The sequence below is a fragment of the Gadus chalcogrammus genome, chromosome 4 (genome assembly GCF_026213295.1).
Source record: "Gadus chalcogrammus isolate NIFS_2021 chromosome 4, NIFS_Gcha_1.0, whole genome shotgun sequence".
Taxonomy (NCBI): domain Eukaryota; kingdom Metazoa; phylum Chordata; class Actinopteri; order Gadiformes; family Gadidae; genus Gadus; species Gadus chalcogrammus.
Window position 1 is genome coordinate 18,215,374 of NC_079415.1, and position 68,249 is coordinate 18,283,622.

The 68,249-nt window shown below is 45.7% G+C and overlaps 1 protein-coding gene and 1 long non-coding RNA gene across 2 annotated transcripts; one reads left to right on the forward strand and one right to left on the reverse strand.

Annotated features, from left to right (window-relative positions):
* The first annotated feature begins 13,424 nt into the window (after positions 1–13,424).
* Positions 13,425–23,430, forward strand: LOC130381574 (uncharacterized). The gene is made up of 3 exons (XR_008895437.1): positions 13,425–13,509; positions 13,841–14,000; positions 23,327–23,430. It is a non-coding gene; the product is annotated as an uncharacterized LOC130381574 (long non-coding RNA).
* Positions 23,431–46,985: 23,555 nt separating this feature from the next.
* LOC130380917 (proteinase-activated receptor 2-like) lies at positions 46,986–48,389 on the reverse strand. The gene is made up of 3 exons (XM_056588347.1): positions 48,377–48,389; positions 47,985–48,052; positions 46,986–47,948 (listed from the first exon to the last, which is right to left on the reverse strand). The coding sequence occupies exons 1-3, from the start codon at positions 48,387–48,389 to the stop codon at positions 46,986–46,988; spliced, it is 1,044 nt and encodes a 347-aa protein (XP_056444322.1).
* Between the last annotated feature and the right edge of the window lie 19,860 nt (positions 48,390–68,249).

The following is a 68,249-nucleotide window of genomic DNA, read 5'->3' on the forward strand; positions in this document are numbered from 1 at the left end:
GTCATCTAAAACCCCTGGCTTGGTTGACGCTAGCCAGGGGGTAGAGGAGCAGGCCCATACATCAAAGGATTGCATGGAGGGTCATTTACAAGACACGAAAACACAGGAACAGGCAGGCAATAAAAATGTATCACTCAACCCTTGACGGTTTACACTTTAAATGACCCGCATGGAGTAGAACGTAGGCCCTATATTAAATTACAAAGAATAACAACAAACCTTAAATTCATACATAGACCAAAACAATACAACATGTAGATTTTCCATCACAGTCATCATCAAGGAGGACATGCTAGCAAGAAGCCAATGGCAAATGGGGCGTGTGGTAGAAACCACAGAAGGAACTGATGGTTTGGTTCGACGAGTCAAGGTCCAAATGGGAGATAAGACACTGACAAAGAAAAAGGGTCCAGCGTTCAAACCCTCAATTATTGAGAGGCCCATTCAAAAACTTGTAGTAATCCTTGAAAGTGGGTAAATGTTAATTTGTTTTCATACGAGACCTGTTCATACATTTAGTCTCTTTAGTTCGGTCCCTGGTGGCCGGGTTTGCCACGGAGCCCGGTCGGGTACAGCCCGAACAAACTACGTGGCACCCCCCCTCTCTTCATCCCATGGGCCCACCACCTGTGGGAAGACCCGTTGGGGTCGGGTGCGCAGCCACATGGGTGGCAGCGAAGGTCAGGGGTCTCGACGGACCAGACCCGGGCGGCAGAAGCTGGCTCTGGGGACGTGGAACGTCACCTCGCTGTGGGGAAAGGAACCGGAGCTTGTGAGGGAGGTGGAGCGCTATCAGTTAGATCTGGTGGGGCTTACCTCCACGCACAGTCTCAGCTCTGGTACCGTACTCCTGGATAAGGGTTGGACTCTATTTTTCTCCGGAGTTGCCGAGGGCGTGAGGCGCCGGGCGGGTGTGGGGATACTCATAAATCCCCGGCTGAGCGCAGCGGTGTTGGAGTTTACCCCGGTAGACGAGAGGGTCGCCTCCCTGCGCCTAAGGGTTGTAGGGGGGAAAACTCTGACTGTTGTTTGTGCGTATGCACCAAACAGCAGCTCAGAGTACTCGGCCTTCTTGGAGACCCTGAATGGAGTCCTGTATGGGGCTCCAGTAGGGGACTCCGTAGTTCTGCTGGGAGACTTCAACGCCCACGTGGGCAACGATGGAGACACCTGGAGAGGCGTGGTGGGGAGGAACGGCCTCCCTGATCTAAACCCGAGCGGTCGTTTGTTATTGGATTTCTGTGCTAGTCATGGATTATCCATAACAAACACCATGTTCGAACATAAGGGTGCTCATAAGTGTACCTGGTACCAGAGTACCCTAGGCCGAAGATCGATGATCGATTTCGTGATCGTGTCATCTGATCTGAGGCCGCATGTTTTGGACACTCGGGTAAAGAGAGGGGCGGAACTGTCAACCGACCACCATCTGGTTGTGAGTTGGATCAGGGAATGGGGGAAATTTCCGGATAGACCTGGTAAGCCCAAACGAGTAGTGCGGGTGAACTGGGAACGTCTGGAGGAGGCCCCCGTCCTAGGTATCTTCAACTCACACCTCCGGCGGAGCTTTTCTGGCATTCCTGTGGAGGTTGGGGGCATTGAGCCGGAGTGGGCGGTGTTCAAAGCCTCCATTGCTGAAGCTGCGGTGGCTAGCTGTGGCCTCAGGGTCTTAGGCTCCTCAAGGGGCGGTAACCCTCGGACACCGTGGTGGACACCGGTGGTCAGGGAAGCCGTCCGACTGAAGAAGGAGGCCTTCCGGGATATGATATCCTGGAGGACTCCTGACTCGGTTGCAGGGTACCGACAGGCTCGAAGGGCTGCAGCGGCTGCCGTGTCGGAGGCTAAGCAGCGGGTGTGGGAGAAGTTCGGAGAGGCCATGGAGAAGGACTTTCGGTCGGCACCAAAGTGTTTCTGGAAGACTATCCGGCACCTCAGGAGGGGGAAACGGGGAACCATCCAAGCTGTGTACAGTAAGGATGGGACTCTGTTGACCTCAACTGAGGAGGTCGTCGGACGTTGGAAGGAACACTTTGAGGAACTCCTGAATCCTAATAACACGCCCTCTATGTTGGAGGCAGAGCTCGAGGTTGATGGTGTTTCGTCGTCAATTTCCCTGGTGGAGGTCACTGAGGTAGTCAAACATCTCCGCAGTGGCAAAGCCCCAGGGATTGATGAGATCCAGCCAGAAATGCTAAAGGCTCTGGGTGTTGAGGGGCTGTCATGGTTGACACGCCTATTCAACATCGCGTGGGAGTCGGGTACAGTGCCAAAGGAGTGGCAAACCGGGGTGGTGGTTCCCCTGTTCAAAAAGGGGGACCAGAGAGTGTGTGCCAATTATCGGGGTATCACACTTCTCAGCCTCCCTGGTAAAGTCTACTCCAAGGTGCTGGAAAGGAGGGTTCGGCCGATCGTCGAACCTCAGATTGAAGAGGAACAATGCGGTTTTTCGCCCCGGACGTGGAACTACGGACCAGCTCTTTACTCTCGCAAGGATCCTGGAGGGGGCCTGGGAGTATGCCCATCCGGTCTACATGTGTTTTGTGGATCTGGAGAAGGCGTATGACCGGGTCCCCCGGGAGAAACTGTGGGAGGTGCTGCGGGAGTATGGGGTAAGGGGGTCTATCCTCAGGGCCATCCAATCTTTGTACTCCCAAAGCGAGAGCTGTGTTCGTGTTCTCGGCAGCCAGTCAGTTTCGTTCTCAGTGTGTGCTGGTCTCCGCCAGGGCTGCGCCTTGTCACCAATCCTGTTTGTGATATACATGGACAGGATATCGAGGCGTAGTCGTGGTGGGGAGGGGTTGCAGTTCGGTGGTCTGAGGATCTCGTCACTGCTTTTTGCAGATGATGTGGTCCTCATTGGATCATCGGCCTGTGACCTTCAGCACTCACTGGATCGGCTGGCGGCCGAGTGTGAAGCGGCTGGGATGAGGATCAGCACCGCTAAATCTGAGGCCATGACTTTTAGCAGGAAACCGGTGGATTGCTTACTCCGGGTAGGAAATGAGTCCTTAGCCCAAGTGAAGGAGTTCAAGTACCTCGGGGTCTTGTTCGCGAGTGAGGGTACTATGGAGCGTGAGATTGGCTGGAGAATCGGAGCAGCGGGGGCGGTATTGCGTTCGCTTTACCGCACCGTTGTAACGAAAAGAGAGCTGAGCCGCAAGGCAAAGCTCTCGATCTACCGGTCGATCTTCGTTCCTATCCTCACCTATGGTCATGAGGGCTGGGTGATGACCGAAAGGACGAGATCGCGGGTACAAGCGGCCGAGATGAGTTTTCTCAGAAGGGTGGCTGGCGTCTCCCTTAGGGATAGGGTGAGAAGCTCAGCCATCCGTGAGGAACTCGGATTAGAGCCGCTGCTCCTTTACTTAGAAAGGAGTCAGCTGAGGTGGTTCGGGCATCTGGTAAGGATGCCCACTGGGCGCCTTCCTTGGGAGGTGTTTCAGGCACGTCCAGTGGGGAGGAGACCTCGGGGAAGACCCAGGACTAGGTGGAGAGATTATATCTCAACACTGGCCTGGGAACGCCTCGGGATCCCCCCGTCAGAGCTGGTCAATGTGGCCCGGGAAAGGGAAGTCTGGGGCCCCCTGCTTGAGCTGCTCCCCCCGCGACCCGACCCCGGATAAGCGGATGACGATGAGGAGGATGAGTTCGGTCCTTTTGTATGGTCAAGAAATCTTGTATGATTCTCTCAGTGTTCATCAGTACATGATTTGGTGGGAGTGTGACGGACCTATTGTGTATCGACCTGTATTGCGCCCCGGAACCTTTTATTTACGTTTCACCCGGTACCCTTATAGAGGCGCACAGCAGCATTCATGGCGATGCGTGTCTCGCGCGTAGTCGCGTCGAAAACGTAAGTTTAATGTCTTAATGCCTGTATTTTGGTTATATAAATGATGGGTTCCTATTGAAACGTTTTCTGTGTAATTTTTATAGTTCATGTGTCTTATACCGGTCGCATTTCTATGCCGTTTTATGTCCGTAAATAGTGTATGAAGCAAGCTACCCACACAGCAGTAGACTCCTATGCGGATCCGCATAGGAGTCACCAAACCCGCGTTGCTGTCACATCCGTTTTGGCGCCGCCTAGAGGACCCGTGTCGGATCCGCGAACGCGGACGCGCCATAACGTTTGAAAGCCTATCACCAAGAGCCGAGACGATCATATCATTTGAGATTTTCTTTGCTGGAACACGGTTGCGTAAGTATGATTTATTATTGATTTATTATTATTATTTGATTTATTTGTTGATATATTGTGGATCCTGAGCGGACCCGTGTCGGACCCGTGTCTGATCCGCGAACGCGGACGCGCCAACACGTTGAAAGCCTATAAAGAGCAGATCATTCCGTTGAGACTTTCTTTCTTTGCTGGAACACGGTTGCGTTACGTAAGCATGATTTATTATTGATTTTGATTTATGTAGGCCTAATTATTTATTGATAGGCCTATATTGCGACGTTCACAGTAAACATTGGCCTTTGTGTTTTTGTAATCATCATTTAGACTACGTATGATTGTAATGACGTTGTTTGATATTAGGACTAGCAGTAGGCCTAAATAATTTTTCAGTTAGGCTATCATTTTTATGCACCAGGCTATTGTTAGCTGAGAGGTGATAATCATGTCAGTCTGTAGCCTATTTGATTTAAAATGGAATAGCAATTACGGCAGAATATGTCATGGTAGTTAAGTTAAGTTATCCTTCATTGGGTTAGGGTTAGGGTTGGTCTGTTCTGTTTTAATGTGTCGCTGTTATGTATAAAACGCCGGTCATCGGGAAAATAAGCCCCGACAGGGCGAACCGGCTTGCTTCACCCTGAAGGTAGTCTCGCAAAGCCAGACCAAACTACAGCAAGTAGAGCCACGCTACCTCGAGCCGTCTATCCGTGGGGAAACTGGGCGGGCCGTTTTATTTCTTTAAACCAATCACAATCGTCTAGGGCGGGGCTAAGCCCGGGAAGCAGCAGCGGTGTGTCCATGCAAAATAGTGCCGGGGGGGGAAATTATTTTGACGGAACTTCTTGACGTTCAGAGGCTGTCAGAAATGGCTCAATCCCAAACGCCACAAAAAACCAGTAACGATGTATGTCGCCTATGTGGAGATAATTTTATAGATAAAAAGAACAAACATCGTTTGATTCTTTGTCACGATGATTTCAAGCCACCATACACTTTGGCCCTTGAGGAGCTCACGGGACCTATAAAAACGAACGACGTTTTAACATTTATATGTGGTTCTTGTAGAACACTACTTAAGAAATACCGTAGGAGCTATTGTGAAGTGGAAGGGATCGGTTCATTGGTTAAATCCATGTCAAACGCTCATGCCGCTGTCAGAGTGAAACGATGCGCCAAATCCACACCAACCGGCGATAGTCGTGACCGCAAACGCATCGTCCCCGGGGAGAATCCTGCCAGACGGAGTCTGGGCTTTTCCAAGGTAATGTCAAAATAGGCTATGTTGTGGTCCAACCATTGTAATGAAATCAGATAGTCAGTAATCAGTAATTACATTATATTAAAATTAAACAAGATTGGATGTCTAGTTCCACAAACAATTTCGAAAACTTGGTAACGCCAGCAACCGGAAGGGGAGGAGTCGCGGCCAAATCGGCCGCTAAGCAATAGACGCTGTCCACTTCCGTTCAGCCAGACTACCCTGAAGGTGGTGCTGGTGGCTTATTTTCGATAATGACCGGCGACGTTCTATACATTATCCCGCTTATTACATGGCTACTTGCCAAAACGAAAAAAAATAACTTCACACGGTGTGTCTTTTTACAATTTATCTGTTACCAGCATTCGTAGTGTTGATTAGCAGAGAAATAGTCCACCAAAGACCAACGTCTTTGGGGTCGCCTAGCAACCGAGTAAGCTTGGGTCACCGAGTACGCTGGGATAAAAAAAAAAAAAGATCCCCTGTCCTTGACAGCGGTCAATTATACTTAAGATCGTAAGCGTTTCTGAATAAAATAGCTTTTGAGTAGCTTAGCTCTTTTATTGACCAATTAGGCCTAATGCGGTATCTCCATAAAAGTTACATTTTTTCAAGCATTTCTGAACAAATAAAACTGCTTGTCCCCCAGTGTTGCTAGATTGGGCCGGAATCTTGCAACACTGGCGACCCCCATGACGGCAGAGGGAGAGTTATCATTTTGAAATAATGTTAATTATGTGTAATTAAAAAATATATATTACTTAATTCTAATTCTAATCGTATAGACAATAAGACAAATATTTGAAGAATTATCACAAAAGTGCTCTTCAAGATGCAGAAGTGAGAAGTGTTAGAATGTTTATTAACAAGGCGTTAATGCTTTGAGAAATGCATTTGTCTATTAGTGAAATCAAAATCATGTTATGGCCTTGATGCCCTGGCATGTGGCCTTTGTGCCCTCAAAAAAATTGCCCCGCTGCAGGCCAAGTGGCCTTGCCCCTCATATCACGAAATTCCAGGCATGCGTACCATACAAATAGATCGCAGCAAGTTAACATTTTGGCAAGTTTGGTCTCATATGTAGTGGTTATCTGCAATCCTCTTTATAATGAAAATATGCCATTTTAATCACTGTTATGCTACTGTATGGAACTTGGTCCCCATCTTCTATTTTGTGTTTTCTGCAGCATCTGGATTTGACTGTTGCCCGTTCTGGATTTGACTGTTGCTACAATTTCCTCTGCTGGGTTCGCTTGATCAAGTAAGATACTTTCTGGTTTCTTAAAATGTAATGTTGCTTACACATTTTCTAGCAGTTGGAGCATTTCCTGCAGAAAATGCAGTTAAATGGCTTAAATCAAGTGAAGGGATTCGGTTCAAACAACTAATGGGTATTCGCGCCAGTTTCTGATTTCTTATGCTACTGTATAGAACTTGGTCCCCATCTTCTATTTTGTGTGTTCTGCAGCATCTGGATTTGACTGTTGCCCGTTCTGGATTTGACTGTTGCTACAATTTCCTCTGCTGGGTTCGCTTGATCAAGTAATATACTTTCTGGTTTCTTAAAATATAATGTTGCTTATACATTTTCTAGCAGTTGGAGCAGTTGGCCACAGAACAAATAATGATACTACTACTGCTACTACTACTAATAATAACTACCCGGTACACAATGCATTTCCTGCAGAAAATGGCACATTTCTATGTTCTTGTCTAGTTTGTAGCAATGAAACAGACAACACCACCATTCAACAATGTATTTATTTAAATACAACATTAGAAACAATGATTAATGATACATTTTACTTTCTTTTCTTTTTCTGAAATGTCTTTTAGAACCAAAATGAATAGAAAGACTGTGCCTGTCTCCTTATCAGCCTTAAGACGAAGGACACGTGCAGACGTTCAAAAAAGGCTTAATCAAATTAGGACAGACATGACTGACATGACAGGAATAGGGGCAGATGACAGAGTTCTTTCTGAGAACACTGCCCAACCCTCTTCAGGTGCACATGCAATGCCAGAGGTGCAAGTTCTTACTGAAGAGGACATGGAATTTGAGGCAGATTTTGATGATGTGCATTGGGATGGATGTGATGGGGATGGGACATCAGGTTCAGATTCTGAAAATGATGATGACCCAACATCACTTTCTGATAACATTGCCAACTGGGCAGTGAGTTTTGGCATTTCCATGGTTGCCCTGACTGCACTGTTGAGTATACTCCATATAACCCATCCCAATCTGCCGAAGGATGGTAGGACCCTTCTCAAGACAAAAATGCATTATGCTATTCAGGAGAAGGCTGGGGGGAACTACCATCACTTTGGCATCCTTTCCTCCTTGAAGTCCACCCTAAGCAAATATGCCAAAACACTGGCAGAGGGCATGACATTGTGGCTGCAGATTAATATCGTTGGTCTACCTTTATTTAAAAGTTCCACTGTACAGCTGTGGCCCATCCTTGGCTTACTGGTTAGCGTCCCCATGAAGGAACCTGTGGTCATTGGGGCTTACTGTGGACCAAAAAAACCTAGTTCGGCCACAGAGTTCCTATTTGATTTTGTCAGAGAACTGCAGGAGCTAGAGGCTGGGTTTTGTTTTGGAGATAAGAACCTTAAGATTCAGCTTCACACGGTAGTCTGTGATACCCCTGCACGGGCCTTTGTGAAAAAAACAAAGGCCCATAATGCTTACCATGGGTGCGATAAGTGCCTACACCCAGGGAAATACCAGAACCGGCGTATGTCTTTCCCTGGACCAGAGTACCCCCTTAGAACTGACATCTCATTCAACCTGAAGGTTGATGAATTACACCATCATGAGGGGCCACATCCATTTCAGAATGTCAAGATTGGCATGGTAACACAGTTTCCCTTAGATTATATGCATCTAGTGTGTTTGGGCATTGTAAGGAAACTGCTCCAGACCTGGCTCCGGGGTCCATTACCAGTAAGACTGCCGGCATTAATAGTGGACAGGATGTCAGGCAAACTCCAGTCCATGAGGCCCTACGTGCCAATTGAGTTTGCCAGGAGACCACGGTCGCTTAGGGAGTTGGACCGTTGGAAGGCAACTGAATTCCGACAGTTCTTACTGTACACTGGCCCTGTGGTGCTGGCAGGATTCCTGGACCGGAACATGTACTGCAATTTCATGCTCCTGTCAACTGCTATATCCATTTTGGTGAGCCCTGAACATCTCAACCTTGCTGACTATGCTGGACAAATGCTAAAATCTTTTGTAAACCATTTTGGTGAGCTTTATGGGACAGACCAGATTGCGTACAATGTCCACTGTCTGGTCCACCTGGCAGACGAGGTGAAGAGGCATGGCTGTCTGGACTCTTTTTCAGCGTTCCCATACGAGAACCACCTTGGGAAAATAAAAAAACTCATTAGAAAACCTGAGTTCCCTCTAGCTCAGCTCATTCGGCGCCTTTCAGAGGTTACAGCTAGCAAATTGGATGCTGATGCAGACATTATTCTGAAAAGGGAGCATTTTGTGGGCCCAATTGTTGTTGGCATGGGAGTTCATGCGCAATATGGGGAAATGCGATGTGAAAGGTGGACGGTAAAACTATCAACAGGGGACAACATGTTTCTGGTGGGGGATAAAGTCTGCCTTATCAAAAACATTATCCAAAATGATAATGGTGTGTACGCTATTTACACAGAATTTTCCCGGCAGTCTCCATTCTATACCTACCCCTTCAACTCTGACAGAATGAACATATTTGCTGTAAATGATGCATCTGATGAGCTGAAGTCGGTTGAGGTGTCAGCGCTGCGACAGAAATGTGTAGCCTTGCCGTACAGGGATGGTTTTGTGGCCATACCTCTCCTCCACTAAATGAAACAAAACAACAAAACAACAAAAAACAAAAACAATCAGTTCAATAAATGTATCAGTTTGAACAATCAGTTCAAGTTAAAAAAACTCTAGTTATATAGTTGACTACTGACTATGAATCAGTTCAATCAATCAGTTTAAACAATCAGTTCAAGTAAAAAACTCTAATTATATAGTTGACTACTGACTATGAATCAGTTCAATCAATCAATCAGTTTAAACAATCAGTTCAAATTAAAAACTCTAATTATATAGTTGACTAATGACTATGAATCAGTTCAATCAATCAATCAGTTTAAACAATCAGTTCAAGTTAAAAACTCAAATAATATGGTTGACTACTGACTTCTGACTATGACTTCCATTACTTAATTACTCTGGATGAAAATTTGCTGTGAATATTTCAGAAAAGGTTGTATTTTTCCATAATCAATGGCAGAGTGCTGTTTGGCACATTTTTCTTGGCCACAATCTACATACTCAGCTCTGCTGCGCATACCACAAATGCATGTTCCTTACAAATGTGGTATCATTTAAAAGGGGAGGCTTCAGGCTTTCCAACGATATAAGTTTTCTTGCTAAAAAGCATTTTTACAGCAATGAAAAAATCAACCAAACAAGTTTCCTTACTTTCTGTGCCTAGTTTTCATATCTTTAGTAATAATATTAACATTCTGTGTAGGTCTACAGCTAATTTCAACCTTATGATAATTTTAACATATTATATTTTAGACAACTACAAAGATGCCTGTAGGATTATGGAGCAATATCAGACCGGCTGCAACACCTCTGACCTACAGTCTGAGGCAGAGCAGGAGTGTGGGCCACCAGATAAGAGGCAAAGGAGGCCAGTGTAAGTGTGTTCTGTCTTGTTTATGTTTTTGTAGTGATAGAAGGTTATTTAAAAATAGACCAGAGATGCTTGTACTAAATGTATATTTGGCAATTGTGAGATTGCAATAACCCTAATGATAAGGTTACTTAACAGCCATCGTTTCGGAGACTCTGACCAGAGCGAAGAAGATTTGGAAGATGTAGTGTCTCAGTTGGAAGCAATACCAGTGCTTCCAAGCCCAAGCCAATTTCCCTGGCAGAGTAAGGAATAATCTCTTAACATCTAAATAACAAAATCATAACATTAATATTAGAGATATGGTTAAAGATCCCATGCCATGCTATTTTATGGATGCGTTAATATAGGTATTAGTGGGCCACAAACCCAGTTTTCAAAGACGTCCCCGAAATTCAGCCGTGGTGCAGAGTTACAGCCACTCCGAGCCAGTCGCACATTGAGCTTCCCCCAAATGCGCTGTTTCGGTGGGTGTGTCAAGGCAGGTCAAGGAGGGGGGTGGGGGTGTGGCCCTGAGCAGCTTGTAGCCACAGTACCATGCGCTCTGTTTACGGTGGCTGTATCGCAATGGATCGTAGAAACCCATATTATACATAGATATCTATATCATATAATATATATTATCACGGGCAAAAGCTGTGTAAGCCTCCAGACGATAGGCTATTATGAATCTCAAACGACCGCGTCTACTTCAGATTGACGTGGAAGTGGAAGAACCAGAGACGTCGGAGAACCCGACGAAGTCCTTTGTGATTCATTATGTCGTCTGGACGTGCACACAGCTTTTGGCCGTGATAATATGTATTATTTGATATAGATATATATGTATTATATGATATTATTTAGATATAGAGCTCCAGGACTGTAACGCAAGTGTTGTACACTTCCTTGTTATTTGGATAACCGTTCTGCTGTTGGTGTGATGGCGCATAACACGTCGGACTCTCGTCTCTGGTATTTCTACAACGAGACTCGTAGTGGGGGTTATCTCAGCCATGGTTGAGAATGAATTGGGGGAAAGGAACTTTGGCTTTGACTCCCTGAAGTACATGAACCACGACATGGAGGAGAAAGGGATTGTTGGCCGCGAATGTATCCCGCTTGAGCCCTGCTTCCCGCCGCCTCGGCAGCGGTCAGCGCTAATCACCGCCTCCTGAAGCCGAGGCGGTGGTCCATCGGCAGCGAGGCTCCGGCGGGAGACGACCGCGGTCAACAATCCCTTTCTCCTCCATGTCGTGGTTCATGCCTACTTCAGGGAGTCAAAGCCAAAGTTCCTTTCCCCCCAATTCATTCTCAACCATGGCTGAGATAACCCCCACTAGAGTCTCGTTGTGGAAATACCAGAGACGAGAGTCCGACGTGTTATGCGCCATAACACCAACAGCAGAACGGTTATCCAAATAACAAGGAAGTGTACAACACTTGCGTTACAGTCCTGGAGCTCTACATCTAAATAATATCATATAAATCATAGATATCTATATCAAATAATACATATTATCACGGCCAAAAGCTGTGTGCACCTCCAGACGATATAATGAATCACAAAGGACTTCGTCGGGTTCTCCGACGTCTCTGGTTCTTCCACTTCCACATCAATCTGTCGTAGACAGAACCGCGCGCTGCCTGCTGCCGGCGCGAGGCACCACCGCCCGGCTGCCCGCTGCCGGGCGGTGGTGCTTCGCGGCGGTGGTGCCTCGCGGCAACCGGCGGCAGGCAGCATGTCGCAGTTTATGTACTTCGATGTCGTTCTGCCATTGCATTCAAAATTCTGTAACTAGCCTGTTACTACGAACTTAGCAACTACCGTACAGTACACGTATTAGCATTTAGCACTAGCTCAATCACGAAACCTTCAGAATTTCTGTGGGTGGTTACGAACCAACCAAGTGGGCAGGGCCATGAATAATAATTTGACAACGCTACGTAGCAGTGTCACCTTATCCAGATTGGCTCATTTCTGCTGCCTTTTTCCTTTCATTGGCTATTGCATACAGCAGACAAACTGCATAGATTTCAAACTTACCACAGGTCACAAACTTATTCTGACCTATGTTATTTAACAAACAATAGGAAAAATGTGATTTTAATGGCATGGGCTCTTTAACATTCGTAGTGCTAAAGATATTCCCCTCACCGTGTATCCATTCCTCCAGCTCCACTATCTCGAAAAGTGCCAGGCAGTAGATTCGCTGCTCCTCAACCTGGAGAAAATTGTCCAGGTAAATACTGATAATAATTTTTAATACAGTTGCCCCATCTATCGTAACACAGCAATGGTCACTCATCTCAGATTTTCTGCATACTCTACTGAAATTGTAACTTTCAAAATCTCAGCCCAATATTTTGTCAGCTAAAAACATCTGCATTCATGCAATATTGCCTGAAAAGTCTTAGCATCCAGCATGTAATATTAAATTAATCATTTATCATTATCAAATTGTATTGAAACACATTGTCAATCCATTCATGGGGTTGAAATAGGTAGTGCATACCAAAATGAAACATACAAATTAATGTTCAGCATGACCAGAGATTTTTTGTTTGCCATTGTTTGGCCCTGTAGCTTGCAGCCTACCATGGTTAACAGATCACAAACATTTAATACCAATTTATCTCCCTTAGCATCTCACCATGGGGCAGGACTGCATCACCCTGCACCCGCATTGAGCATGCAGAGAGTTACTCAAGGTAAGGACTGATATATTGAAATCTGAAATATTAGTGAATAGAAAGGCCCCATGGGTATTATCAGTCATGGTTAACAGATGACTCTCGCACACCGTCCACCTCACTATGGGCCAGGAACGGCAGTCCCTCCTCAACTCCCTCCACCCCCCGCACCAGCCCTCAACATGCAGCCTTCTTCCAGCCTGGCCTACAGACCAACATGGCGAGGTGGAAGAATGGCCGATACCATTCCCTGCTCTGGTGAGCAATAACCGACAAATACTGGAGGGTCATTCTGTGCCACAGATTTTGGAAAAGATTCACCATCACATATTTTCCTCAATTTTTGTCAATAACTTTTGTCATTTACTAGTGTCAATAGCTAATTTCAGTAATATGAGTAATGAGGATAAACACTGAAACGTGATATATTTGATACACTACATTTTAGCTATATTTCATGTCTGTCAACAGCGGCAGAGTTCCAAATACTCAGCCTGCTGGAAACGATAAAGAACCAGAACGACCAGCTAACGGCTAAGGTGAACCTACTCACCAGTAGGATGAACAGCACCCCGGGGCCAGATGTGGAGATGCCGGACAGCATCCAGTTTCCCCTGGAACAATTGGAGGCAGTGGAGGCATTTGAACAGTTTTTAAAAGAACCGTCAAATGGCCCAGCTCGACAGAGAGTGGTGAGTTTTCTTACTTAATTAGGTTTAGGTTTATTGATTGCCCATGATTATTGCAAATATTCTATTTTAGCAGCCCTGAACAGGCCTTTCCTGAACCGCCTATTCCGAGTGGACAGTCAGTGAGTGACAATCTCCCTGATTTGGCATTGTGTGTAAAGGTGGCACAGGTCCATGAGGGTGTGAGCCAAGTACATGTTTAGATATTTCATTTTTTTCAGTTTTTCTACATTTCTGGACGCTTTCAACAGGAACAAAAACATTTTAAATGCAACCTAAGCTTAGGATTGTTTACCTACCTGTCTATTTAAAAAAAGATGTCTTTGCCTTTTAGATTTCTTCTTTGGCCAACATTGGAGGCCAGGATGTGAAGCGGGTGACCTGGAACATCCTGGGCAGGCTGTTCACTGATGAGGTCTCCCATCAGATCAATTGGAAGGGTGTCCACAACAAAAAGCCTTTTAGCAGGATGGCAACAAAGACCTTGCTTTTCAGTAAGTATATAATTCATAGTAATATTAAATACGTTCAAAGTCAATAGTTTGTTGGGGCAGCCTTAAAAATCTTGGCAGTGGCTATTCGTACGGCGACCGAGCTTGTCACGTGACCGCACTTGACCTATCAGCCTTCTCGGCGCTAACCCTAACCCGGCCGACCGTAATTTTAGTAATAACCCTAACCCTAACCTGCAGTGAAAATAGACTAATGCAGTATTTCTACGGCGCGCCGTACGAATAGCCTAATTGCTATTCTTACGGTCGCCGTACGAATAGCCACTACCAAAAACCTTAGCAACCGTCATACCAATATGACCGTGTAGCCTTTTTTTGACTAGGCCACTATACCATAGACCTTTTTTTTTTTTTCGTTTGATGTCTCTTTTTTTTTACTCGAAATCAAACATAGTATGACCATGACACCCTGTGCAGCTGATGGCTACTTTGCCTAAGCACATTTTCAGTCAGGTAGGCCTATGCCTGATGTTATGTTTAACACAATGCAATAGCTAGCGCGTCAGTGAAAACCTGACACGGTCACTTATTTAGTAGGGACAATATGCTAGTGAAAATGTTCCTGTTTACTATCAGAGAGTGCAATAATGAATGATAATAACAAAAATCCTACCTTTCTGACATGCACTCTGCTGTGAGATGTCCTCTTTTTGATTCCTTCAGTTTCCTTCGGCGTTGACCATGGGTGCGATTCTAGAAAGTGGATATGCCAATACTAGCCTGGGTATACCCATGCTGCCTTGCGCGCGATTTCATTTCCCGCTTTACTTTCTTTCACGCAATCCACCCAACCCGTGGATTATCCACGGTGTCCGTGGGTATGAATGCCAACCGCGCATCTCTACTAGTCTTTACTTTAGGCTACTAGTTTCTTTACTAGTGAAGGGAAAAACGGTCTGTCTAGTTACTGGATCAGATAAAATGAGACGGAGAGGTAATAAAGTCTGTCGGCACGAGGACCTTGGATTTATTAAGTAAAGTGGCAACGGTTATACAGAGTCATAAAGCGTGAGAAATCGAATATGTCTAAGTCCCTAATCAGCGCTGATGGTTCGTCCAGAGCTTCGCCTCCGTGGAAGGTCTGCTTCAGAAGAAGTGAAGAGTCTCTGTGTGACACACTCTTATGCTGTATCTTCCTCTTGGTGAGGTGTGTGCGTTTTAGGTGTGTGTGGTTCTGTGTGTTTTGGCTCCCAGGCCCTGAGAGAGCTTCGTAACAGGGGAGAGTTCCTTGTGTCTCCGGTGTCATAAATTAAAACGGGGAGTGCCCCCCTGAAATGTCTCGTGTGTGATAATTTAATGTGGCTCTCAGGCCCCTGGTGTGGGCAGAGGTATCTCTTGGTTCCTCCTAACGGGGAAGAGCTCTCAAAATGTCTCCTGTGTGATAAATTAATGTGGCTCTCCCGTTCTGGAGATGATACTGGTGCATTGTCTGAGTGTCCACAATCTGTCGGCCTGGGAGATGGGGCCTTCAGCTCCGGCCTTGACCTGACTATATATTATCATGTTTGTGTTATGTGTTAAAAGTTGACTATATTGTAACGTGACTGCCATGTGTTGTGCTCCTCAAGCTAGGGTGGGAGTTAGCTATATTTATATGTGCTCAGCAGGTTATTTTGCCCAACATATCCCCCTCAAGTCGTCGCAAGACGACTTTTACTCATTAGGGGTACGAGGGATAGGACTTCAGCGCGGGACTACCATCATAACACTTTTAGAAATAACAGAAAGAAGGCAAAATTATCATAAAAACAAACAACCATGAGCATGGGACTAAAATAAGTCGCTGGACCGGGTGTATGGGGAACCACGTGGGAGAAACGCCACCCATGCTTCAGACATGGGTATGCCATACACACCCCACCTAGGGGGTGGCATCCACCCCGGCCTTACATCGCGAACAGACAATACCAAGTAAAGTGGCAGCAGGTAACACACAAAAAAGAGAAAAAAAAAAAAAAAAAAAAAAATAGAAAATAAAAAAAAAAAAAAAAATACAAGCATACAACAATACTAAAACAAATATCAAACTATACCAAAAAACAACAACCAACAACAAAGCTGGCCACACAACAAAACCAACACCAAACCATAATAATAATAACGAAATGCAACCACAAAACTAACAGTAAACAATAACAATATAACAAAAATGCACCAATCACACAGACACTACACAATAACAATCACAGGAAAGAAATGCAACCATGAAACGTGTCCCTATATTATAGTAATAATAACAGAAAGATATGAGGTAGATAACGAATGGCAATCCCCCTCAACCCATCCCCAGATGACCACACACTAAGGATGTGAGGAGGAGTTAGCTGGTCGTGTAACAATAAGCAATCACACGCATGGGGTATTCAGGGTAGGCCCGGGGCACGGGAACAACTAAGAAACCACGGAATAGTCCTGAGCGTCATCACGGGCAGGTGGACGCAAGGCGCCACCTGAGCATTAGACCCTTTTATTCAACTGCGCTCAGGACCTCATCTGATAAACGGGCAATCAAGGCCCCTGGAATCTCGCCCGTGTGTATCCCCGAGCTCCATCTAGTGGGACAGCGATATAAACAACAACATTTGCGTTCCCGGCGTCGGTTGCGTAGACGCGGGCATAGATATGGGAGCGGCTAAAAACAGTGAAGCGTACAGAAGCGAATACAGCCAGGGGCGCCCTCAAGCCTTAAGGGAACGGGCCGCAGCCCCTGGTACCGGAACGCAGATCCCTGGTCCGGGCGACGTGGGTGCATCAGGTGGGAGGGGGGGTGGTGCCGTTGGCGGGGACGGGAATGGGGCAGACCACCTGGAGAGGTTACTAGCACGTCACAGGCGGGGGGGAGGGGCGTGGTGGTGGGGTTTCAGCATACGGTGGTGGAAACAGGACGCCGGGGCCGGATGATCTTCATGTATTGGTGCGCTGCATTGCGTGGGGGCTCTTGGACAATGGTGCAGGGGGTCTATTCTATGTTCTCCAGCCAGATCAGGTCGGGCCCCTCTGGTGGTCCCTCGTCCAAACTCTCGATCCCCAGGTAAGCTTGGATGGCACCTGCTGCACCTGTAGCGCCCATCGCTCATTGGGCTCTCCATCCATCCTGTGAAGGGGTCATTAATGCCGGAATTCTCTCTGCCAAATCTAATCTGAGGGACTGTAACCCTGCCAGCACCCTGGCCACCGACCCATCCGGTGCTGTGTTATTGGGGATAAAAGTACAACATGTCGTCTTTATCATCCAACACACCCCTCCTTGCTCTGCCAATAGCATATCTATATCTATATAGTCCCTTGACCTTATCCGTGGAAAAATTGACAAAACGTTGCTGATTATAGTATATACTATTTATCCAAACAACATTTTTTTTAATAGTGGACCACCAAAACAGGACTGATTCAAACCCTGCCGAAATCTAATTGCATCATCCTTGGGTAGTTGGTCGGCTCCGGGCGTGTCTGCATCTGGCTCCTCCTCTGGCCCTGGAACTTTGTGTTCCTCTTGCTGGAATTACAAACTTATGTACAACAGTTAGATGTTCAAACATATTTTCCTTAATCCTATTTCTAATTATTCTAATGGAAGTCCCTTTTGGGACCCTTGAATGTTAAGTGAAGGCATGGGTCGACCCTTAAGCATTTCATGCGGGGTTAGATGCGTCGTTCTGTTAGTTTTCATGTGATAACTCATTAGTGTCAGTGGTAGTGCATCAATTCAATTTAGTGCCTGCACAAATGTTGTTAATTTTTGTCTTGAGCGTCCCATTCACTCTTTCCACCATACCTTGTGGTTGAGGATTGGGGCGTAATCTAGTCTTTATTTGACATGCAAATGTTGAATCACTTGTTTGAGTGTTCTCTGAATAAACGTTTTGTCTGAGCTTATTTCTGACGGAAGTCCAAACCTTGCCTTGACTTCTCCAGTCAGAAACTTGATTACTGTAGTCGCACTTTGGTCTTTTGATGGGACTGCTTCTACCCATCTGTTGAACACTGTGTTTCACACTCATTTAGCTGGATGTCAATCATTGTTTGCAAGTATGGTGAAGAAAAACCTTGTTTTCTAATTATTATTATTATTATTATTATTATTTTTTTTTTTTAAATTCTCAATACCTCCCCCCTTGCGCAATGGTCAAAACCATGCACATTAAATGATAAGCAAATCTAAGAACGCCGTTGGTGCAACCAACGTCTAACCTTAACCATCAGCAAATTAAAGCCAATCTTTTGGGAAGGGAAATCGAAACCAGTATGTCCAAAACCAAAGCCCAATATGGGTGGGTTTACCATCAGCCGCCTGAAACCACGCTGTTCCAAAGTCATGCACTAAACCGAAAAACGTACATGCGTTAGTGGGCTTCTATACCACAAAGGTAAAATAAAATAAAATAAAATAAAACGCGACATGCCCCGTTCCAAGACCACCTCTGCTGCCAGAGCTGACATATCTGACCCCTGTTCCTCCTCCACCTTACATCCCACCCGGCACTTCCTATGATTGTTGCAGCTCGTGACTTCATGATCAAGTAAGCCAGTGCCCACAGCGACTCTGCCAAGTAATCGTGACTGTGCCTGCCTTAGGTCGTCCCGGGTGTCAAGGTGGGATCTTACCCGTCGTTGGCTAACCAGCCTTCCATACTGACTCGCTGCAGGATGCCATACCTGGAAGATACAATCAATCCCCACCCATATGGTGGTATAGATCGCAAAGTGGAGGGATGGAGACAGAGTCTTCAGCCCCAACTGCCCTATGCAGCCAAGTGTGTGTGCGTAATGAATACACCTCAGGGAAACTATAAAACAAAAAGTCATTTATCAGAGTTAAAATTATTAAAGTGTTTGCAGCAGCAGTAGTGGCATTTGAAAGTTAAACCCACTACTTCCGAATCCAAATTGACAACATAGCATGTAGGATCCCTTCCCAGCAGATGTAGCGCTAATCCACCTGTCATCCTTGACCAAAGAGATATACCCCATATTTTAATAGGTGTTGTCCTACTTGTACAGTTGATCAATATTACGTTTTATTTTTTTTTATTATTATTCTCATCTTTATCATATCCATATCTATTCAATTATTCTTTCCTGTGTGAAAATAATATTAATCACTTAGTTGATAGCAACACCTTCTTTAGTCCAATTGCATTAGATTAGCATCACTGTTGTCCTATTAAAGTATCAACGTTATTGTCCTTCTAACCTCCTCATGAACTTCGATGTTCATCATCATGAATGATAACTGTTGTCCTAGGAAGACAAAAAACAAAACTAAAACTAAAACAAATTAGCCATAATGTGAATATCCACTGTGTGTCTCCCTGTGACTCTCTCCCTCCTTCAGGAGAACACGCTCTCTCTCCCTCCTCAGTACGGGGTGCTGTTTGGTGCAAGACAACAGATAAGGGTGGAATGTGGCTTCTCTCTCTCTCTGCGTGTCTCCCTCCCACATTGGGTGCGGCCATAACGCCTTGAGAGCGCGCGTGCTCCGGGGGCTGGGTGTGGGAGAAACCAGTGGTAGTTCCTTTTCTCGGCCAGCAGAGGGGTTGTTCAGGTGAAACCTATGGACAGAGACTACAAGGAACTTCAAACATGGCAGACAGGGAACTACAAATTTATCAAAGCCTGAAAACTCAACAGAGCTCTACCTGCATTCCTTGGATATGTGGTATTTTATGGCGTATGGCCACCACACGCTTTCAGTTGAACACACTCTATTTCCTTTCTCTGTACTGTGTGTTAGTGTGTCTCTCTGTACTGCCTGAATGGTGTAGCTCGACAAATGGGGGGGGAAATGTGTTCTCTCTCTCTCACCCTTCCTCACTCCCCTTAGGGTCAAGCAGCAGCTAGGACCGTTAACAGATAAGCCTGGAATGCAACATCCTCAACTCCCCATCATGGAACAAGACCTAATAACTATCTCTCACACACAAAAAGATCCTTCTGTCCCTTCATTCACAATTCACTTTTCACTTTATTATATATAACTTAATACTGCTCCCCCTTTCCAAATTTCTATATACACAAAACTAGAAGCTGACCACCGAAATTGGTACAGGCCTCGTCAGGCCGAACCAAAACGCCCTCACAGGTTCTAACTTCCATACAATTCTAGGGAGGGGAACTACAACATGAGGTGGAGTAGAGGACTTCAAATATGGTGGACGGGGACCTCAAATGGGAGGACTACACATATGGGAAAGGGGATTACACTCTGGGCCTGAAAACCATACAGAGTCCCTTCTCGTGGTCCTGAAACAACCGTTCATTGTTAGAAAAACACGCACTCTATCGCTACCTCCAACTGTCTAGAGGGAAAATGGTCCCTCTCGATCGTCCTCCGACTTTAGCTCTCCTTGATATCTCTCCTTGCTATCTCTCTCGCTCCCTCTCACACACACACCTAAACAGACCTTTCTCATTCTGTCTCCTCCAAACGCACACACAGAAACATCACCTCTTGCGTACACGCGCACAGAGACGCACACAGCCTTTCTCACTCTGTCTCCTCTAAACGCACACACAGAAACATATCGACAGACCTCTCGTTCTGTCTCCCGCAGACGCACACACAGAAACATATCAACAGACTTCTCATTCCGTGTCCCGCACCCACAAACATCAGACACGGTAAAATAGCGTTGAGCATAACAAAGCAAGCAAGCGTTGCACACATAGCTGGGTTATCATTGATTGATTTATTTCTATATTAAGCCGGCCCACAAATACGCTCGTTCTCTTTCTTTCTCTCTCTCTGGGCCTCTTACACACACACACACACACACACAGCCACTCCGTCACTCTCTCTCTGGGCCTCTTACACACACACACACAGCCACTCCGTCACTCTCTCTCTGGGCCTCTTACACACACACACACACACTGTCTCTCTGTGTGTCACTCGTGCCCCAGGCATACTGTTTCCTCTGCAAAGGGAATCTTACCCTGATAAAGGACTCTAACCTTCTTACCACATAGAATTATTTAATACACATTCATTACTTGGCCATCGGTAGTCTTGTATCACTATGACCGATTCTTATAGGCCCTTCTCTTTCTTCTCATTCCCTCTGGGTTCCACCCGCGGCCCAGGCATCCCTCCAGGTTCCATTCTTGGCCCAGGCATTTATTACTAGGCCATCGGTAGTCTTGTATCACTATGACCGATTCTTATAGGCCCTAGTTTTTTCTTCTCATTCCCTCTGGGTTCCACCCGCGGCCCAGGCATCCCTCCGGGTTCCATTCTTGGCCCAGGCATCCATTATTCGGCCATCGGTAGTCTTGTATCACTATGACCGATTCTTATAGGCCCTATGGTCTCGAGGGTATTCTTTCACCATGCAACGAGCCGATATTCGATGTGTCACGCGTTCAGGGTCAATCGGGTTTATGGGGAAATGCTGGGATACAGTCCTATTCGTCCCCACGAGATATCCCGTAGCGAACCGCTCTCACAGTCTCACCTCCTAATGTGGTTCCTATATAACTATGCAGAGTTTGGATTTTATCAACAGGTTCTGCCTACCTTTTGTTGGGCGTACGCGAGGTGAGACTGCAGGAATCGGTCCGGTGCTCCGGGGTCCCGAGGTCGTGCCGCTCTCCGTCTCTCGTTTCCCAGTTGCGTGTTCAATTCAGAAAAAATCACGTCGGGGTCACCAAATTGAAGGGAAAAACGGTCTGTCTAGTTACTGGATCAGATAAAATGAGACGGAGAGGTAATAAAGTCTGTCGGCACGAGGACCTTGGATTTATTAAGTAAAGTGGCAACGGTTATACAGAGTCATAAAGCGTGAGAAATCGAATATGTCTAAGTCCCTAATCAGCGCTGATGGTTCGTCCAGAGCTTCGCCTCCGTGGAAGGTCTGCTTCAGAAGAAGTGAAGAGTCTCTGTGTGACACACTCTTATGCTGTATCTTCCTCTTGGTGAGGTGTGTGCGTTTTAGGTGTGTGTGGTTCTGTGTGTTTTGGCTCCCAGGCCCTGAGAGAGCTTCGTAACAGGGGAGAGTTCCTTGTGTCTCCGGTGTCATAAATTAAAACGGGGAGTGCCCCCCTGAAATGTCTCGTGTGTGATAATTTAATGTGGCTCTCAGGCCCCTGGTGTGGGCAGAGGTATCTCTTGGTTCCTCCTAACGGGGAAGAGCTCTCAAAATGTCTCCTGTGTGATAAATTAATGTGGCTCTCCCGTTCTGGAGATGATACTGGTGCATTGTCTGAGTGTCCACAATCTGTCGGCCTGGGAGATGGGGCCTTCAGCTCCGGCCTTGACCTGACTATATATTGTCATGTTTGTGTTATGTGTTAAAAGTTGACTATATTGTAACGTGACTGCCATGTGTTGTGCTCCTCAAGCTAGGGTGGGAGTTAGCTATATTTATATGTGCTCAGCAGGTTATTTTGCCCAACACTAGTTAGTAACACTTCCTGCCCGTGAGCTCCAGCTGTTCACGGGATTCCCTCAAAGTCAACAATGGATACGTCATGCGATTCCCCCAAATTTCTGGCATGACAAACTTTCGTCGTGGGGGTTTCGAACGTCGCAGACAGGGCCATTGGCCCCGCGGCCTCAAAGGTTCCAGCGCCTATGAGTGGTGGATTATCATGTCAAGAGAAACGCACCCCAGGTGTGGGCTACAGGCCCATCATGTTATCGAAGTAAACGCACGCAAACGTATTGGCTGCCTGGTGGTTGCGATAGATTTCAATAATAATTATCTGCCGTATCGATACACAAATACCAGCTGCGCTTTCTCGCTCTCTTCTCTCGGACAGCGAGTTAACAGACACACATCAGCGCCAACATAGCCCCGCCTCCCCTCACTCCGGTCTCTGGCAGTAATTACTAGTCTCAATGCTGTGTGTTAGCTAAAGGTTAGCCAACAGAGCTAGCATGTCAAGTGCAGTGCCTCCGCGACCAGTTTAGGTAGAGAAGGAAAACGGCAGGAGTGCTGTTTAGAAATACTTTGGATTTTAGGCAAATTACCAAAAGACGCATGGGGGCGGGGGCTAAGGATCATCCTCTACATTAGGGCTCGTCTTATACAGTTTTAAATTATCAAATAATACCGGCTGCGGTTGTTCAGCTGGTTCTATTTGCCGTTTATTGCTTCGTTTTCGAAATGTTTCAAGGTGCTTGCTCCAGTAGTCTTCTCCTTGCTGCTACAGTAGGCCCAAAACAAAATACTCGGTTTATCGAAGCACTTTGCATGTTTGCATGCCTAACAGTGGCCATTAATGCACCCTGTTGTTCACCAAATGTGTGCATTCTTCTTAAAGTTAGTAAAAAACCTATTACATAAAATCTGTCTGTTTGATTACAGGTGCTGTGAGGAAAAACGTGGTGACACGGTCAGCCACGGACGCGGAGGTCACCAAACACGCCATCAGGTGGTTCAACCTGGCGGCGGATCGGGCGGCGAGGAGATGTGTCCCTCCTCCATCCACTCCTCCACCCGAATAACAATTCAACAATCATTTGATTGAACTTCTTGTCGTTCACCAGTTATTCATTTTCTGATATTTTAGCTGCAGCGCAGCATTTCATGTTGTAGCCTTATAGATAAAATATTTTATGTCTGCACCGACCTATGCCTATAAAGCACTAAATTAGGTCCACAAAATGAATGTAAAGTAGCCTAGCCAACGTAGACTACTTAACAAAAACAGAATAGGCTATAACCTATAATTTTCCATAAATGTAAATGTCAATTTTCTATTTTTCTATTGAGTAGTGATTACTTTAGTGCAGTAAATTGATGTCTTGACTTTAACCTTTTCTGTTATTGTTTTGCCTATTGACAATATTGTTAGGTAAAACATACAAGGCAATGCATATTTAAACTTATGCCTAGGCCTATATTGCTGTAGCCTAGGCTAGGAATGATAGTTTTGAGTTTTATCCTATAGTTTAGTTTATCCTATTTTATCCTACAGCAAGAACAGAAGGGATTTTGAAAATAAGATAAACGGGTCCAAAACGGACTCGGGCCAGATGAGCCAGTATCTTTATGAGTCCGTTGCGGTTCCGCGGTGGATGTCTGTATACATTTGCGGGTCCCAAACGGACCCCCAACGGACCCCCAGCGGGTCCCAAACGGACCCGCCACGGAGGTAAGGTTTTAATCGCGGATCCGGAGCGGATGCGGCGCGGAGCCACTGCGGATCCGCGATCCGCCTTCGTAGCGGATCCGTCCCTGAGTGCAAGTGAACTCCGATACGGGTCCGTTTCGCGGGTCCGTTCCGGAAGCCGCAATACCTCCGCGGCGGATCCGCCGCGGAGTCCTTTTGCTGTGTGGGTAACGGCCAGACCCATGAATGTCCGGTGAATTCAACTTTTCCCGCTCAATTTACCGTCGTCTTGCACCCTTGGCAAGTGGAGCGAGGTATGTTGTTTTATTGTATGCCTTTAGTGTGATTATGTTTAATTTTGGTGTCTTTATGTAAGTTAAGCAGATAATGCACATGTTTAAGTTTTCTTTGTTGTCCTGAAATATGTTTTCTGTCATTCTTTTATTTGTGTAAAAGTGCAACCATTTTATGTTACTTTTTCTAGTTTCACGGTGCCATAGCAACAAAAGAACAAAAGAATAAAAGGTTGCACCCGTCAGAGACTCGTGTCAAGGGCTGCTACATGCATACTTTACCAAATAAAGTAACTGTTAAGAGCTATCCCGGATTTGAACCCTTTCCTTGAAGAACTCTCTGCAGTGCAATATTTTGTCCATGTGAATGAGGCTGCAGTTCCGGTTTATAAATGGCTCAATGGGATAATTAGTGTGTTCTTGACTTTTAATTTGGCTCGGACCCCACTTACACACACACACATAAGAAAAACTGTTGGCCTGAGAACATGGAAATAAACAGATGTCAACGCTGTGTAAATAAAACTAGGACTGCGAACTGTCCCGGAGGTAATCAAAGCCCACGACTGCCTATCTAAGCAAGTGTAGCACCAGCGAGTGTAGTCATTCATCATATAAGTCTGTACGTAGCTCATAGCCAATCAAAGCCTGTTGGTACCAGGGCAAAGACATCCTTCTTGGTAAGGCAAGGCAAGATTTAGATTTAGCAGAAAGCTAAAACAAACATAAAAGTCTTCAGTCTTGTTTTAAAGGTGCTCAGAGTCTCATCTCATCTCATTTTCGTCCGCTTATCCGGGGTCGGGTCGCGGGGGGAGCAGCTCAAGCAGGGGGCCCCAGACTTCCCTTTCCCAGGCCACATTGACCAACTCTGACGGGGGGATCCCGAGGCGTTCCCAGGCCAGTGTTGAGATATAATCTCTCCACCTAGTCCTGGGTCTTCCCCGAGGTCTCCTCCCCACTGGACGTGCCTGAAACACCTCCCAAGGAAGGCGCCCAGTGGGCATCCTTACCATGCCCGAACCACCTCAGCTGACTCCTTTCTAAGTAAAGGAGCAGCGGCTCTAATCCGAGTTCCTCACGGATGGCTGAGCTTCTCACCCTATCCCTAAGGGAGACGCCAGCCATCCTTCTGAGAAAACTCATCTCGGCCGCTTGTACCCGTGATCTCGTCCTTTTGGTCATCACCCAGCCCTCATGACCATAGGTGAGGATAGGAACGAAGATCGACCGGTAGATCGAGAGCTTTGCCTTGCGGCTCAGCTCTCTTTTCGTTACAACCGTGCGGTAAAGCGAACGCAATACCGCCCCCGCTGCTCCGATTCTCCGGCCAATCTCACGCTCCATAGTACCCTCACTCGCGAACAAGACCCCGAGGTACTTGAACTCCTTCACTTGGGCTAAGGACTCATTTCCTACCCGGAGTAAGCAATCCATCGGTTTCCTGCTAAGAGTCATGGCCTCAGATTTAGCGGTGCTGATCCTCATCCCAGCCGCTTCACACTCGGCCGCCAGCCGATCCAGTGAGTGCTGAAGGTCACAGGCCGATGATCCAATGAGGACCACATCATCTGCAAAAAGCAGTGACGAGATCCTCAGACCACCGAACTGCACCCCCTCCCCACCACGACTACGCCTCGATATCCTGTCCATGTATATCACAAACAGGATTGGTGACAAGGCGCAGCCCTGGCGGAGACCAGCACCCACTGAGAACGAAACTGACTGGCTGCCGAGGACGCGAACACAGCTCTCGCTTTGGGAGTACAGGGATTGGATGGCCCTGAGGATAGACCCCCTTACCCCATACTCCCGCAGCACCTCCCACAGTTTCTCCCGGGGGACCCGGTCATACGCCTTCTCCAGATCCACAAAACACATGTAGACCGGATGGGCATACTCCCAGGCCCCCTCCAGGATCCTTGCGAGAGTGAAGAGCTGGTCCGTAGTTCCACGTCCGGGGCGATAACCGCATTGTTCCTCTTCAATCTGAGGTTCGACGATCGGCCGAACCCTCCTTTCCAGCACCTTGGAGTAGACTTTACCAGGGAGGCTGAGAAGTGTGATACCCCGGTAATTGGCACACACTCTCTGGTCCCCCTTTTTGAACAGGGGAACCACCACCCCGGTTTGCCACTCCTTTGGCACTGTACCCGACTCCCACGCGATGTTGAATAGGCGTGTCAACCATGACAGCCCCTCAAAACCCAGAGCCTTTAGTATTTCTGGCTGGATCTCATCAATCCCTGGGGCTTTGCCACTGCGGAGATGTTTGACTACCTCAGTGACCTCCACCAGGGGAATTGACGACGAAACACCATCAACCTCGAGCTCTGCCTCCAACATAGAGGGCGTGTTATTCGGATTCAGGAGTTCCTCAAAGTGTTCCTTCCAACGTCCGACGACCTCCTCAGTTGAGGTCAACAGAGTCCAATCCTTACTGTACACAGCTTGGATGGTTCCCCGTTTCCCCCTCCTGAGGTGCCGGATAGTCTTCCAGAAACTCTTTGGTGCCGACCGAAAGTCCTTCTCCATGGCCTCTCCGAACTTCTCCCACACCCGCTGCTTAGCCTCCGACACGGCAGCAGCTGCAGCCCTTCGGGCCTGTCGGTACCCTGCAACCGTGTCAGGAGTCCTCCAGGATATCATATCCCGGAAGGCCTCCTTCTTCAATCGGACGGCTTCCCTGACCACCGGTGTCCACCACGTTGTCCGAGGGTTACCGCCCCTTGAGGAGCCTAAGACCCTGAGGCCACAGCTAGCCACCGCAGCTTCAGCAATGGAGGCTTTGAACACCGCCCACTCCGGCTCAATGCTCCCAACCTCCACAGGAATGCCAGAAAAACTCAGCCGGAGGTGTGAGTTGAAGATACCTAGGACGGGGGCCTCCTCCAGACGTTCCCAGTTCACCCGCACTACTCGTTTGGGCTTACCAGGTCTATCCGGAAATTTCCGCCATTCCCTGATCCAACTCACAACCAGATGGTGGTCGGTTGACAGTTCCGCCCCTCTCTTTACCCGAGTGTCCAAAACATGCGGCCTCAGATGAGATGACACGATCACAAAATCGATCATTGATCTTCGGCCTAGGGTATTCTGGTACCAGGTACACTTATGAGCACCCTTATGTTCGAACATGGTGTTTGTTATGGATAATCCATGACTAGCACAGAAGTCCAATAACAAACAACCGCTCGGGTTTAGATCAGGGAGGCCGTTCCTCCCCACCACGCCTCTCCAGGTGTCTCCATCGTTGCCCACGTGGGCGTTGAAGTCACCCAGCAGAACTACGGAGTCCCCTACTGGAGCCCCATACAGGACTCCATTCAGGGTCTCCAAGGAGGCTGAGTACTCTGAGCTGCTGTTTGGTGCATACGCACGAACAACAGTCAGAGTTTTCCCCCCTACAACCCTTAGGCGCAGGGAGGCGACCCTCTCGTCTACCGGGGTAAACTCCAACACCGCGGCGCTCAGCCGGGGATTTATGAGTATCCCCACACCCGCCCGGCGCCTCACGCCCTCGGCAACTCCGGAGAAGAATAGAGTCCAACCCTTATCCAGGAGTACGGTACCAGAGCTGAGACTGCGTGGAGGTAAGCCCCACCAGATCTAACTGATAGCGCTCCACCTCCCTCACAAGCTCCGGTTCCTTTCCCCACAGGGAGGTGACGTTCCACGTCCCCAGAGCCAGCTTCTGCCGCCCGGGTCTGGTCCGTCGAGACCCCTGACCTTCGCTGCCACCCATGTGGCTGCGCACCCGACCCCAACGGGTCTTCCCACAGGTGGTGGGCCCATGGGATGAAGAGAGGGGGGGTGCCACGTAGTTTGTTCGGGCTGTGCCCGACAGGGCTCCGTGGCAAACCCGGCCACCAGGCGCTCGCCATCGAGCCCTCCGTCTGGGCCTGGCTCCAGACGGGGGCCCCGGGCTTCCTCCGGGCCGGGTCACATCTCCTCTTCTTACGTTATTCATTGAGGATTTTTGAACCATTCTTAGTCTGGCCCCTCACCTGAGACCACTCTGCCATGAGAGACCCTACCAGGAGCACAAGGCTCCAGACAACACAGCCCTCAGGTTCACAGGGACACGCAAACCTCTCCACCACGATAAGGTGACGGTTCCAGGAGAGGCTCAGAGTTGGGGCAAGTCTTAAATCCTCTGGGAGTTTATTCCAGCTATGTGTTGCATAGTAACTTAATCCTGCTTTCCCATGTTTCGTGTTTACTCTGGGGATAATTAACAGATTGAAGGCTTATGTATTGGAAGCATATCAGTTAAATATTTTGGGCCTAAACCATGTGGGGATTTATAGGTTAGCAACATGATTTTTAAATCAATTATCTGACCTACAGGAAGCCAATGTAACGATTTCAGAATTGGTGTAATATGTTCACATTTTTTTGGTCTATGTTAGAACTCTAGCAGCAGCATTCTTCAGCAAGCTTCCTCAGATTTTGTTTTGTAAGGAAAGAGTTTAACGCCGAAAGTTACTATTTTTTCAAAATAAACTTGCGTTCTAAACTACTTAGAACACTATCTAAGGCTGCATTGAAAGGTAACGCGTCTGCTGCCACTTTGGGTACGTAAACAACAAGCTTCGGTGTGTTGCATAGACGTCGTCACCGTCTTGCCGTCCCTCCCCGTTCAGTGATTGGTTCCCTATCTCAGGCGAAAATCAGATCCATGGAATCCAGGCTGCCTAGCTTCTTGAAATGAAATCGCGCTCAAGGCAGCATGGGCGTATACCCAGGCTAGGTAAAAGCTGCAAGCTTGACAAACATGTACATGGTGACTGTGGGACTATATGGTGTTTGTAACGGCTCCAGGATGTAAGCTTGCTACATCTAGGGGGGAGTAGGGGAACCATAACAAATGTTGCCGTTGGACTGACTGGGAAAACAATAAAGCACGGCACAAAAGCAAAATAAATACTCAGGTGTATTTATTTAGCAAGTATTGCTCCAAGGGGAATAGGGAACTATAAGCGAAGCCAAATCAAAGAAAGCAACAATAAAGTGACAACTATCTAGTGCACACACACAACCTAGCTAATACATGCAGAGGCCGGCCCAGCTTCTAACCCATGGACATATTATAAAATGGACAACGGATTCCAAAATGGCGCCCATTCGTTCCTATGTAAACTGCTCAATGGCGTAGGGCAACATCAAGGAGAGATATGCTTCCGCATCATGGATCCATAGCCACGCCCTACTTCATGACGTACTGGATATGATATGATATGAATGATATGAACTTTATTCGTCAGCAGTGCTGAAATTTGTCTTGCGACCCACCCAGAAGCCGTTCCATGTAAAAACATAAAACATAAATTACACACATTGACATGACAAATTGAAACACAACAAATTTACATACATGCAGAAATATTCTTGTTTTTTAGCATTGTTAGCATTGTAGCATCATAAGCGAGAGGTCTGAGCGATCGCAGTCGCATTGTTTACCGACCATGGAAGTACAGGTTACTAATCCCCCGATGATTCTCTATATGTTTAACAATTATTATTTTTGATTAGTTTGCCCCTTTTTGACTTTATAAGAAAAGCACCTTCTATGTATACCATTTTGAATGTTAAAACAGAAATCATAATTACCACTCGTTTAATATATTTCTGTTTCTGAAACAAGAATCAAATGCCCAATACACGGACCCATCAGCTGGTATACCCGGGAACTCACAAGGTGTTAGGAGGCAAAGGAGTCTGAAATGACCCCACATGGTATCATGGACCTATTATGTGTGGGTGCAATAAATAAGACAGATATGATGGTGCCAGCCCCACGTCAGGTTTAAAAAACAAGTAATACTGGAACTGAATCTCAAACTTGATCCTGAAATGTATTTAACATGAAATATTGTACACGGAGAGGGCTGTGGCCGCAATCGATGGAGGAGGCAGTCAGGTGTGCAGGAAGACAACAACAGGAGTATGATGGACAGGGATCTGACATAGACAGGGAATTTTTTTACGTAAACATTCAGAGGAAATCTGATGAGGAAACAAAAAAGATTTTCTAACTTAAGATAAAATATACTCGAAGTTTTCAGTTTCTGCAAACAGAAGAGAAGGGGTTTAGTTAAGGCTTTGTATCATTAATAAGATAGACTGTGACAAACAATAACAAACAAAAATATATAAAAGGCCTGTCTTTTGTTTAAAGCTCACTCATCACGTCAAGATGCTGGCCAAGAGTGGGAACATAGAACCAAGACTCACATCACAAATTCAGACAGTCACAACATGAAAAAAACATAAATACATGAAACATACATATAAATACGAGACCATACGATATTTTTGGGTTTCTCTTGTTTTATCTTAAAAACAAAATACACATAACATTAAGAAAAGAAGGGAAGAAAATAAAAGTAATAATAGATAAAGCTATCTCAGTTAGTGATGGGCATATGATATGATATGAAAACTTTATTTCAGACTCAAGTCAATAAATATACAAGTACAATACAAATACAATACAAAAATATAAATAGTCAGTTAATATACAAACATTTCAGCCAGAGCACCCTCAGGCTGGAGGTATAGCGAGCACAGCTCAGAGTGGGATTTACAAGTACCACAATGATACCATTCCGAGATTCCTCCAAACGTTTCATAAATTTAAACATGAGATTTCTTAAAAGTGCATGGAATGTGCTCACTCTTGCAGTGACAAACATCTGGCTGGCACTGCCCCCTCTGGGTATTTTTAAAAGGATGCGCATAGCATCATTGTACGCAACTCTCAGCCTCTGCATGCTAGATTTCTTGTAGTTTGACCATAATTGAGCGCAGTAAAGCGGTGTACAATATGCTTTGAACAGGGCTACCTTCACCTCTGTTGAACAAAAGCTGAACTTGCGTGCAATTGTGTTTGCCTGGGCATATAGTTTACAGCATTGTCTACACATCGTCATCATCATTCAACTGATCATTTATAAAATGTCCAAGGTATTTTATCCTTCTACATACATCTAGAATATTGCCAGACAGTTGGAACGCAGGGAAATTGAGCCTTTTATCCTGCTTGGTTCTACATATTAAAACAGCACTCTTGCTAGCATTATATTTCATGTCATGTTTTAATCCATACTCAGTGCAGATATTAAGGAGTTGCTGTAGTCCAGCACTACTTGGGCTCATAATGACCAGATCATCTGCATACATAAGATGGTTCACCAACATCTCACCAGTCATACACCCTGTGTTACAGGCTCTCAATTGCATGGACAAATCATTGACATACAAGTTGAATAAAATTGGAGACAAGATTCCTCCCTGCCTAACGCCATTGCCAACTCCAAAGGGTGCTGATATACTACCTCCCCATTTAATCTGCATCTTCTGGTGAGCATACCAGTAGATCAGAACCCTTACAATATACCCAGGCACACCCCTTTGTGTTAGCTTCATGAACAGTTTCCTGTGGTTAACTCTATCAAATGCTTTGGAGGCATCGATAAAGCACATAAGGACAGATTAATTTTTGGCCCTGTACAGGTTCACTATTTCCTCGAGTGCATATATACACATGTCTGTCCCATGCTTTGGTTTAAAACCAAACTGATTGTCACAAGAAGAAAGATACCCAGTTATTCTATCAAGTAGGATTCTTTCCACAACTTTTGATATAATGCTTGCTAGCGCTATTGGCCTATAATTATCCATGCAACTTACTCTCCCAGCTTTGTCCTTAAGCACTGGGACCAGCAAGATGGATAACATTGAATCCGGTACTATGCCATGGATCATAAAACCAGTGAGGCTGAGAGCTAGGAGAGGAGCTAGCCTCAAACTGGCATTTTTGAGATGTTCAGCTGAAATAAAGTCCAAACCACATGCTTTATTGTTTGGCAGTGTATGCATGGCATCAAAAACCGCATGAGTACTTATTGTTTCAACACTCATATCAGTGTCAACCACGTATGGTTGACACTGCCAAACCTCTTTATGCAGTTAAACAAGGAGCTGTAGTGCTGTCTCCATAATGCTGCAATGTTCTCTGTACCAGAAATGCCTTCAACATTGCATGGGAGGGATGGTTTACATTTGTTAAGAGCTCTCACCTCTTTCCAAAAATCAGTGGTGTTATTACTCATAAAATTGTTGGCCATAGAATCAGCCCTCATAACTTGCTCATTTTTGGATATGAAACGCACAGCATACTTGAATCTGGCATTTGCAAGCTTTTTATGCACAAGCTCAGGGCCTTGCCTAGGTTTTCCAGCCATGTCCCAGAGTTTATATGCTTCACGAGCCTCAGTATGATACATCGCTACATGCTCATTCCAGCCGGGTCTAATGTTAATTTTCTTGTTCTGCGTGTCAGTTTTATAAAAAGGTTTACCACCATCATACAGGGCCGACACCACATTGTCATACATGGAACAGAGGTCTCTCTTATGCTCAACCCTCTTACAATTGGCATCCTTACACAACATAGCTTCTTTAGGCAGATGTATATGACTTAACAGTTTATCTGTGTTGTTATAATAAGCCAACAAGTTATCTTTAGTGAGAGATGACCAGTCCAATTTTGCAGTGAACTCATTATTCAAAGCACTTTCATTACTGACTGGAATATCACCAACATTTACAGTAAATGCAAGGGGTATATGGTCTGTCACTGCCACCCCATACTTTATGCTCATATTCCCTAAAGCCATATGCCCATCGGCTGTACTAATACAATGGTCAAGCCAAGATGTAGTGTGCCAGGCCTCACTTATGTATGTGTAACTGTCAATGGGCAGCAGCAGTTTGCTTGACAAAACAAAGTTGTTTTCCTCACAGAAGTGGGCCAGGTGGTTAGCAAATACAGAATTATTGTCTGCAATATCAGCAATATAACCCTTATTATGAGTTTCTGAATACAAGTTCAGTAAAGATACGCAAAGGTTGTAGGGGCCTTCGAACAGGATTTTGTATATTTTTTTAAATGTACAAAAATTAGAGTTCACTGATCGGATGTGCTGTTCAAACGAAATGCACTATTAAACTATGCCTTGTGCTCCGTTACGCAAGCTCGAAGTCTACAATTGAACAATGTTTATTTGAGTGCTTTGTGCCAACTTGTGCTCCGTCATGCAAGCTCCAAGTGTCACACTGCTTAAGAAACAGATTCCTTCCAACTAACTATTTACGAAAAATGCGATCAATAACTTATGTAAAAATAAATGGTTACATTTCAACCAGCAATGAAGTTGGAGTGGCCTACAAACATAAATAATTGTAATGCACCAACATTGTTAACTGTCATGAATAGCTAAACAAGCAAATGAAAAATTAAATACCAACGCTACTGAAATGTTAATTCGACTATTAACAACAATATAAAATGACATTGTAATGCACCTGTTCTTTGTCTTTTGATCTTTTGAATAAATTGATCAATATATGGCGAATCACAATGATCGTAAGCAGGACCGTGAGAGTTATTTAGCAGCAGCTGAACCGTCTAAAAATCTGACACGTTAACGGAGCACTGAACTAGGCCCTCTCGGATGCCAGGTCGAAACAACATTTGTTTCACTACGACTCCTTTCAGCTGCAGACCCCTCCTTCTCCAGCAAAAAATAATTAGAGAGAACGGCTAATAAAACGCTTGAGGTGGCGTTTTGAAAAGAAAAAGCTTAAATTTTTTTAGGACATGGCATAAAGATAATTATGAGCCTGTGGAGTTATGTAAATGATGAGACAAGAGACGGAGATGGGTCGAGTCAGCTTTACTCTCCACTTCAAACAAACGAGTGTTACTCGCACATGAGTTCAAATCGAAACTGCAGAGAATCGGAACTGTCGTGAAACACTACGGTAGTAAACCGGAACTGCCGTAAACCGGAACTGTTTACCTTAAAGGTACAGTCCCTTGGTGAATGTCTCACACATCAATTGTGGGTCACGACACAGGCCCCCCCAGAATTCACCCAAACCAACAGGTCCAGACCGAACAGGTAACACACAGAGAACATCGGACGCCCACTAGCGTTAAACAGAATACACTAGTACAAAACAGTCCCTAGAAAAATCAACGCCTAGGGGGGCGGACCAGACGGCCAGAACGGCTGCGCTTAACAGGAGAAGGGCAAGAGGCAGGAGCAGGTGTCGAGGCCGCCGCAGGATCAGGGGTCGAGGCTGCCGCAGGCGGGCGCCCCTGCCGCGGGGGCTGAGCCAGCTGGAGCGGTTCGCCAACATCCACATGAGCAGGCTTGAGCCTGTCTATAGCCACCCGCTCAGGCCTGCCCCCCATATCCACAACAAAGTTCTTAGGCCCACCCTCCAAGACGCGGAAGGGCCCATCGTAGGGGTGCCGCAGCGGGGTACGGTGGCCATCGTGGCGGATGAAGACGTACTTGGCCGACGGTAAATCCCTGGGAACGTAGGACCGGGGGAGGCCATGGCGAGACGTCGGAACGGAAATGAAAGCGTCCGCAATGTCCCAGGACGCAGCACGATGGGAGGCAGCCGACCACGGGGCCGTGGCGTCCGGAAGAAACTCCCCAGGGACGCGCAGGGGCTGGCCGTAAACCAGCTCTGCCGACGAGGCCTGAAGATCGTCCTTGGGGGCGGAGCGAAGGCCCAGCATAACCCACAGGAGGCGGTCAGCCCAATCGCCGTCCGTAAGGCTGGCCCTGAGCGCGGCCTTCATGTCCCGATGAAACCGCTCGCAAAGCCCGTTGCTCTGTGGGTTATAGGCTGTGGTGCGGTGGACCTTCACCCCCAGGACCCCGGTGACCGCAGTCCAAAGCTCCGACGTGAACTGCGGCCCCCGGTCTGAGGAAATGTCTGACGGTTTGCCGAAACGAGCCACCCAAGCAATAACGAATGCCCGGGCCACCTCAGCTGCTGTAGTGGAGGACAGGGGAACCACTGTCCACCTGGTGGTCCGGTCCACCATGGTGAGGAGGTAGGTGTAACCACGGGAGGGTGAAAGCGGGCCCACCAGGTCCACATTCACGTGGTCGAAACGCCTCTCCGGCACTTTGAAGAGTGCCAAGGGGGCTTTGGTATGCCGAGTCACCTTCGCACGCTAGCACGCCACACAGACAGCAGCCCAGGCCCTGACGTCCTTCCGCAGGCCCGGCCAGACGAACTTGGCCCCCACGAGCTTGGCAGAGGCCTTCACCCCTGGGTGGGAAAGGCTGTGGATCGTGTCGAAAACCTTACTCCTCCAGCCAGCAGGCACCATGGGGCGCGGTTGGCCAGTAGAGACGTCGCAGAGGAGCGCAGTGTTGGCCGTGCCAAACACCACATCCTCCATGAGGAGTGCCGTGGGGGCTGTCCTGTAGGCCTGCACCTCAGAGTCAATAGCCTGATCCCCAGCCATAGCTGCGTAGTCGAGGCCTAAGTGGACGGAACCAATAACCACCCGAGAGAGGCAGTCGGCTACAAAATTGTCTTTGCCGGCCACATGCTGAACGTCAGTGGTGTACTCCGAGATGGCGGAGAGCTGACGCTGCTGTCGACCAGACCATGGCTCCGAAGACTTGGCCATGGCGAACGTCAGCGGCTTGTGGTCAACAAAAGCCGTGAACCGACGGCCCTCCAACAGGAAGCGAAAATGACGGGTGGTGAGGAAAAGAGCCAGGAGCTCCCTGTCGAAAGCGCTGTATTTCCTCTCGTTGTCGCGGAGCTTCCTGCTGAAAAAGGCCAGCGGTTGCCAGGCTCCGCCCACCCACTGCTCACACACAGCCCCCACGGCGTAATCAGAGGCGTCCGTAGTAAGAGCAACAGGGGCGGTCGGAGACGGGTGCGCCAGGAGAGCAGCGTTGGCCAACGCGGTTTTGGCAGCATCGAAGGCAGCCGTCATTTCCGTGGACCAATCCAACACGTCTGCAGGCTTCCTGCCCCGCAAGGCGCTGTACAAGGGTCGCATGAGCTGGGCCGCATGGGGGAGGAAACAGTTATAGAAGTTCACCATGCCCAGGAACTCCTGCAGGGACTTCACAGTATGCAGACGTGGGAAACTGGCGATGGCGTCCACCTTGGCCGGGAGGGGAACCGCCCCCTGCGGAGTGACGTGGTGGCCGAGGAAGGTGATGGATGACCGGCCAAACTCCCACCTGGCCGGGTTGACAATGAGACCATGCTCACTGAGCCGACCGAACAGCTGCCGTAGATGCTTCAGACGCACTGGCAACGAGGATGTCATCCAGATAGACGAACAGGAACGGCATGTCCCGCAGCACAGAATCCATGAGGAGCTGGAACGTCTGCGCTGCACCCTTGAGGCCGAAAGGCATCCTCAGGAATTCAAAAAGTCCAAAGGGCGTGATGACCGCCGTCTTGGGGACATCCTGCGGGCGGACGGGCACCTGATGGTAACCGCGTACCAGGTCCACCTTTGAAAAGACGGCGGCGCCAGCCAGGTGGGCGGTGAAATCCTGAATGTGCGGTACCGGGTACTGGTCGGGGGTGGTGGCGTTATTCAAGCGACGGAAATCACCACACGGACGCCAACCGCCATCAGCCTTGGTCACCATGTGCAGGGGGGAGGCCCACAGACTTTTGGAACGGCGTACGATGCCGAGGCGCTCCATGGTGGCGAACTCCTCCCTGGCGATCGCGAGCTTGGCAGAGTCGAGGCGGCGGGCCCGTGCATAGACCGGGGGGCCAACCGTGGTGATGTAGTGCTCCACACCATGCTTAGCCACAGCCGATGAAAACGTTGGCGTGGTGATGTCAGGAAACTCGTTGATACAGGTCCCCGGTGGCAAACGTGTTCGCAAGACAAAGCCCCCCCACCCCCCCCAGCGTGCAGGGGAACGAAGCAAAGGAGAGGGCGTCGATCAGGCGGCAGTTGGTAACATCCACCAGCAGCCTGTATGCGCAGAGGAAATCCGCCCCCAGAAGTGGAGTAGACACGGCAGCCATGACGAAATCCCAACCAAAACGCCGGCCGCCGAAACACACATCCACATACCTCGTGCCGTAGGTACGAATGGGTGTGCCGTTGGCGGCGTCCATCGGGGGGCCATGGCCGCCAGCCATAGTGTCCACAGGCGTTGCCGGCAGTATGCTGCGCTGAGCCCCAGAATCGACCAGCAGCCGCCGGCCGGACAAGGTGTCAGTGACGAACAACAGCCTGCAGTCCCGACCAGCGCTCACAGCTGTTAATGAGCGCTGGCCCGGGCTTTTCCCGGGGCCCCAAAACTGCAAGGCTGGCGACACTGCTTGGCCTTGGCCCCGAACCTAGCATGGTAGTAACAACACCCGTCGTCATGCTGTCGGCGGGCGGTCACAGCGGCTGCGGTGTCCGGGTCGTAACCCTGCGGCGGAAACGGGGCCGACGTGTGCTGGGGGGGCAACAGCGCATGAACAAACTGCTGCCTGTTGGCGAGGAAAATCCTGTCGGCCTCTACAGCCACCGCCCGGTAGTCCTTGGAGGCAAAGAGGGGTGACCTGGTCAGTGCGGTGCCCACGGGTGCTGGAAGCTGCCGCAGGAAGATGTGGGCGAAAAGGAAGGAGGGATCCGCCGAGCCCAGCACAGCCAGCATCCTCTCCATCAACTCGGACGGCTTGCCGCCGCCCAGGCCGTTCAGGGAAAGCAGGCGGTCCGCCTTTTCCAGCTCCGACAGTTCAAAAAGGTCCACGAGGAACGCCTTGAGCGCGTCGTACTTGCCGACAGCTGGAGGAGCCTCCAACCGCGCCATACACCAGGCCATCGTCGAGGCATCTAAGGCTGCTACCACGTGGAAATACTTAGTCACGTCCTGTGTTATTCCTCTCAGCTGGAACTGGGCTTCGATATGCTGGAACCACGACCGTGGGTTGTTCTGCCAGAAGTCTGGTAACTTGACGGTGGCAGCCGACGTTAGCCGCGTCAATAGCCGCACCGCCAGCGGCGGCCGGCGCCGCGGCGGGCGCGTTGTTATCACCGTCGATGTGAAACATTTTACAGCCGTATCCGACTCGCGTCGGGGGTCACCAATTGTGGAGTTATGTAAATGATGAGACAAGAGACGGAGATGGGTCGAGTCAGCTTTACTCTCCACTTCAAACAAACGAGTGTTACTCGCACATGAGTTCAAATCGAAACTGCAGAGAATCTGAACTGTCGTGAAACACTACGGTAGTAAACCGGAACTGCCGTAAACCGGAACTGTTTACCTTAAAGGTACAGTCCCTTGGTGAATGTCTCACACATCAATTGTGGGTCACCACAAGCCTTTGATTGATATCCAGACATTTTTTGAAGAGACACATTCCTGTTCCCCACTTGTATTGGAGTGAACGGAGATATCTACTTCTGGGTCCCTTGAATCGAGGGACCTGTCCACAGCCCGCTTAAACAGATGGCCGCTGAGCACTGGTGGATTGCGGAAGTACTATGCACTGTTCCCGGGGGCTTGTTCTAACCTGGGCCCCGTTTCCCGAAAGCATCGTTAGCCTAAGTGGATCGTGAAGTGCGTCGTACGAGCATCGTACAGTTTCCAAATCATTTCCAGAAACCATCGTTGGTAACGAACGTTGTGAAAACGCTCGTAGCTAACGAGGACTCCAGGGGTACTCGTAGGATGCTAAGAGCATCGTTATTCTACTATAGCCTCAGTGGCGTCACCAGCGGACAATCCGTGTATTGGATGTGTTTTTTTAGTCAAAAGTTTTGTTTGCAAATCCAAAAGTTTTGCTTGCGAATCCAAAAGCTTTGCTTGCTTGCCGTCTCTATTGGCCAGTCTCGATTGGAGTGAGAGCTTGGCAACATCCACAGTTAGTAACGAGAGAGGGAGTTTTGAAGTTCATGATGGGACAGAGCGGGACTCGGGAGCTGAGAGGACAGAAAATCAATTCGCAGGTAGGCTCTGTCTTCCTACATAGTAATAGCAAGAATGTGATGTTTGAACTGGTGCATGTAGATTGCTTTTTTTAACGATCTGTGGATGTTGTAATGGGTAAAAAAATACACATTATTTTGTGAGCCTGTAGCTGCTAGCTTAGCTCAATTACCTAGTCATAGGTACGTTACGTTCCCAGGACGCCTATTAGCCTGCATGACGTTGTGCATGTAGCTACTAGTTAACACGACTATTTGTGTTCAACGATCTAATGTCAGTTTATGTTATATTTGTGATGTGTTGTATTATTTTATCAGCCTGTAGCCAGCTTAGTTAGCGTCAGTCACTTTCTGGTGTCGCGCTAGCTGAGCTGTCTGGGTTTCCGTCCACATGTTTTTACGTGCATTTTCAATGTTAATAATGGCGGCAGACGAAAACATCAGATCTGTGTGGAGCGATGAGGAGACCGTAACCTTCCTGAAATTAATGCATAAATCAACATCAATGTCATATTTCTATCGTGTTTTCTACATTGTTTTTCAACGTTTTGAGGTTTGATTGGCGCTGCGCCACCTACTGCTTATCTCGCTGAACCAACTTTTGGGCCACCAACCGAAATTAACCTTTGGGAATATGGCTCTATGGTTACTTAGCTTTATAATTATGGGAATGTGTAGTGACACGGTATTATCTGTGTTACTGGTGGTGAAAATGGCTTAAACACATAGCTAATAATACTTTCCCTGTTTCCTAGAATGGAAAACCAACCTGGCAGATCACAGGCAGGAAGAAATTCAGGCCAAAATCTTGCAAGCGAGCCGCTGGGTGCAGGTGCAACGAGATGGAGCACTTGCTGAGTCATTTCCTGTAGGGCTGGAGCCACAGGTTAAAGCGTATGCGTCCTTTGAGACCCCCTTTGATATATAAGAGACTTCAAGTAACAGCTTACTTAAATGTTGTCGACCCAGTCACCTATTTCATCACTTCCTTTAGGGCTTCGGCCTCCTAATTGATCATTGTAGTATAATTGAATGCCCTCTTTCATATATATGATACCTCCACCACTGGGACGTGGCAACAATTCTCCAAATCCATATGGGGAGGGGGGGGGTGATGCTTGTGGACGGTAGGGTTGTATACTAGACATAAATAGGAAGCAAACTCAGGAGAAGGAATGACCTCTCACAAATATTTATTTAATAAATTGTTTCAAATAACCCTGCTTTGTTAAATCAATGAGCTTGGTGTTTTGCTTTCAAAAATAGGTTATAGAAGAAGTCTAAACTGCAGAAAATAAAAACATCCAAGCTGCCTTTTAAGGATACCTCAGAATATCTGTCTATTTTTTAACCGTCGGACCCCAGTTTACGACAAAAACAACACAATTGACGGCAGCTCCTTTGCCGCGTGGTTTTTAGAGCCATGTAAGGATTAGAGGGGGCGGTCGATAGCAACCACCATAGCAACCATGACGGTCAAGTGACTGGATGCAGCCCCGTTGAAAAAAATAGAATACCACCCTACACACTGAGGAGAATAATGATATTTAAATTATTATGACCATGAAGTCTTTATTTGCATGGGTTTACATTTCGTTCTGTGTAGCATGGAGAAATCTGAGAAACTCTCCCATTCAGAATGCATTGGTTTACATTTCGTTCTTTGGAGCACGGTTATTTTTATTTATTTTCAGTTTTTGAGGAGCTGCTTCAAAGATGCTAATTTTTCTGCAATAATCCAAAATCCAATGGAAAAATCCGTTGTCTTTTTGTCAAGGGAACCCAGGGCGACGCTCACTTCCGGGTTGGCCAACATACGTCATCCCTCCAACACTCTATACTGTAATAACACATGTTGAAGTTGAATGATAATGAATGAATTTATTCTTTATTCTGCCTTAGTATTTATTTATTTATTTATTTAGCAGCGATATGCATTGTGTGTGTGTGTGTGTGTGTGTGTGTGTGTGTGTGTGTGTGTGTGTGTGTGTGTGTGTGTGTGTGTGTGTGTGTGTGTGTGTGTGTGTGTGTGTGTGTGTGTATAACACGCTATTTTATGTTGAAATGCAACGTAATCCAGTGTTCACGAAAACGTACACTGTCAACGTATGCTTTTGGCAACTGGGTTGGCTCTCAGATATACGTGTTTCTAACAAGATGATATCATTAAAAGTTACATAAAGTAACGGTTTAATAACACAAACGCAGGAAACGCGTGAGCTGCTAGTTTAGCGAAAGCAGCGTCCCTAACAACCTGACGTTGTTGAAACATGCGAGCGAGCCGATAAAATCTTCCTAATAACTATAAAACTAAAGATCAGACACAATCACTGACTGAAGATTATGCAAGTAAAAAGTATATTTCTCGCTAGAAATGTTATTAGAAACACGTTTAACGGTGAATCGGTCCTAAAATATTGCATTTCCCATTCAGATAATAAATATTAATATAGGCTACGTAACAATTGAGAGGAAATGGAAGAGATCAGACTGTCCTAATGATCCATCCCACTATCTTTTCCTTCTTTCAGATTTCACCTCTTGTGTGTCAACAACCAAATCTGCCTTCTACCGGAACAAAATCAACTCCTCTGCCTCAAACCCCAGGAAACTGTTTTCCCTGTTCTCGTCCCTCCGCAACCCTCCCTCACCCCCACCTCCTTCCTGCCTCACTGCTGATGACTTTGTTAACTACTTTACCCAGAAAGTGAAGGACATTAGCTCCTCTTTTACCCCTGCCTCCATCCTCCCTCCCTCCATCCCCATCTCTGTCTTTACCCAATTTAGCCCTCTCACCTCTGACGAGGTCAACAGAATAATAACATCTAACCATGCAACCACCTGCCCCCTTGACGCTATCCCCTCCTCTCTCCTCCAGGATGTCTCAAGCGAGATCCTGCCATTTCTCACCTCTCTTATCAACTCTTCCCTCACTTCAGGCATTGTTCCAGCGTCTTTCAAGACAGCCAGAATAAAGCCTCTCGTCAAGAAAACAACTCTTAATACCGCCGACATCCAGAACTACAGACCGGTATCTCTTCTTTCATTCCTGTCTAAAACACTGGAACGTGCCGTTGCTAACCAACTGTCCTCTTATCTCATCTAACAACCTCCTTGACCCGCACCAGTCAGGTTTCAAGAAGGCACACTCCACCGAGACGGCTATCCTCGTGGTGACTGAGTCCCTCCGTGCTGCCAGAGCCTCGTCCCTCTCATCGGTTCTCATTCTCCTCGACCTGTCCGCAGCATTTGACACGGTGAACCACCAGAACCTTCTTGCCACTCTTGCCGAACTTGGCATCGCTGAATCTGCTCTTTCCTGGTTCACATCCTACCTGACGAACCGCACCTATCAAGTGACATGGAATGGCTCCTTGTCCAAACCTTGCACACTTGAAACTGGTGTCCCTCAGGGCTCTGTACTGGGGCCTCTTCTGTTCTCCCTCTTTACCAGGTCTCTGGGCTTGGTAATTGCATCACACAGCTTTTCCTATCACTGCTATGCTGACGACACTCAGCTATTTCTATCTTTCCCCTCATCTGATAAAACCCTGATTGCAACGCGCATATCGGAATGTCTGGCGGACGTCAGCACCCGGACAACTGCCCATCACCTGAGGCTTAACCTCAACAAAACCGAGCTCCTCCTAATCCCAGGGAAAGACTGCCCACACATGGACTTACTGGTCACCGTTGAGAACATCACTGTATCTCCCTCTCCAACTGCTAGAAATCTCGGTGTGGTATTGGACAATCAGTTATCCTGCACTGCAACCATCACTGCGGTCGCCCGATCCTGCAGATTTGCACTTTACAACATCCGCAGAATCCGGCCCTTCCTCACAAGGGAAGCAGCTCAGCTTCTAGTCCAATCACTGGTCATCTCCCGCCTCGACTACTGTAACTCACTCCTGGCTGGACTTCCTGCCTCTGTGATTAAACCTTTGCAGCGCATCCAGAATGCGGCAGCGCGCCTCGTCTTCAACCTACCGAAGTTCTCCCATGTGACCCCCCTCTTCCGGGACCTCCACTGGCTCCCTGTAGTAGCTTGCATCGAATTTAAGACGATGGTACTGGCATACAAGGCAGTCGATGGAACTGCTCCTGCCTACCTCCAAGCATTGCTAAAGCCACACACCCCAGCTCGATCCCTCCGCTCAACTACCTCAGCTGGACGTCTGGAACCTCCATCGCTAAGAGCTAGCAAAGGCCGTTCAGCAAAGTCACAACTTTTCTCGGTTTTGGGACCTCAGTGGTGGAACGAGCTCCCTGCCGCTCTCAGGACCGCTGAGTCGCTCACTATCTTCCGAAAAAGACTCAAGACTCACCTGTTCAGAGTCCACCTCGACACTGCATAGCCACCCCCCCCCCTTCTGGCCACCATTGTATTGTATTGTATTGCATTGTATTGTATTGCACTGTATTGTATTAGAGCACTTAACTGTGTAGCAACTGCTGCTATCATGTCTGTAACACGGGAATTGATTAGCCTAGCGATTGTGGTACTTGCACTTGGTTCTATGAACATCCTTTCTGTACCGACAGCGATATATTGATGCACTTCTTATGACAAATGTACTTATTGTAAGTCGCTTTGGATAAAAGCGTCTGCTAAATGCCCTAAATGTAAAAATGTAAAACAATTTCACCAAATGCTAGGAGAACGTATGGCCCCCTGTTGGTGCTATTCCCCCATTCATTTCGAATGGAGAAGAAAACGTTTTCAGGGTCATGCTTTGCTCCAAGGCAGAGGGGAATGTAAAATGAAAATATAAATATATTGTGGCAATCACGGGTGTGGACGCCGTGTTCCAGAGCCGCGGGGCATTCTGGGAATTGGGGTTGTCAGTTGACAAAAGGGGCTTTTGTTAACTTGTTTTGTTGTTAGGATTAAGTGGGGTTAATGGGTTCGGGATGTTATGTGGTTGTGTGTTGTTCTATTAACATGTTCATTGTTCGTGTGTTCATTGTTGTCGACACCGTCACCGAGAGTGACGTGACCATCGTTTCGGGCAGCTGTTCCGTGTTGAAGTCTCGTTCAATGAAAACCAACTCTCGTTGTCAAGCGTTCAATAAAAACCAACTCTCGTTGTCGAGCGTGTCCCCCCCCTCAACAAACGTGTCCCCCCCCCCCTCAACAAACGTGTCCCCCCCCCCCCCCTCAAAAAACGTGTCTTCCCCCCCCCCCTCCCCGGTCAACAACAGTCGGAACCCGTGAAACCCAAACCCCGAAACCCGCATCCACAGCGGCACGCGTGGATACTATAGGTATAACACGTTATTTTACGTTGAAATGCTACGTATCCAGTGTTCGTGGAAACGTACATCGTCAACGTTTTTTCTTGGCGACTGGGTTGTTTGTTCTCATCTAGGACTATGTTCTCTGTCATTTTCTCATGTTGTAACATGTCCGATTTTCTTTGTTTACATTCTTCTTGTTCCTACCTAGAACCTGATTCTCTGGATTTCTGAATCCTATTCTTCAGTTTGTGTCTGTTATTCAACACTGTTCTTTCTAATTAATTTTACCAGTCTATGCTTTGACACCCCTTCTTTATGTGGGTGGTATACCAGGTAAGCCGGTCTATTCTTACTGTACCCCACAAATATGCTCTTCTCACATCTGGGGTCCAGTTTCTTATAATTGTATTTGTATGCATTACAATCTGATCCAAAACACCATTCTAGGAAGATTCGGCTTTCATCCTGTTAACGAGAAATCTAGATTGTTTATGGTCATGTCATCATTACATCTATTATGAATATGAGCAGCATTTTGAACTGCATAAGGCCACAATACCTTTGGTGATCCCTTCTCTAATATGAGACACCTCCCCATTTCAAGTATATCCTCCATTTCGAGTATCCTCCACTGTCTCTCGGCTGTACCATTTGTATTGGCAGAGGATGGGGATGATGTCTCATGTCTTATACCTTTATCGCTTAAAAGTAAGTGAAAAACATTGCTTCTCTGTTCTGTGCCATGGTCTGATCTGATACACTTGATTGTACCATACGGTGCATTGTCTGCAAGGAACTGTTGATGAAATGCTGATGAAAAAATATCTGTGAATAAAATTAGCAGTTGGCTCAATGGGACCTTTTGTGTCAGTGTGCACCGATTCAATAGGTGAATTTTTATTCTTTTTATTTATTAGGATCCCCAATAGCAACACACCGGAGTGAGAGCTAGTCTTCCTGGGGTCCGAAAAATAAAATGTAGACAACAGACAATCACCTGTTTGACATTATGTCAAACAAAGTTCTGTGTAAAGTGTAATTTACACAAACCTAGATATATCACCTTCGACATCTTGAGAATTGAATTGTTGATATCAAGAATTAACTTTTTGACTAGTGAGATGGTTGTAGACATCGTTAATTATAATTGCAACTAGTCAAAATGACATTATGGATACGGTGGCTTGGAATTATAACTAGTAAAAATGTAATTGTTGATATCTACAATTGCTGCTGTCGCTACTGTTAAATGATAAAAGAGTTTGCCATAAATTGCAGCACTTAATGGCTTAATGGCTTTTGGAGCCATTAATGGTTCCATTTGGAGCCATTACAAATTCTTAATGGCTCCTTCTTGACGGAAATCTCTCTCAATACGGCCGCAATTCCCACATCCATAACAGATGATGTGCCCACTTTCATGACATTGTCTGATTTTGTTTATGTGTCTAATTTTTCTGTCTCTTCATAGCTTGGTCGATTCTTTCTTCAGTGAAGTGAGCTCTGTATACAGGGCAATACTTCTTGGCTCACCCTGACTGGTGTAAAGGCCCCATAGCATTTGTAGGGCTTTTCTGCAACCTCTCTCATCACCAACGATAGGCTTTTGTCATCGAGGAATTGAATAACTCTGCTTAGCAGAGTTAGTGACATCACAGATGCAAGTCACAAAAACAAAAGGCGAATCAAACAAACCAAGAAGGTTATGTGACAATAGGAAAGATACAAGAGTAAACATTGGTGCGGCATTCTTAAGATGGAGAGCATTGTGAAGAGCTGGAGAGAAAGAGGACTACAGGACTACAGAGACGCCAACCTCACAGCACGTATTCTACAAGACAAGTAAGCACCATTTGGCTCCTCACGTCTCACGTAGTACTAACACAAGTAATAATAGTACTAACAACAGCAATAAAAGTACTCACAAGAGTAATACAAGTACTAACAACAGTAATAAAAGTACTAACAACAGCGATAATAGTAATCACAAGAGTAGTAATAGTACTAACAGTAATAAAAGTACTAACTACAGCGATAATAGTACTAACAACAGCAATATCAACAGTAATAATTGCATACTGTATATAATTTTTTGATAATACTGTTGGAAAACATTAACTATCCTCAATGTTGATAGTTTTAGTGTTACAACTGTATTATATGATGAAAGCACATGCAGTCATACTGTAAGATCCTCATGTTTTATGAATGAGAACGCTTAACGTATTTGAATAATTTCTGAGCTTCACCTCACTAATGTTTACGTATAACGGTAAATAACTTCCCTTTGCAAATATATATAATCAGGCTGGGGAATTTGTATTATGTTGCTATATGTTTGATAACATTTTAACCTTATGTAAGCTATCAATCACTGCTTGTGTTCGATACATAAGTGAACAAACACACATTTTGCGCTTTTCATGATCCTGTGCCGATTACATTCATTCATATTCATGTATCCAGACACAAATGATGGGTAACGATGGCAAGCCACCATTAGACACACCCACCCACACACACAGGTGTGTGTGTTTAAGGTCATGTTAAAACGTGCGTTGCGGTGTGACGAGGCAGCAGCCCCCGCGGTCAGCAGCTGCTGCTCTTGTTTTTCCGAGAGGTGCCAGAGTTCTTGAGTGCACTAAAGGACAAACGCATGCGCTCTGCCTTGCGCTGGCTGCGGCAGATGAGTGTGTTTCGTACGTGTTCGCGGAAGTCCTCCGAGATAAAGTAGTAGACGAAGGGGTCGATGCAGCTGTTGAGGCTGGCCAGGCACAGGGTGATGATGTTGAAGCCGTAGCCGGTAATGGTTCTCTGGTCCAGCAGGAGGCTGTAGTGCACCAGCAGCATGATGTTACTGGGACTGAAGCACACCAGGAACATGACCGACACAGTGATGATCAGCGCCACCGCCTTGCGTCGTTTCTTGGCGATGGCCTCGTCCGTCATGGAGCTCCGCAGGGCCTTGAGCATCAGCACGTAGGCCACCACGCACACCGCCGCCGGCACTACGAATCCCAGAATGCCCATGGTCAGGAAGTAGCCGGCCGCCAACTCCCTCTGGCTACGAAGGGTGACGTCATGGCACGTAACGATGTCCATGTTGATGACCCTCACCGTCTGGTCGTACAGGAAGAGGGGCGTGGTTAGGACCCAGACCGCCAGCCAGATCAACACGGAGACGGCCACGCTCACGGCGTTGTCCTTTCGTTGCCAGGATAACGGCTGGACGACACCCCAGTAGCGCTGAATGCTGATGCAAGTGATGAAGGCGGTGGAGCAGTACATGTTGGCGTAGTAGAACCCCACCAGGACCTTGCACAGACCCTCGCCGTAGATCCAGTTATTGCCGTTTAAGTGGTAGGCGATCTTCAGAGGGATCCAGATGACAAAGAGCAGGTCACACAGCGCCAGGTTGGCCATGAAGATGGAGGACGGGTTCTTCTTCTTAGTCCGGAATAGAAACACCCAGAGGGCCAGAGCGTTGGCAGGCAGACCCACGACAAATACGATGATGTAGACGATGGGGAGGAAGACTGTGGTCAGCGGGCTCTTCAAGACCGTTTCATCTCTGACGCTGATGCTCACATCTCTGACGCTGATGCTCACATGTGCTTTCCCCTTCACCTCTTCCCCTTTAAAGCCTCGATCGTCTCCTGGAATCAAATACAAAGAAAATATTGCTGTGTCCAACTAAAAGTTCCACTTTAAAACACATGTTCACTTCTTTCTTTCTTTCTTTCTTTCTTTCTTTCTTTCTTTCGTTCTTTCTTTCTTTCTTTCTTTCTTTCTTTCTTTCTTTCTTTCTTTCTTTCTTTCTTTCTTTCTTTCTTTCTTTCTTTCTTTCTTTCTTTCTTCTTTGTTTCTTTCTATTCTTTCTTTCTTTCTTTCTTTCTTTCTTTCTTTTCTTTCTTTCTTTCTTTCTTTCTTTCTTTCTTTCTTTCTTTCTTTCTTTCTTTCTTTCTTTCTTCTTTGTTCACCTAAAGACTCCATTCTAGCTTTAAAATGTTTAGATTAGCTTGGAATCTTGCACTTCAATTCAAAACATATAGATATATTTTTTAACTTTTTAAATATAATTTCTTACATCTTACATCTTACACACACTTCAAACTTCGTAACTTCGTCATTTTAAATCCGTTAACCTTCATTCAAACATTTAACAAATCAACACATTTGTATCATTACGTATATCAGACAGATTTTCGATATAATTTTTCAGAATCACAGTTTATGCCAGTCTGTGCTGGCCCCTCTTTTCTTCCCCTTATACACCTCAGACTTCAGCCATAACTCTGAATCGTGCCACATTCAGAAATATGCTGACGACACAGCCACCATGGGGTGTATAGGCGGGGACCAAGAGGAGGAGTACCCGACTCTAGTGAGAGACTTTGTCACCTGGAGCCATGCAAACAGCCTGCAGCTCAACACATTAAAAACCAAAGAGCTGGTGATAGACTTTGGGAAGTCAAGGCCACGCCCCCAAGCAGTGGACATCAATGGGGTAGAGGTGGAAACCGTGGGCAGCTACAAGTACCTGGGAGTGTGGCTTGACAAAAAACTGGACTGGGCAATCAACACCAACCACCTCTCCAAGAAAGGACAAAGCAGAGTGTATTTTTTAAGGAGGCTGCGATCTTTTAATATCTGTAGTAAACTTCTGTCAATGTTCTTCTTCAGTCGGTGGTCGCCAGCATCCTTTTTTACGCTGTGGTGTGTTGGGGAGGCAGCACAACCAAGAGGGACTCCTCCAGGCTTGACAAGCTCATCAGGCGGGCCGGCTCTGTGGTCGGCTTCAAGCTGGATTGTCTGGTGACAGTGGCAGAGGAGAGAACCACAAATAAGCTTCTGGCCATCCTGGATGACACCAGCCACCCTCTGCACACTGTCATCAGCAACCAAAGAAGCTCCTTCAGCGATAGGCTGCTCCTCCCCAGATGCCGCACCAACAGACTAATGAACTCCTTTGTCCATCATGCCATCACACTCCACAACTCCGCACTTGGAGGGAGGAGGGGGGGGCAGCAGGATGAGTACCGTGGATAAAGGGAAATAGAAATAGGATAGACTGATCGAGCTTGCATGATCTATTTATTTATTTATTGCTACACACTCCATTTATTAACACAAATAAGATATAATAATTGCTGCTAACATCTGCTGCTGCTGCTGCTTCTTCTTTTTAAAATGTATTTATTTGTACAATGTCTTGTTGCATTTTAGGTTGTGTTTTTCTTGCTTGTTTATGTGTCTTGTCTGTACTACCGCTGCTGGAATTTTGAATTTCCCTGAAGGAGCATTCCGAAGGGATCAATAAAGTGTCTATCTATCTATCCATCTAGCTTTAACTTTGTATATTTTCAGTTGGTCCCATTGACTTCCGTTGAGGCTAGAAAGTGAGGACGTTGTTGTAGATGACGCTCTAGCCGGGAGCGTGTCCCCCGGGTCCTATATTCCCCGGCAGGGACCTCTGTTCCCCTCTTTGTATGAGACTGGGGAACATAGGACCCTTTTTTTTTAAAAAGGGTCCTATGTTCCCCGGTCTCTTACTTTTTCCATCATTACTGCCATATTCCGGCGGAGATAACCACCTTTTTTTTATCTTTTATCCGGTAAACAAACCCCGAGATGCGCAATCCCTATGAGAGCTCCCCGCGCTACGGCCATCCGGAGGCGCACAGATTTTTTGGCCCTGATATTATCTATACAATTATATACTATCATATACTATTATATATAGAGCTCCGGGAGTCGCAAACGGCAACAATCACTTTCTCCTCCATGCTGCGGTTCATCCCGGATTTCCTGCACTGAGTTGGCCGGTTGACGCTGATTGGCTATTACGTTACATGCTAACAACAATGCTTAAAGTATCTTTTTTCACATCATGCTATCTACACAAACGATATGCCATATGAAAGCCCAAAGGAATGAGCCTCATCATTTTGTGAGCTTATTTCGATGAACTAGATGAGTTTCCGTTGTCCGGTAATTACCGGTGATTGACCGGAAAAATATGAGGAGGACAGAAAATTCTAAATGTCTCTGGTCAGAATGACCAATGGAAATAATTCTCTCTGCACAATTTGAATTGCGTTTAAATCTTATACAGTGGTAATTTGTTTAACCAATTCATGTAAAACAATGAGGTTTTTGATTGAGCGATATTACCCACCACTATCCTCGAGCCGGGTCGGGCCGGGCCTTTGATCGAGCGTTTGTGTTTTGTTTTAAATAAAATTATCATTGCTTTATTGGCCTAATCTGAGGAGAAATCTATGGCATAAACAGAAATATTATAGGCCTTCACTTGCATTGGTAGACTGCTCAGCGAAGCCACCTTGGGGAAGGAAGAGTCATGAGGCTTATGCGCATTGCAAGTGTAACCTGCCTGATTAAAAGGCTTAATATTATTTATTTATGTTGAAGCATTATTTTATTTTGCGTTTTATCTATTGTAAGTTTTATTGTGTAACCGGAAGTTTATTTGGATGAAACACCGGAAGTAGTATGCTGAAACGCAAATAGCTTTACTTCGCTCATTGATGCACAGAGCACTGTTTCTATCCGCACGTGTTGGTTCTATCCGCACGTGGTGGTTGGAAAGACTAAATCAAAAGAGGTGGGAGCACAATTGAAGAAAAGCACTCGTTTCACTGAACCTCTCCTGAGTTAAATCTTGGTCAGGTCTTTTGCCTGGATGTGAAAGAGTTCCAGCCTCGGTGTACAACGACGGTTGATGAACGGATAAATTGATGGCGAGCTTCCCAGTCCAATTGTGATCCTCTATCATAATTCCAACGGATCGGTGGTAGGATTGTGTCAGTCTCCCTGATCGACACCAACGAACGCCTTCCCTGAGCACATTCCGTGACTTGACTACCGTATTTTCCGGACTATACGTCGCTCCCGAGTATTAGTCGCATCAGTCAAAAAATGCTCCATGACGAGGAAAAAAACATATATACGTCGCATCGGTGTATAAGTCGCATTTATTTTTAAACATTTAAACAAGAACGTTTAGTCTGGAGAGACTGAATAAAATTGCAATAGCAATATAGGTGTGTCGGTCCCACTCGTAGTTCTGAGAGTATACCGAATTCAGTGACACCGGGATTCCACCGGACGCGTATGCGCCGCGGTCCTAAACCTGAGCGCACGATCGGGGGGTGTCCAGCGGAGGGCTCCAGCTTTCGCCGGCCAAGTCATGCGCTGTGATATGTGTGACAGCTATGTTGCACAACATTGCAGCTAAGGCTGGGGTAGCTTTGGTTGAACCGGAGGACATTGAGGACGATGACGACGAGAATATAATTTATTCGGTGGTGCAGTAGGCTTGCAGCGTTCAGTTGTAGGCCTAATGAATGACGGTGCCATCTTGCGGCCGAAGATTATGTACGCACAATTTTGGCATATAAGTCGCTTCGAAATATAAGTCGCAGGGCAAGCCAAACTACAAAAAAACCGCGACTTATAGTCCGGAAAATACGGTATTTCCCTGACAAATTGACTCGGACACTGATTGAAATTGCGAAGCAACAAAGAACATTACTCAAACGAGATATTTTATTTTATTCGTGTTTTTTGGGCCCATAGGTTGCAATTGTATATTATGTGCTCAATGTTCAGTTTCAAATTAAAAATGCACATTTAACTACAACTACCTGTGTGCTCTGGTTATTGCTATTCTCCCAGCTCCTCAGAACCTGGAGGTCCAGACGTGTACATACCTTGAAGTGGGTTACACAAGTAGCAGAGCCACTCTAGATACATTTGTCTTTAAAGGCCCACTATGCAAGATCGGGCATTTCTTCGCTGTTTTCTCTACACAGCGCCCCCTACAGCTTCGTAGTAGATATTTTACAACGCTGTCGTAACAACTCGTTGACGACCCTTCCCCATGCACTTCTACGCTAGCCATGTGCATTTGTTTTCAAAGAAGCCGGCGAATGCGTGGAGCCATGTCCGAAGTAGATGAAGTGCGGACAAGGTTATACATTTTTAAAACGGTGTATTTGTATTGCAATAAACATAAATCCATCCTTTTTTATAGTTGACGGGAGAATTTATATCCTAGATTATAATTGTTTTATTTTAGGTTGAACAGAACAATCAGTGTAAGAGTGTTGGCCATCATAATAACCTAAATAAACAAGAACCTGGAACCGGGGATTCAGCCTGTATCTGGGGGACGAGACAGACGAACGGGAAAACACCCATGGAAACATGAGGATAAGGCCGGTTATCCTCATGGATAACCGGCCAGAACCCCATCACCATTTTAATATGATGTGCATGTATTTACCTGTATGTCAATTGTGGCACCCATTGCACTCCTGACCATCCCTGGAAGAAGGGATTCCCTACACTGCGTTTCTTCTCAAGATTTCTTCCTTGCTGATTCAAGGGAGTTTTTTCTTGCCCGTGTGGGGGCATGGTTAAAGGGGGGTGTCACAAATATTTGGCCTGTTAAGCCCTTTGAGACTGTAATGATGATTAAGGGCTATACAAATAAAATTGAATTGAATTGAAAGGAAACACACAGGGCTCACAACAAAACGGTCGAGAAAACACATTTTTACAGGGCTCACAACAAAATGGTTGAGCAAACACATTTGTACAGAGACTATCAACATCAAGAATACCACAAAGACAAAGTTCACCAAAGGGTACTTTCAATTTCAAAAGCAACACGGCCAAGTCGGCGTCTGATTTGCAGGCTTCTTTTCCTTTCAGTTCACGCTATTCCTGAAAATCTTGCCCAACGTTTACTCGTGTCTGGCCTCTCTGTCGGTCAGTCTCCCTTTTCTCTTATTTTGTTCCTCCGACATTGGGTTTCTCTGTCTCTTTTTAGTCGGCTGATCTATGATGAATGTAACAATCCCTTAGTTACTTGTATTTATATCGAGCTGGTTCCGTGTTTGGGGGTCTGTGCCGTAAAGCAATTCGTTACTTCGCGAGACCCGAGACTCCCGCGAGAGTGGGCGGCGGGTCGCCGGCAGAAACCTATTCCCTTTCTCCGCCAAGATGCGCAAGGGGGAGTCGAAACAACGAACAATCGAACAAAAATGTATAATAGAACCATCGCAATAACTCTTAGCCTGTTATATTAAGGTACATCAAGCCAAAAAAGTTGCATAGTTCCCCTTTCACTCGTGTCTGGTCTCTTTTCTGGTCCAACTTCTTTTTATTCTTCTTTTGTTTCACCGACAGTCGCCTCTTGGGTCCCTTATCAGTCGATTGATCCATGATGAATGCAACAATTGCCTCGCAACTGGCCGTTTATATCTAGCCGGTGCCATGTTTGGGGGTATGTCTGTGCCGTAAAGTATTTTCGAAATTACAATCTCATCATATCCTGATTGGGTCGGTCCGAACAGAGCAAGTTGCATGTGCGCTTTTTCCTTGGAGAGGCGACATGGGGCAATGACACACCCACCAAACGACCCAGAAATGGTTGCAGAACCATCAGAATAACTCTCAACCTGCATAATTAATGTCATTTTGGCTAGAAAAGTTGCATAGTGGGCCTTTAAGTCAGCAGCGGCACGGTTCACAGCTGCCAAATATCGAAAGATGTAAAAAAAGACGTTCAAATGAAATCTTCCAGGTCACATGACCGGCACCAATTTTTTCTAGCAGAAACACACGCACGCATGCACGCACACACACTAACAATCAGAACAGCTCAGCTATTCTATATAGCTATATATTCAATTTTGATCACTTCAGATATTTGTTTAACTCTTCACTTTATTTGTTTTCAACCATTTTAAATTGTTTAAATGGTGTGCATGTTTACATTGTTTTCTCCATTTAGTTGAAACTCCTTCACTTGATTTTTAGCCATTTAATATTTCTTGATGTCTTAAACTATGTGGCTTTAATAAAACATATTTTCAACCACACTATGCACTACAGCATTACCCGCAATTTCTGCAGGAAATGCATTTTCCATTTGCATCTGTGACTCTAAGGATGAAATACATGTTTTAGCAAGATCGTTTTCAGATCGCTCTTAATTCAACAGATGGCATCAAAAGGTGTGTAGAATGGCCCATACCAGCGTTTCACAACATCATGGGGCCAGGCACATCAAAACACGGAAATGTAACTCACACCAAGTTGTAGGAAATAATTATTTTTTAAAAAGCTCACGCACGCGCAATATTTGTATTGGCATGAAGCAAGAAATGGCATTAAGTTACGGTCAACAGTATCTGAAACAGTTATATTTCAAACACAGGGTTCCACGAGAGACCTACTGAATATCTTGTCAGGAACAATTTATAAATATTTATACAATCTCAAAGTCAGCTAATAACCTTTCTAGGAAGGACTCTGGAGTGGGGCTTGGTCTGAATCACTGCACCACACCTAATATAGAAATCTGAAGAATAAGTCCCGCCTCCGAGGCTCCCATTTCCCTCTGTCAAATGTCTGGGTGTTTTTGAATGATAGTACACAGTAGCGGTTCCTTGCCGAGCTCACCAGGGAGGCAAACATGAACGCGCATTCATGAACGCTCGCAGTGCTCCCGCACATGCATGTCTTTTCTAAAGCGTAGTCCTACACAACTTTAAAAAAACATACTCGCGTGACGTGTCGTTTGGAGGATAATAACTAAAATAAACTAGACACATAATAAATGAGGCTGATTATGTGAACAGGAAAGGCTATCACAGTATAAATGTTCAGGTAAGTATACGCAGCCTATATTGGCTATTTCCAATATCTCCATGATGGTTTGTTAATCGCTGTCAATCTTATATTTTTATCATTACTAGGGCTCAGTCTGATTTCATTGCTCATTGCTCAACCCTAATTGCTCAACCCTAACCCTAACTTTTAAGCCGACCCCCTACCTCTACCCTTCTTCCCCTACTAAATGGGACAACCCTGCCCTGTGACGTCATCGCTAGTCCCTACCATGTGACATCATCATTAGTCGTTGACGGCTTGTATGTCATTACTCGTCGACACCGTATATGTAAACAGACGCGACAAGATTGTTGCCGGTTCACAATGCCTTCTTCAGCTGCAGTGTTTTCTCTAGCTTGGGTGTTAAACATCTTCTTGAGGTTGAGGTTGCAAGACAAGCGGAGCAATCTTAGAAAAATAGTTTTTCAAGGACGTATTTGACGCATGGGAATGCTGGTGGATCGGTTTGAGGCATGTAGAACAGACTGTGAAACAAGTTTAGTTGTAATTATCATAGCCACAACATGCTAAATACTAACGTCAATTTCTTGGATCAAGCACTTTGTAATACACGCAATGTAAAACAAAAGGACTGTCTGAATTGCGACAGTTGCATTGGATGTAACTACTAATGCGTTTGTGCTTCCCATATCTGGAATTGTTTTCCCCGCAGTTGCAAGTCGTAAAAACTCCTTCAGATTCAGAGTAAATTATGTGAACTTATTTCCCTTTCCAGACCAAGGGTCCGCAGTACTGCAAGCTGAATCCGAACGTGCCCATACTGCGGTTGTGGTTCAACGTCAAGCTTGAGCTGAAGTGGGACTTCCGCCTCAGCAGACGAGCCATGCATGGTCTGAAGAGACTTCTACAGAGGGACCAGGACCATGGTTGAGGTCATGAATTCGAAGTCCTCACCTACGTGTACTGGCTGGCTCATGGACTTTCGTATCGGGTTGTATCCAGCGTGTTCATTGTGCCAAGATCCACAGTCCTTCAGCTTCAGGCAGTTGGGCAAGGATTTGCCCAGATTTCAGGGAGCCCTGCCTTCGGCAATGTTGGGGGAGCAATAGATGGCTGCCACATCAGGATCAAACCCCTCTACTGCACAGAATCAACTATTTGAATTACAATGGGTTCTTTTCGTTAAACATGAAGGCTATTTGTAATTCTGATGGGTCGATTTCTTGATATTTTTGTTGGCTACCCGGGGTCAGTTCATGAACAGAAAAGAAAAGAAAAACAGCAGTTTTTACACGGCAAAACGGTACCCTCCCCATGGTTACATTCTTCTGGGGGATGGTGGTTGTCCCTGTTTAAATACGCCCATCTGCATAATAACCCCGTACAAGGCGCCCTTTCGTGGAGAGGTACAGGGGTGTTTTAACTACTACCATTCAAGGGGGCGCAGCATCATTGAACGGGCGTTCGGAATGATGAAGACCCGATGGAGGTCGACCCTTTTCCGAGCCCTGGAGGTTCGGCCGTCTTTTGCCCCACTTGTTATTGCGTCCTGTGCCGTTCTCCACAATGTGTGCCTTGCTTGAAAATAGAGACATGCTAGAGCCAGATGCAGATGCTCAACACGAAATGCTTGACCCCCCTTCAAATGCATTGGCTGAGAGAAAAGAAGGGCGGAGATCAGTGGCGGACTGGGACAATAATTCAGGCCGGGAATTTGATGCCATTCCAGGCCACCCTTCTCATGCAGACCACCATACCTCTAGTTGTGTATTATAACACTATTTGATAGTTAAAAGCAAGGGCGTAACCATGGTTTAGACATTGGGGGGTCCAATTTTTTATTATTATTTGTTAAGTGCATTGCCTACAATTCAGCCTGCCTCTCTGCCTCCCTGTCTGTCTGTGCTGCCTGCATTGTGACCACATGTCATTATGTTATCAGAAGAACAGTGGCTGACCTTCGTGATCATTTTGGTCTATATATTCTGCTTGTATTAGAAGTAGGCTACTTTTATGTATTGCTGACATGTAGGCCCAGGTTATAAACAATGTTGTAAGGCTGTCTAGTCTCACATTCAAAATTCTCACCTTATCACCTGCATGTCCAGAGCATGTCCCTGTCTGGCCACTGCTTTCAGCATGCCTGTCTCTCTCCCTGTCTCTCTGTGATGCCTGCATTGTGACCACACGTCATTTTATCAGAAAAAACAGCGACTCATATTTTAATTAGGCTACTCGTTTTATTTGCGCAGACATTTAGCTCGGTATCAAGCTACTAATTGTCTGGAGAAAAAAAAAACGTGTACGCTCGGCTGCTGGTCCAGTTTTATCCGTTTTTTTAAGTAACCTTAAATTGTCTGTTACCTCCTCTCCAACGTTAAATAACGTTACTTACATTCAAATGACTCACCTGATCACCTGCATGTTCAGAGCATGTCCCTGTCTGGCCACTGCTTTCAGCATGCCTGTCTCTCTCCTTCTCTCTCTGTGCTGCCTGCATCGTAACCATGTCATTTTATCAAAAGAACAGCGATTGACCTTCATGAGCTATATTTAATATTCTGCTTTTACGAGGCTACTCATTTTATTTGCTTACTCAAAGCTCAGTATCAAGTTACTTACTGTCTGAAAAAAACTGCGTATGCTTGGCTGTTGGTCCAGTTTCTTCTGCTTTTTAGGTAACCTCAAATCCTCCATTACTCAACTTTACTTTCTTGGCTCTCACTGAAGAAAGAGTGTGGGGTAACCATGACAACGCAGAAAGTCACGAGGTGGTTTCAAACTAAATCGCACAAGTGTACAATTAGGAGGGGGGATTCACACACTTAACAAACGGAAATAAATTGAAAATAAATAAGACTGATCCATTGACAGGGTTCATAAAAAGAGAACATATATTTTACATTTTATCCTGCTGTATATTGGGGGGGACAGGTTAGTATTTTCTCAACATTGGGGGGGGCACGACCCCCCCAAAGAATGCGTGGTTACGCCCATCAATGTAGGTTAAAAGAGTATCTAGGTTAAAAGAGATTTAGGAGTGACCGATGAGTTATCTATTTGAATATATGATTTTCATTGCTATGTTATAGCAATGGATGAATACTCAAAAACTATTGAGGACAGCAGCCATAGGATACACAATGTACAAGGCAAGACACACAAAACAATGGGCCTATATTTGTAAAAAGAGAGACAAATACTAGCTTGGATGTTCAATAATTAACTTACTTTCAAGCATCAAACATATAAACATTATCAAAACTGGAATATATTAATTCTTTAAATTTAACAAGCATCAAGTAAGAACAACAAAAGAAGAACTTAGAATACAATATTCACTCATTAGTGTCATAAAGTAGATCACTAAGAGTAACCAGTCAGCGATTATCCCTAGTAAACCTTTTTTTTAACATGACAAAAGTTCTCTTTTCACCAGAGTATAAAATCCGAACCCGACAAGTCTATTAATAGTTCATAATATTGTAATGACCACGGAAGAGGCAGTGAATGAAGTGATTAGACAGCTTAGATAATAATAGATAATAATTTATACCATATAAAGGAATGAAGACATTTAATGGTCCAAATATTATTAATAAATATTCGAATATATTCGAATATTAATATTAATAAACATACAAACTTTTATCTTTGGTATACTACTGCGACTGCTTGATAAACGAACATTCCAGGTCGGGGAAGGGGGGAAATCAACAGAACTTGCGGTGGTTTGCGGCCATCCTGAACCAGAGCTCCCGGGTGTTTTCTTTTAATGCTCGTGCATTGCCGTAGTGCTGCTGTGGTACGCTAATGTAAATTTGCATAGTCTGCAAATAACCACCTTGTTGGGAGCGTGAGAGTGAAAAAATCCCACACTTTTGAACACCTCAGTCGTGTTTTTTTGCTGTTGGAGCTCTGTGCTCCGCTACTACTGCTTGCCGCCGCCATTGTATGATTAAACGATTGGCGACTAACGTTTCTGGTGCATATTACCGCCCCGACTGGACTGGGGGGGGGGGGGGGAGGCGACTAGTCGACGCAAATTATTCATGTCGACGAATTTTTGAAGTCGACTAATCGTCCCATCACTCACGGGGTGAGTTCGGCATCAAACTTTTATTTACAACTAGCATGATGCTGCTATTGACGTCCTAGATGTCAATAGCGGTGAACGAGTTGATGGACTTAACCCTTCGTGAACGATAAACGCAATGAAAGCTGTATCGTTTTTGATGACCTTCCCTTCTGGTGAACATGTCACTTATTTTGCAACATTTTGCTCCGTCTGTGGCGAGGGCTTTACGTTTTCTGTCCCTCTCTCTCTCTGCTCCACCTTTCCTCTTTTTCTGACTCCATTTCTCTCGACTACTGGAATGAAGACAGCGGAGCTAATTGGTTGTTGTGTTACGCCGACAGGTCGCCGAGCGGCGTTATTACGTAACTAGATGGATCGATTTGATTGGCCAGGGCGTCAGTCACTCAGTCCGGTGACTGTTCAAGTCAGGCCAGGAGGACCATCAGGCCACCGGTGCTCCCGACGGCCAATCCGCCACTGGCGGAGATTATTAGCATACTAGAGAAACGCCGTATTTTACGCCGTTGTGATGTGCACAAACGCGCCGTATTTTACGCGCGGTATGATGTTCAAAACAGCGCTTTTTACGCGCGCTCTTGAAAGGCTTAATTGCGGCGTAAAAAGCGGCTTGTTTTTGCACATTTTTTTCTTTTGGTTTCTCAAAATTTTTGAGAGAATGTTGGAGAAGATGTGATTGGTTGAGCCAATGTGTGTGTGTGTTTTTGGTTCAGCGTTTATACTGTAAATAAAGTGTTTCTTCTTTAAAGTGTTGTTGTTCTTAAACCGGTCCCTCAGATTCTTGGTCGAATTAGCTCAGGAGGTAGAGCAGTTGTCTTGTAACCGATAGGTTCCTAGTTCGATCCCCAGCTCCTCCTAGCTGAGTGTTGATGTGTCCCTGAGCTGGCTGATGCCTTGCATGGTTGTAGCTGCCGTCGGTGTGTCAATGTGTGTATTAACCAATGTGAGTCACTTTGGATAAAAGCGCCTGCTAAATGCCCTAATTGTAATTACAATTGATTCTTATCTAGATAACGGCAGCCAGTCTGTCCCTTGTAGCATTACCAGGTGTCTGGTTATCTATTGTTATTATTTTACGGCGTTTTTACAGCGTAATGAAGGTGATACGCGACTAAATGATGCAGTTTTCTGGCGGGAATGGCTTAGTAAAGCCATAGTAAAGTTGTTCAGAACACGTGCTGATACGTGTAAAATAACGTTGAATTGAGTCGTCCTGGGCTTGCCATGGTAAAGTTGTTCAGAACGCGCTCTGATACGCGTAAAATAACATCGAATTGAGTCGCCCTGGGCTTGCCATATAAACAGCATTTTTTATGCGTGCTCTAGAAGTACTTCATAGCGACGTGAAAAGCAGCAAATTTTTTGCGCATGACGGCGTAGAAAACACAGGTGTTTTACAATTTACAGCGTTTTTACGGCGTAATGAAGGTGATACGTGACTAAATGAGGTTGTTTTCTGTCGGGGTTGGCTTGCCATATGAGATTGATGCTGAAAGCGTGAGTGTCACGCCAAATGCGTGAGAGTTGGCAACCCTAATCGTTTAGTAGGACTTTAAAGACACCGACAATCCAAAACTCGTGACGCAGCTTTTACTTAGCCACCTACAGAGTTTATGTACGATCATTCAAAAACGCCATATTATTTCCCATAGACATTTCACCGAGGGAAGGCGGGTCTTATGGCGCGTTCAGATCGCTGGGAATTATGGGGAAAACATTTTCGTCGTTCACGAGAACTTTCCGACTTTGCAAAAATGTTTTCCCCATAATTCCCTGCGATGTGAACGCGCCATAATATAACTACTATCGATGAAATCATATTGAAGGAATTCGATAACCGGAAATAAGGCGAGATATAATTGATTGATGGGACATCGTTTTCTGATGCAAGGTTCAAAACATGACCATAAGACAAGGATTACTTTAATCAATAATGAAGCAGATCAGAGATAATTCAAATTTCTTCTCAATACTGTAAACAATACCAACGATCACTCAGCATTCACACTGACAGCCGGCCCGACTGACCTCTACTGAGTCTACTCAGGAAAACCATAAAAATAAGCCAGGGATACTTACCATGTACGGCCATAGACTTTGATATGTTGAGGAAATAACATCGATAACTTGACTGATATAAAATGTAGATTTAGAATCAAGCAATAGATTTACATATAAAGATTTAGATGTAACATGCTGATATGTGAAAAAATGAGCAGTGTGCAGTTTGAAGGGGTGTTTATTTGCTAAATCTGAAAAAAATTAACTAACCCTAATCCAATATCGATATATTCAATTGTGTGCCAAATAACGGACACCAAACTAATAATCAAATTTTCCTTATTTGTGTTGACTATCTGAAACAAAAAATAAAATCTGAATCACAGAAGAAATCCATTTGAGCAATGTGATTTATTGAAAAGAATAAAGGATCCAGATATTAGAGTATAAAATAAACTGAAACAACATGCCTTATTTGGACAATAAATTGCCGGTCGGATACCAGCAACACCTAGCCTGGTCCTACCAGACCATCGTACTTCATTTCATTTGTAAAGAAGATCTGGAACTGCTCAATTGACAAACATTCACTCACTTGGAGGCGGGTGTCTGTAGAAGTTTTAAATTGATTGGATCTGCCCAGTGCCACTCTGGATCTGCCATAACCAATCGCATAAGGTTTGGTCGTGACGTATGTCATGCGAAGGGACCGGCTCCTTCACCACTAACGGAGCCGGCTGGAAAATCTAACTTTTCCCGAACCCGGTGGGGAGCAGCTCCACAACATCATGGCCACCAACAAAACTCTGCAAAGCTTGTTCTTGCTTTAATTGATCGATTTTCGGCAGCTATTTCACTTCGTGCCTTAAATTTATCGGGCATTCCCCTGGATGGTCCTATTTTATCAATTTTTATGTCCTCGTCTGGTTCATATGCTCTCTTCCGCCTGTTTAGGTTATCTTTTTCTAAATTACCGACAACATCTTTTATTGATGGTAATATTGCAATCTCTGTAACCACTTGGACTTTTGCGCATCGTCCTCTCCACATTTTAGCAAGTATGGGACGAAAAATGTTATTACCGCAAAGCCAAAACTGATCTGCCACCACTCTGTCCTGGCTCACGAATGCTCCATCACTCCACAACATTGATATGTAGTTCTCTCTAGACTTCTGCTGAGAGCCTGGTAAAAGCTGAACATTTTTAATCGCAGGTGGTTGAAATAACATTTGTTTCCCGTTTATATCGAATAGTGTGACATTCCAAATTATGTTACATTGTTCCTCTGGTATACTACCTACATCGCTGGCATTTTTGTTTCCTTCGTCATTTTGATAGCATTCTAATCCCTCTTCAATATGAAAATTGGTTTGTTTCGGTCGTGTTACTTCGCCTATTTCTTGTGATAGAGTTATGTCAAATTCTCGGCATCTTTTCATAATTACGTTCCATGACTTTCCGTCATATTTATCTTCAAGATATTTGTTATGTTGACTCGATCCTAACAGCAGAAAACATTTCATTGAACATATAACGTACTTTTTCTGATATGGGATACCTTCTGTTCGTGTTCTATTTAACTTGACCTCTATATCATACTCCTGCTGTGTCCGTTCTTTTAAGCAAAATTCAAAATCATATTTAGTATTTACGACATATATTGCATCCTGACGATTTTTGCTACACAAATAACAGTTGTGTGCCTCTATTTGTTTTCCCGTAAATTCGACCCATTTGTACCACCTATTTGATTTTGCTTGCCTAAACAACTGGTCTGTTGTTCTTACCCTAATGCGGCCACTGGGATCAGGTTTATATTGTTTTAGAGTCCTAGCTGTCGTGCGGCGACCAATGCTTTTAGTTTTATTACCCTCGATGTTAAGATCCTTGTCGCCATAGTTTCTGAATTTGCCATTGATATTGCGGTTGTCAGTGTTTCTATATTATCCTCTTTAGACATTATCATTGCTGTCACCTCTACTTCTGCTAGCATTGTTGTCTGTATTATTTCACCCTGAGCAGTCGCTGCTGTACCATTTAGTTGTATTTTACCCTGAGCAGTTGCTGCTGTACCATTTGTTGTTAGTTTTTTTATTAGATTACTCATGACTGTTGTTATTTCTCTAATTTGAGTTACGTTAGTGGTTGCTAGTATTGTGGTTGCCTCTCTAATAGAAGTTACATTTGTGATTGCTAATATTGTTGTATCCTCTCTAATATAAGTTACATTAGTGACTGAAGGATGTGCTAAATCCCTGATATCAGAAGTTTCATTAGTCTTACTTGCATCTAGAGTTGAATTTAATCTCTTAGTGGTTACCAATGAATGTATCCCATTATCTCTAACTGGAGGTTGATCTACTTTATCGGTGGCTGTGGTTACATTTACTCTGTCATCATCTGAAGATTTTAGTGGATTGCTTTGATCAATCTCAACGACCTTACCCGGTTGATTTTTGATTACACAAGGGTCTTCTGCTTCTAATGTAAAATTGAACGTTCTCACTGTCACTGCTTTAATAAGCATATATTCTCTCATATTTAATGTATACTTTCTGTTATAATCCCATGTTTTTCCTGACGTTACTGTTAAACACCATTTCATTGGTTGAGGTTGGATATGTACTTCACACTGATCTTTCCTATGCGCATGAATCAAAATTCTGGCGAAAGGTTAATGTACATAACGGTGGGTAACCTGACATAACAGTAAACATAAATAAATTAACTTGGTTCTGCGGTGGTATCTGAGCATATAAGACTATTTCCCTTTCTTGTTAACTAGTCCTGAATGATTTGGGGCCGGATTGTCCTGTGTTCCTCTCTGGCTTCCTTCAGTACCAGCCCCTGATTCCTGGCTCTTCCAGGTCTGTGTTGTCTCCGTGGTTTCATCCTTCCTCGGGGTCTGTCCTTGTGCCAGCGGAATCTGGCACAACCCGTAATGGATCAGGAACAGGCTCCCCGTTTTCAGCATCATCATGTTGCTGTATCTCTTGGCTCGACTGGATCTGGTCCTGGGGCAGCTGGTCAGCCCCAGGTGTGTCTGCATCTGGCTCCTCACCCTCCTCCTCACGCTCATCCCTGGCTTTGGGTTGAGCGGCTTTTGTGCAGTGGTTGAGATGATACCACGTGGCACTTCCTTCCACTTGGATGGCTGTTGGTGTTGCGTTGGTGACTTTGTATGGTCCTTCTCTCCTGGGCTCGTTCCACTTTCTCCTGAACACCCTGAGGTACACTTGGTCACCTGGCTCCACCCCCCTTGGTGGTTCCTCCTCCAACTCTGGAACTCTGTCTTTCTCCTGTTGAAAAAAAAGCCTGTGTATGCCAGTTAGTTGTCCCATATAGCGTCTTAATTCAGTTTCCAATTGTTCTAATGGAGGTCCTTTGTGAGGCCCTTGAATGACAGGTGAAGGCATGGGTCGATCCGTAAGCATTTCATGCGGGGTTAGATGCGTCGTTCTGTTAGCTTGCATGCGATAACTCATTAGTGCCAGTGGTAGTGCATCAATCCAATTCAAATTAGTACTTGCACAAATTTTGTTAATTTTTGTTTTGAGCGTCCCATTAACTCTTTCCACCATACCTTGTGATTGAGGATGGTAGACGCAGCCTAATCTTTGTTTGACATGCAAATGCTGAATTACTTGTTTTAGTGTTTTCTGAATAAAAGCAGCCCCATTGTCTGAGCTTATTTCTGACGGAATTCCAAACCTTGGCATGACTTCTCTAGTTAGAAATGTAATCACTGTAGCTGCACTTTGGTCTTTTGATGGGACTGCTTCTACCCATCTGCTAAACCTGTCTATGATAACTAACATATACCTTTTACCACCTATACTTTTAATCATGTCAACATAGTCCATGACCAAATGTCTAAATGGTCCTTCAGGTGTAGGAATGTGCCCCAATGGAGTAGTGATTGTTTTTCTTACATTGTTTTTTGCACATACTCCACACTCATTTAGCTGGTTATCAATCATTGTTTGCAAGTATGGTGAAGAAAAACCTTGTTTTCTAATTTTCCTCAAAACCTCCCCCCTTGCGCAATGGTCAAAACCATGCGCATTAGTGATGAGTAACCCCAACAGCGCCGTAGGTGCCAACATCATCCCGTCCATAACCCTGTGGAGGAGCGTATAGCACCTCTTTTCAGCCACATGTTCTGCTCATAGACACCAGCTTTCTCCTGCATGCGGACAATGTCGTCCTCACTAGGCGCGGCCTCAGGCATGGATAATGCTGACTGGATTGCCCTGCAACTGTCCGAAGCTACTTTTGCAGCCTCATCTGCAGCGTTATTACCTCTCGTGATATTTTCAACGCCCTTTCTGTGCGCTCGACATTTGATTATTGCCACTTGTTTTGGCAGCAACTGGCCGACATCAATTCCACAATCTGATTACAATGCAATATGGGGGATCCATCAGTTTTCTTAAACCCCCTCATTTTCCACAAACAAATTACATACGTCGTGCGAATATGCAGAGTCTGTGTAGATGTTCACCGATCTACCCGCTCCCTCTTGACAGGCCGCTGTAAGAGCCTTCAACTCAGCCAACTGTGCTGAGCATGGCTGTGCGCACTGCGAACTACGAATAACAGTGTGTGGTCCGGATTCTGTCTAACCACTGCAAAAACCTGCATGGTTACCCAAATGATCTCTGAAGCATGATCCATAGAAGAAATGGATCCATCCAAAGAAATCCTCTTCTGCCCCAACCATGGCTTCAGACAATAGATCGGGCCTTAGTTTAGTGAAGGTGAGAGAATCAGCCACACAATCATGTGGTGTCCCTTCAAAATCATGTGGAATTCTGTCTGCTGGATTCACTGTGAAACATTTTTCTATGGTTACATCTGGAAATGTTAGTAATGTCAAATAATCCAACAACCTAGCGTCCGTTAACACAAACTTTCCTTTCTCAATCAACTCTGTGATTTTGTGATGTGTCCGAATCGTCACCGGATACCCCATTGTGATGGATGAGGCCTTGTCATAGGCATATTGTACTGCAGCCAACATGGTGGGTAGCCCTGTGCTACCGCATCCAACTTTGAGCTGTAGAATGCTATTGGTTGACTCCGCCTACCAACACACAAGTCCTGCATCAACACTGCCGATGCATAGCCCTGACTCCTATTAGCTACATACAACAGGAACGGTTTGGTGTAATCTGGAATTGCCAATGTGCTTGCCTCTTGCATTTCACGTTTTATACTTTCGAATGCCACTGACGCATCTATATTCCATGTTAGCCGAGCTTGTAGGTTAGTCATTCCTGCCTCCTTCATGATGTCTCGCAGTGACGCAGTTTTTAAAGCATAGTTCTCTATCCAATCTGAACTAAACCCTGTCATCCCCAAAAAGGTCATCATGTGTCTGACTGTTTCCGGTTTGGGTGCTTTACCAATCCCTTCCAGCTGACTAGGAGCTATGGTTTTAGTTTGATGTGCTACCAACCTGCCTAGATATCCAACCTCTGTCTGACAGTATTGTAATTTCTTCTCTGACACCTTGCGTCCGCCTTTATCCAATTTTCTTAATGCAGACATGGAGTCCTCGTGACATTGTTCCATTGTGGGGGAACATATCAGAAGATCATCCACATACTGTATCAGAGTTCCATGCAATTCTAATTCCTCCAAATCATTCTTCAGCACTTGATTAAACAAATGCGGGGAATGTTTGAATCCTTGTGGCATCCTTGTGTATGTGTATTGTTTACCTTTATACGTGAATGCAAATTGATATCTGCTTTCCTCCGCAAGCGGCACACTGAAAAATGCTCCACATAAGTCAATTACTGTAAAGTATTTAGCATCTGGAGGGATGTTGGTCAGCAGCGTGTGTGGATTTGGAACTTCTGCATGCATATCTTCAACAACATAATTTACAGCTCGTAGATCATGCACCAGCCGCCATTTTTCTTTGTCAGCTTTTAACACTGGAAGCAGAGGAGTGTTACAGTTGCTTTTGGTCTCTATTAGTACTCCTGCTGTTATTAGACCTTCTATGGTAGAGGCTATTCCTATCTCAGCCGCTGTTTTCATGTAATACTGTCTTCGCCATGGTAGCTTAAAGGCCCACTATGCAACTTTTTTAGCCAAAATTACATTAAGTATGCAGGTTGAGAGTTATGCTGATGGTTCTGCATCCATTTCTGGGTCGATTGGTGGGTGCGTCATTTTCCCATGTGGCCTCTACAGTGAAAAAGTGCATATGCAACTTGATGTGTTCGGACCGAGCGCTTCCGGATGTGACGCGGCGGAAGTATCCTCGAAAATGTAGTCAGATTGTAGTTTCGAAAATGCTTTCCGGCACAGACACACACCCAAACATGAAAGCGGCTAGATATAAACAGCCAGTTGCGAGGCAATTTGGCTTGATTTACCTTAATATAACAGGCTAGGAGTCATTGCGATGGTTCCATTATACATTTTTGTTCGATTGTTCGTTGTTTCAACTCCCCCTTGCGCATCTTGGCGGAGAAAATGAATATGTTTCTGCCGGCGACCCGCCGCCCACTCTCGCGGGAGTCTCGGGTCCCGCGAAGTAACGAATTGCTTTGCGGCACAGACCCCCAAACACGGAACCGGCTCGATATAAACACAAGTAACTAAGGGATTGTTACATTCATCATAGATCAGCCGACTAAAAAGAGACAGAGAAACCCAATGTCGGAGGAACAGAAGAGAAAGGGGAGACTGACCGACAGAGAGGCCAGACACGAGTAAACGTTGGGCAAGCTTTTCAGGAATAGCGTGAACTGAAAGAAAAAGAAGACTTAAAATCAGACTCCGACTTGGCCGTGTTGCTTTTGAAATTGTAAGTAGGCTACCCTTGGGTGAACTTTGTCCTCGTAGTATTCTTGATGTTGATAGTCTCTGTACAAATGTGTTTGCTCAACCATTTTGTTGTGAGCCCTGTAAAAATTGTTTTCTCGACCGTTTTGTTGTGAGCCCTGTATGTTTCTAGCTTGCTTGGTTGCAGCCATATAAACACCTTTGTTTCCATTGGTGTTTTGCTGTTCGTCTGTCTCGTCCCCCAGATACAGACTGAATCCCCGAATCCAGGTTCTTGTTTATTTAG

Bases quoted from the DNA above. Each gene is read 5' to 3' on its own strand.
- LOC130380917 (XM_056588347.1), bottom strand. The intron at 47,949-47,984 runs GTGAGCATCAGC...ACGGTCTTGAAG, and splicing joins TGAGCATCAGCGTCAGAGAT to AGCCCGCTGACCACAGTCTT.